A 72,089-nucleotide genomic window follows, 5' to 3' on the forward strand; every position below is an offset into this window, starting at 1 on the left:
CCGAACAAAAGAGTAAGAAAAGCAAAGGAACAAGATGAATGGACTGAAATATAAAACTGCCGAACCAAAACTCAAAAAAAAAAACAGCAAGAACACCAAACCAAAACTCAAGAACACAAGCTAACAAAAACAATAGAAAGAGAAGAAAGGAAGGAGAAGAGAGTGCTCATGAAGATGGAAGAATGTTGGATGATCTCGCCACTAGAAGTGAGGAATGCTCCTAGATGAGAGTGATGCCGCCACTTGAGGACTCCAATGATCCATCAAGATAAGACTAGAGAAGAAGGCTCAAAGCTCTCCAAAGTTCACTCAAAATTTGAGTAGAGTTTTCTTAGATTAATTCCAATCTGAATTTTACAAAGGAAGCACCTCTATTTATAGCCTAAGGTGCTGAAAAATAGGTGGGAAATTTCAAATAAACTCATTTGAAATTCCCAGCAAAAACAAGTCACATGGGAGGTGTGACCTTTTTCTACTATGACACCTCCCAAAAACTACACCTACACCACTCTCCTAAGTCACATGGACAATGTGACTTTATTTTACATTTTCACACACCTTTATTTAATAACCACACATCCTAAAACTATACAAGAGTATTTCAAAGCTTGGCCTTGCCCCTCATGGGATGGACTTGGGCTCTTTGGGCTTTGGCCTTCTTGGGCTTGGGCTTGGGCTTTGGGCTTGGGCCTCATCTTTATTTTATGTCTTCTTTTAATTTTGAGAAGACTAGAAGGAAGAACTTCAAATGTGAGGGTGGATGTCCTCTTCCTCCATTAATAAAAGCCTCCTTTATTTGATTCTCATCAAAACGAGTGTTAAAGAAAGAGAACAAAAAGAGAGCAAAATGAGGAAGAATGGGGAAACCAAACGGGAAAGTGAGATTTAAAACGTGACACGTGTCACATTTTTGTTTGTCCAGGTGTGTTGTGTTGATTGGTTGAAATTTTACTACTTTTGGTATTAAATCTTTTTTATTTGTTTTTCAAAATTTTCTGGAGATGACACGTGTTTAAACTTACCCTGAGAGTTCACTCTATTTGTATTATGTATAGATTTAGTATTAGTACTTATTATATTTTGAATTTGTTCTTTTTTATGATTATGTAATTTATATTATTTAGTTGTTAGTTGTTACTTTATATATGTTATATTTAGCAATAATACGTTATGGTATTGAGTCTGAGGGTGTTGGACCCTCGGCAAACGCGTGAGATAGAACACTGATATAAAAATTCTAACCATTCCAGAATATATAATGGATCGAAATTGGATGGATTTTGTTCGTATAAGTGAGGAGTACGAAAGAGGAGTAGAAGAATTTATACAATTTGCACAACGTAACGCAATTAATAGTGGTCATGATGGAGCAAAGATCAGGTGTCCGTGAGTTAATTGTTTGAATGGAAAGATACTGGATGTTAATATAATGAGGGAGCACCTGCTATGTGATGAGTTTCTTCGATCTTATACAACTTGGACATGGCATGGTGAATTATTAAATTTACCACGTGTTTCCGTAACTGAAGAATACGTGGGGTCCATCATGGATGAAGTAGTACACGATGATGTAGATGATGATCGATTGGAAGACATGATTCGTGATGTAGGAGCTGAGTCTTTTGCAAAAGCGCATGAATATGGAAGTATGTCAAGCGATGTAGAGACTCCATTGTATCCTATATCAACTAACTTCACACGGTTGTTAGCGGTGTTAAGATTGATGAATTTGAAGGCAATAAATGGATGGACTGATAAAAGCTTCACGGAATTGCTTCAGTTGTTGAAGGATATGCTTCCAGAGGGAAATACTCTACCTAATCGTAATTATGAGGCCAAAAAGATTCTTTGTTCAATGGGTATGGAGTATAAAAAGATACATGCATGTCCTAATGATTGTATATTATATCGAAAAGATTTTGAATTGTTGAAAAGTTGTCCGAGGTGTGGGTTATCACGTTATAAGTTGAAACAAAAAGATGATGATACTATTGAAGATATAAAAAAGCATAGACCCCCAATGAAGGTTATGTGGTATCTTCCCATCATTCCAAGGATGAAGCGTTTGTTGGCAAACCCAAACGATGCTAAGAATCTTAGATGGCATGTAGATGAGAGGAAATGTGATGGCATGTACCGACATCCAGCTGATTCTATTCAGTGGAAGAAATTTGATGACGAGTTTCCAGAGTTTGGTAAAGAATAAAGAAATATCCGACTTGGTTTAGCTATAAACAAAATAAATCCGTTTGGTAATATGAGTACAAATCACAGTTCATGGTCTGTTTTACTAGTTATTTACAACTTACCTTCTGGATTGTGCACGAAACGAAAATACATGATGTTGTCTATGATGATATCCGGTCCGAAACAACCAGGGAATGATATTGATGTATATATAAGTCCTCTAATTGAAGATTTGAAGTTAATGTGGGACCAGGGTGTTGAAGTATTTGACGGATTTGCTAATGAAACTTTGAAGTTTCATGCCATGTTATTTTGCACCATCAATGACTTTCTGGCATATGGTAACTTATCCGGTTATAGTGTTAAGCTTCATAAAGCTTGTCCAATATGCGAAGAAGACACTACTTCTCAACAATTGAAACATGGAAGGAAAACAATATATCTTCGGCATCGGAAGTTTCTTAGAAGTCATCATCCTTACCGGAGATTGAAAAAGCCTTTAATGGACACCAAAAGGCTAGTGGTCCACCAACTCCATTAACCAGTGTTGAGGTATACGAATAGGTAAATAACATAGACCACACCTTCGGTAAGTAAAAAAAAGTAATCTGTGACAAACATTTGGAAGAAGAAATCAATCTTCTTTGATCTTCTGTACTGGTCGAGGTTAGAAGTCAGATATTGAATAGATGTAATGCATGTTCAGAAGAATGTGTGTGATAGCTTAATTGGTACACTTCTTAACATTAACGGGAAGACGAAGGATGGTCTAAATGCTCGTTTAGATTTGATTGAGATGAACATACGCGGCGATTTGGCACCCATAGAAATGGGTAAGCGTACATATTTGCCCCCATCCTGTTACACAATGTCAAAAGATGAAAAAATTAGTTTTTGTCGATGTCTAAAGGGTGTGAAAGTGCCACAAGGACATTCCTCAAATGTGAAGAGCCTAGTGTCAATGCAAGATTTGAAGTTAATTGGGTTGAAGTCTCATGATTGTCACATCTTAATGCAACAGTTGTTGCCGGTAACTATCTGTGGGATTTTACCAAAAAATGTTAGACATACCATAACCTGTTTGTGCTCATTCTTCTCTTCCATCTGTTGTAAAGTCATTGATCCATCAAAACTAGATGAACTTCAAATGAAATTGTTGTTATCTTGTGTGAATTGGAGATGTTTTTTCCTCCATATTTTTTTGACATCATGGTTCATCTATTTGTGCATCTGGTAAGAGAGGTTAGATTGTGTGGACTAGTGTACTTAAGATGGATGTATCCTATTAAGCGGTATATGAAAATTTTGAAAGGTTATGTGAAAAATCATTATCGTCCAGAGGCTTCAATGATTGAAAGTGATCTCGCAGGGGATTCGAACGTCGAAGGATTCGCCACGTCAAGCTCTGTCTTCCGCAAGAACGCTCCAAGCACTCCACAAGAACTCCAAGCAAACCTGCGAAACACAACAAATGGCGCCTCTAGCGGCCGATTGCACTCCGACGCTCAAGTCAGCCTTTGCAAAACCACAAAAGAACTACAGAACTAAGAATCTTAGCGAGACTCATGTGCACCCTGTGATTCTCTCTCTTTGTATGTGTAAACTAGTAACTTGCAAGAATGAATCTTACCCCCCTCTGCATGAGCACGGAATGCCTTTATATACTCTGTTGCGCGCCTAAGTTATTCGTGTACGAAGTAACTTAGCGCGTTTCTGCCACTAGGCGTCTCGTGCAACCTCATCGTGAATACCAAGTGTGGCTTGGCTAAGCGCACGCACCAGGCATCACCTACTGTGTGAACGATCACCTCTGCTTTGCACCGTGCACGTTATGGGTTAAGAGAATACCGATCACCGACTGGCTTACTAGCTCTCTTAGGCCACTCTCGTGCACGGCACTACAAAGCACATAACTTCTCCTTTCTCTGATACTCTGCCACACAAGGCTCGTATGCAACGCTCTCGCTGGGAAACGTCCTTCGTTTCTAGCTTAACTGCGTGCAACATGAAAACCCGATGACCATCACCCACATTGGACGACCGATCGGTGCACCATAGTGCTACTCCCTCTGCTTTCAGGCTCTTATCTAGGCTTTGACCGCCATCCCCTAACGACCGATCACCCCCCCCCCCCTTGGGTGACTTTCTCAATGACTCATCCGCTTCCCTGGCCCACGTGCTCCGCTAAGAACGGTCCACGTGGCTATCCTTTGCTGACGTCACCGACTACCGATGACCGACCGGATCACAAGCCCCCCAGCCTCGAGCTGTAAACTTGTTTTCGGCGAAGAGGCTAAGTGATCGTCCTCAGTGGCCACGTGGCAAGTGATGCCACGTCACGTGCCACATCACGTGCTGCCTTTTAAGTGACGTTGCGCCTTCCTTCCTTAATCTTGCGACACGTGTACGCATCAACGGCTAGCATGAAACGTCATTTGCGCTTCTCATATTCAAAACTTACGCGCCTCCACTGTTCCATCACATTCTCCAACACTTCTTTTCTGAAACTCTCGAACTTCCTCTCTGCAATTCGTCTTCCCCAACCTCAAGCTTCTAGAAACCGCTTGCGATCAACAAAAGGTACCCCTTTTCTTTATCTATGGCATATTTGAATACTTTCTACCGATTGCATCATCCAATAACTGCACTGTGCATACGCTGTGGGTTGTTTTTCCTTTCCTTGCACTGTACCAGGGTTTCTCCATTCCCTTCAAACCATAGCATTTTCGCTCCCTTTGCCTTCCTCTTGTTTTTCATTAATCCCTCATTTCTTCTTTCTTTCTCCATTGTAGCTACTTAACAATGGCTCGCACAAAAACCACCGCACGTCTTGCTTCATCTTCTGGTGCACAGCCTTCCGCAAGTGCACCGCCATCGCCTTCGACGAGTGCGCCCCCCACGGCGAGTGCGCACCCTCGAGAGACGCCTCCTCAACACGACTACGCGCGGATGTACCAGTGGGCTCCCCTCCACTTGCTCGCCGAGACATCTACCCAACTCCCCGACGACCATCTCACCAACCTGCTGAGCAGCGACGCAGACGAGCCCACGTGCGCCCTTGACAGGGAGGACGACTCACACCTGGCGTGTGCATCCCCCCTCGAGGCATGCCAATATGCGTGGATGATAAGGCCACCAATGGGATGCCCTTCACCTTCCTCTAATCTGCCATCTTCAAGAGGTTGCGCCTCCGACTTCCTTTCACCTTCTTCGAGAAGGATCTCCTCACTGAGCTGAACATGGCTCCCTGTCAACTCCATTCGAATGCTTGGGCCTTCATCCGAGCGTTCGAGATTCTTTGCAACTACTTCGGACACCCCCCTTCGACCGACGTCTTCCTCCACTTCTTCGAGGCCAAGAACCCAGGCGATAGGTCATGGGTAAGTTTGAACGGCGTGTCAGGGAGGGTGATCTTGGGCCTATACCAGCAATCCTTCAAGGACTGGAAGGGTAGGTTTTACATGATCAACTCCAACGAGCACAGCCCGACCCTACTTGAGGGCTTCCCACTCTATTGGGTCCCCAAGGTAGGGTTCAAAAAACCCCGAGGCTTAGAGGCCATGGCACCCTACGAGCGCGAGCTGTGTGGCCTGCTCTCGAGCTTGGGTGCTAAGTTCGGTTCCTCCACCCTCATCAAGCATGAGTTCGATGCGGAGATGCTTAAGAAATACATTGGTTCGCATTCTCTTCTTCCCTTCAACTTGCTATTTCTCTGAGCATGCATTCTCGCGCTTAACTGCCTGTGTTGTTTTCACTCTTTCTGCACCTTGCTTGCTTTCTTGGCTTCTTTGTGTACTAACCCTTTGCTATGTTTAACTGGTGCAGATATGACTTCCAACAAAGAACGACGACAAAAGCTGATCGCGCTTGCCAAGAGCTGACGAGCTGTCGGGTCGTCCACGGGAACTAAGGCCACCTCCGAGCCTATCTCTGCCTCCCCCATCTCGGTTGCGCCAGCTGAAGGCCCCGAGACCAGGGGTGATAAGAAAAGGAAACATTTGGTGAAGGCCCCCCCCCACCGTCATATCCAACGAGGAGGAGAGCTCGGGGTCTCCTCTAGTTCAACGAAGGAGGAGGGGGGCCGAGGGCGATGCCTCCCCCATACAGGTTTCTCCTACACGTCCTCCCTCTCCAGCCCCTCTTCCTTCTTCAGCCCCTCTTCCTTCTCCGCCCCCAGCCAGCCAACCACTCACCTTGCCGCCTCAAACTGCTGGGAGCGGGGCTGCTCGCTCGGAGGGAACCTCTCACCCCTCGAGCTCACCACGCCCTCAAACTTCTGCCGCCACGACCGAGGGTAGTAGTGAGAGTTCCCACCGAGCCTCGGGTTCCATCACCGAGGGGCTCACCAGGGTCATCCAGCTGACCAGGCAACTGCTCCAAAACCACGAGCTGGTCAAGTGGAGCGGGAGCGAGGTGGACCTTCATCTGGCTCGCCAGCTGGTGCTCTCCTTGGAATTCTCCACCCAGCATCGCCGCATCGAGAAGCTGGAGGGAAAGATGGGCGAGCTGATCAACTAAAAGGATTCGCTTCAAAGCGACTACGAGGCCCTGCAGAGCACCAATGAGATGCTGAGGGATATGGTGGAAGAAGCCAAGAGAGGGCGCGCCCTGCAAGTCCAAGAAACCATCAAGACGGAGATGTTGATGGGGGACGTCGTCGCCGCTCTTGACACCGATCTGGTCGAGACCACAGGTAGGGCCATCCAGCTTGAAGCCGAGAATGCCTTCCTGCGCCAACAGATCGCAAATCTGGCGGAGGCTCTCGCAGCGAACGAGAGGCGTGCCAATGATCAAGGGTCCAAGCTCAAGGAAGCCGAGTCCACCATCGCCACCCTTTTCACTGAGAAGGTCGTGCTCGAGACCAGCAAGGCTGAGCTCGAGGCTGAGAAGACCAAGCTTTGGGAAGAGGCTGCTGACACCTTTGCTGAGGGTTTTGACTTGACCCTCAAGCAAGTTAAGTGCGTCTTCCCGGAGGCTGACTACTCTCAGTTTGCCATGGACTTCGAGGTGGTGGATGGCAAGATCGTTCACCCTTGATCATTTACTGTTTTGTCTTTACCTTCTTATACATAAACTTTAAATGTAAAATCTCTTATTGTATATATAAAATTCCACTTTCCTCTTACTATTTCTTCTGCTGTGTATCTCTTGGTTTTCATCTTTTGCCATGCACGATTAACTGCTAACCTGCTCGACTCGGCACAAATCTTTGTTGTACTTGACTTCTCTTACTTTTGACTTTGATCTCAACTAGCAACACTTGATAACTGATCTGGCGTGGCCTTGCTTGCTCAGGCCTATCGCGTAAGAACTTGTCTAAAACTTCTTAAACAACGCTCTAACCACCGATAACCGATCAGAATGCCACTGCCATCCACTCATCAGTCATCGCGCCTATGCTTCTACCTTGTATCTCCCTATATCGCTTGTCGCTCCAGCGCTAAGTGCATAAGGACCCCTACACCGATCGGTCAAGGATGATGCCTCGTTTTGGGGATGGAGAGTGTTTCTTGATAACCCCTCTTGCCTGCCCCAAGGTCATCGATCCTTAACACATTGGGTCGTGCTTCCACCTTCTCACTCCTGGGGTGAGAAGGGTTTTGACTAAGAGTTCTATTGCGCCAATATTGATGCTATGCCACTTGGGTAAAGGCGTTTCTCGAAATCCTTCCTTTCCCTTCTTGGGCTTACTAGCACCCCTGGCTTTTCTAACCTTAGCTGCCTGCACTCACACCTGGGGTGAGGAGGACTTTAAAACGGTTGCAATGCTCGCACCTGGGGTGAGGAAGGCCTAACCGATTACTTGCACTCGCGCCTGGGGCAAGGAGGATTTTAACTTTAAAACTTTGCAAACTCTTATACTGATAACTTCTTTTTTTATTGGGTGGCCTCATTAAAACCCTCTTTTGGGAAAAAGAGTGCCTCTTGAACTGTTCAAACTGTTTAGGCTAGCGCGAAAGCGCGACTACTTTACATTTTCAAGTAAAATAGAACTTCAAGTGTGTGGTGTTCCACGTTCTGGGGATCGTCGATCTCTTCCCAACACTGCGACCTCCGATCGCCTCTCGTCCACACCTGGCGGTGGTGTCGAGGTAACATGGCACACACTCCTTTGCTGCTTGAGGCTGTTCTCATAGCAACGCCTAGCCTTCTTCTGGTTCGACTTAATGGTGATCACCACCCCTTCCACCGATGGCAACTTCAACTTCATGTGCCTCGTCGACGGTACGACTCCCAACCTGTTGAGCGTCGGCCTTCCCACAGTATGTTGTAGGCAGATGGGGCATTGACCACGAGGTACTTGATTTTCTCAGTGCGAGCCACGGTCCCATCTGTGAACGTGGTCCTCAGCTCTATGTAGCCTCGCACCTCCACCTGGTCCCCTGTGAAGCCGTACAAGCACCCCGGGTACGACCTTAGATGATCAAGGGACAACTGCAGCTTGTTGAACGTCGGCCAAAACATCACGTCCGTCGAGCTTCCCTGGTCCACAAGGACCCTGTGCACTTTTCTCCCTGCCGTGACAAGGGATATGACAATAGGATCGTTGTCGTGAGGCACAACATCCCGGAGATCCGCCTTTGTAAACGTGATGTCAGCATCAGGGGAATGATCTTCTTCCACCGAGTCGACAGTCATCACCGATCGAGAGTACCTCTTCCTCTGAGAGGCTGTACACCCTCCTCCAGAGAAGCCCCCCGCGATCGTGTGCACCTCCCCGTGCACAGGTACCTCGTGCTGCGGATCTTCTGCTGGTGGCCCCGACGCCCGATCACCTTGCGTCTCCCGCAAGTAATCGCTCAGGAAACTACTTTTTACCAACTCCGCGAGTTGGTGTCCCAACGCCAAACAAGTGTGGAGTGAGTGGCCATAAGCCTGGTGAAACTCACACCACACGTTCTTCTTCCTTCCGAGCACCTTGTCAGTCTTCTCTGGTGCTCGCAACCTTGCCGCTATGGCTGGAATGGCGATCAAACCTGGGGGGCACGTTGCTCTCCCTCGCGCGCCCCCTGCCCTGGTCCTTCCTAGGCTCGTACGGGCGGGGCTTCCCCTGAGCCTTCTTTCCTTCTTTGGCCTCATGCACCCTCATCAGCTGCTGAGACCTACTCGGTCCTCCGCACGACTTGGTCGGGGCCACGCTTCCCCTCTTCTCAGAAACCTCTCGATGTGCGCCACAGCACGACGCCTAATTTCCGCGAAGGTGTTGGGGTGATTTCTGATCAACGATTCACTGAAAGGGCCCGACAGAACCCCTCTCTTGAATGCGTGCACCAGCATGTCTTCATCTTTGCTGGGCAGCCTCACCACCTGGGCTCCAAAACGACTAAGGTAGTCCCTGAGGGACTCACCTTGGTTTTGTCGTACGTCGAACAAATCATACGACACCATTGGGGGTGCCCTGTTCACGATATACTGCTCCATGAACAACTTAGAGAACTGCTGAAACGAAGTGATGTGGCCATCTGGTAGGCTCACGAACCACTCCAAAGCAATCCCGCTCAGGGTGCTCATGAACAGCTTGCAATACACTACATCTGAGCCCCCAGAGAGCATCATCTGGGTGTGAAACGCTGTTAGATGCGTCTCTGGGTCCTCCAGGCCTGTAAACGAGGCTTTCACCCCCACCAAGTTTGGTGGCACCACTGCACTCATAATCTCATATGAGAAAGGCATGGGGAAAGTCCTGGGGGGAGATGGCGACGACACCACTCTTTCCTCAGCTGCGCGTTCCTTCTACGCCTGCAACGCCTTGCGCAACTCTTCATTCACTCTGTCCAACTCCTCGTTTCTACTCTGTGATGCAGCTAAATCCGCTTGCATCCTTTCTTGTTCCATTCTTGACGCTGCCACATTGTCTTGCAGCGTTCGCATTATTTCCAAGACCTGCGCCATCGTCACAGTTCCTTCTTCAGCTGATGGCGCGGGTGAAGTTTGCCTTGTCTTTCTCATTTTTTCAACAAAGAATCTCAAGAACAAACGAAGTCTAACAGCAAAGTGTGGATAGGATCACAAATTCACACGGGCCCCACGGTGGGCGCCAAATGATCTCGCAGGGGATTCGAACGTCGAAGGATTCGCCACGTCAAGCTCTGTCTTCCGCAAGAACGCTCCAAGGACTCCACAAGAACTCCAAGCAAACCTGCGAAACACAAAAAACGGCGCCTCTAGCGGCCGATTGCACTCCGACGCTCAAGTCAGCCTTTGCAAAACCACCAAAGAACTACAGAACTAAGAATCTCAGCAAGACTCGTGTGCACTCTGTGATTCTCTCTCTCTCTGTGTAAACTAGTAACTTGCAAGAATGAATCTTACCCCCCTCTGCATGAGCGCGGAATGCCTTTATATACTCTGTTGCGCGCCTAAGTTATTCGAGTACAAAGTAACTTAGCGCGTTTCTGCCACTAGGCGTTTCGTGCAACCTCAGCGTGAATACCAAGTGTGGCTTGGCTAAGCGCACGCACCAGGCATCACCTACTGTGTGAACGATCACCTCTGCTTTGCACCGTGCACGTTATGGGTTAAGAGAATACCGATCACCGACTGGCTTACTAGCTTTCTTAGGCCACTCTCATGCACGGCACTACAAAGCACATAACTTCTCCTTTCTCTGATACTCTGCCACACAAGGCTCGTATGCAACGCTCTTGCTGGGACACGTTCTTCGTTTCCAGCTTAACTGCGTGCAACACGAAAACTCGATGACCATCGCCCACACCGGACGAACGATCGGTGCACCATAGCGCCACGCCCTCTGCTTTCAGGCGCTTATCTAGGCGCTGATCGCGCATCCTCTCTGACCGCCATTCCCTGACGACCGATCACTCCCCCTGGGTGACTTTTTCAATGACTCATCTGCTTCCCTGGCCCACGTGCTCCGCTAAGAACGGTCCACGTGACTATCCTTTGCTGACGTCACCAACTACCGATGACTGACCGGATCAGAAAGGTACATAGCTGAAGAAAGTATTGAATTTTGTTCAGAGTACATGACAAAAGCAAATCCAATAGGTCTTCCAGCTAATTCATGGCACCACAGGCGTTCTACAAGTAAATGTTTAAGTGGTTGGTTGCTGGATTGAAGTTTGATGTCATCTCATGTACAGTGTACGAAGTGAATAATTGTATATTTTACACGAAGTCCATGGATGAAAAGGGTACAATTCAAAATTCTGGTGTTACTCTTGAAGCCGAGTCAATGCAGTTTTCGACTTCAAAAGATACAAATCCAGTACTTGGATCAATGGCATATTATGGGTTTGTAGAAGAGATATGGGAGGTTGACTACACTAAGTTTTCCGTTCCAGTTTTTAAGTGTAAATGGGTTGACAATAAAAGTGGGGTTAAAATTGATGAATCAGGATTCACACTAGTGGACTTTCGAAAGATAGGGTATCGGGATGAGCCATTTATAATGGTGCAACAAGCATCTCAAGTTTTCTACGAGAAAGATCCTACGTCAGAACATTGGTATGTCGTTTTACACAGGAAAAAACAAGGGGAGGCCATAAATGATATTAAAAATGGTGACCCCCGTTCATTCACACCAATGATAATTAATAAAGATGACGATGTACTTGATGATGTACATGCAACCCGTAAAGACCACAATGAAGGAATTTACATATGAACATTCAACCCACATGCAACCCGTAAATAAGCATTTAGAAGTTTATGTATTATTTTTATATGATTTTAATTCGATGCAGATTAACTAATGTTTGTTACCTAATTTTTTTAACAGAGACATGGATGACGATCAGACCCCACTCAGACCTTGATTCGAACGAGGCAGCAGAGGACCTACTAGATTGAAGCATCTCGCATTGAGACATGCTACTGGTGAGAAGACACGTGTTGACATTGACGTCAACATTGGAGTGGCTTTTGGTCCTAAAGCAGATGAGTTTATGAGCTATCTTGGAGTTTTTTGTCGTGAGAGGCTCTCCATTTTGATTAATTCATGGGATGAGGTGTCAGAGGTCGATCGGAACATGATCTGGGAGGATGTTCTGGTAAGCTTTACATTTTGATATAATGCTTTTTAATATTCATTGATTAATTTTAATTTGGTGATGTTATTTTGCAGGCAAACTTTGAAATTCCTGATGTGGAACCACTTCGATAAAAGATTATATCCAATATCAGAATTAAATTTCGTACCTTTAAGTGAAGACTAACTTCGAGATACGTTTTTGGCGACCATAAAGACGAAAATCCATGTTTAAAGTACAAACATATTGATGAAGAGACATGGCGTCTTTTTAAAGAAAGTCGTGAAAATGAGGCTTGGATGGTAAGTGAAGTAACTTAACTTTTTTTTATTTATATAACATTAATAAGTTTATCTTATTTACTTCACTTGTTTATTTCAATTATGACAGGAACGTCAGAAGAAAGCTCAAGAGATAGCTTTGAAGAATGTTACCCCGCACGTAATGTTTCGTTCAGGGTATCGAAAACTTGAGCAAGCACTAATGGTGGAAAAGGAGCATCTAAACAGGGGACGTCGTCTGAGAATGTGGAAAAAGGGGTCACTTCTCCTCCATCACCACCTTTTAACCATGTAAAATGGAAGAGGGCCCGAAATAAAAATCGGGTGCACCAAGTTCTGAGCAATCCGGGGTTATCATCGAAAAAATTGTAAGCTATTTTTGTTATTTTCATATATTTTAAAGCATTAATTATATTAAAAAGTGATATGATTTTTTGTCTCTTGCAGGATTCCTTGGAATCTGACGGTAAATTTGTTGTTGAAGGTTGTCACGATATCCTGGCTGAAGCAATTGGATGACCTGAGCATTGTGGTCGTGTTCGTGCAGCTGGACAAGGGGTTGGAATTAAACTATATTTTGGAGTTTCAGAACGACAGTCATCCTCCTCCTCCAAAGAGAGTCAAACTCAAATGAAGACTAAGATATGTGAAGAATTAATGGAGGAGATGAGAAAGGAGACTAATTTGATGCGGCTAGAGATGAGAAAGGAGAATGATCGAATGCGACAAGAGTTTCTATCGCAACAACTTTGTGATGAGCCGATTCAACCCCTTGTTAGTCCCACTCCCAAGAGCACAAAGGGGAGTTGTGCGGCTCCTACAACATCAAGGGATGATATTGGGCAGACGAGGGAATGCGAGCTACTGGTAGCGGGTGGCAAACTTCCTCGGGTGGTGGCCCTTGGAAAAGTCTATGAAGAGGCCACCACCTTACATAACGTTCCTCTCTCCCCTGATGTGGCGAAGGTAAAAGTTGAAAAAGTACGAGTACCTGATGCTCGTGTTCCACTACCTTCAGATGAGGTAACCACTGTGGTCGATGCATTTCAGACATTCGTTGCCTTGCTCAGAGACCTCATTCGATTTATGCCCCAACCTCATGTAATAATTTCATTTCATTATATTAATTTTTATTCATATTTATATATTACATATAATTTAATACAAATGTTCTTTATCTTGTAGAAACCTTTTCGGAAACCAAGTTCGGAGAAGAAGCGTGAGGTTCCAGTTGACAATCCTATAGCTTCCTTAGGTCTCATTGCTAGTCAGATTGGTAATGAACCTTTTGCAGTTTTGTGGGATGATACGTTTTTTCAAATAAACACTGAACTGCCACTGATGATGTACAACACAAATTTATTAGAATTTGTATCTGGGAATCAGGAGCTCAATATAAATATAATTCAATTTTTTATGATGTAAGTATCTTTACCTATTATTCATTTTACTTTATGTTAAATTATTATTGATTATGCTTTAACTAATAACTTGTAGGTTTTTGCATGGAGTCTATCTCACTGGGGGGAAGGAAAATGTGTATGGATTCTTAGATCCTGCATATACTAATCTCATTGGACCAAGGTCATATGAGACTCAAGCATACATCATTAAGACCCTGGAAAAAGAGGGAAAACAAATTTATTTATGCCCTTATATTAATGAGTAAGTTTAATTATATGTCATTAATTATTACTATTTCATGTTTTAAATATTTACTAACTCTTTTCATGGATGATATAGGCATCATTGGCAATTACTTGTCTTATCAATGGTTGATAAGACTGTTGTGTGGTTTTGTTCCCTACACAAGAAGATACCCACAAAATTTAAGGATATCATTGATACGTAAGTACACTATAAACTTAACTTTGTATATGTTACTAATTAACCATCTACTAACGAGGTTTTTTGTATTAACCAGTTCATGACGTGGATATAACATCCAAAAAGGTCGATCCAGTTCAAATAATTTGAACTGGAAAAGAATAAATGTTTGTAATTTTTTTCTTTCTCTTATCATTGTTTATCAATATACTAACTTTTACTTTTTATTGAATTATAGTGTAATAAATAACCAGGTAGCTATGAGTATGGCTATTACATTATGCAATGGATGATTACCATTATAAGACTAGGTGTTAAAACTGGTTGGAAAGAGGTAATAACATGATATGTTAAATCATTTTTATAATTCTTGAACATATATATATATATATATATATATATATATATCTAAAAACTAATTTATGTCAACTATATCTTGCAATGCAGTTATTCACGGAAGAAATACCAATGAATTCAGAAGCCATGTCATATGTGAGACATTCTTGGTTCACATATTTCATAAATTTTTATAACTCTAGGATAGCTGATCAATAGTGTAGGTTTTATATGTAATTTGATTACTTGTAATGTACATTTTGATTCTCTGAATTTATCTCTATATTTATGTATTTCTCTGGCTGGGTACATTTTGATCAATATGCAGGTTAATTTATATGGTTTAGGGACAATACAGATTGCACTAAAAAAACACTATTTACAAGTGCGATTATTTACCAAAGCCGCATTTGTAAATCAAAAACATGATTTACGAATGCGGCTATTACCAAAGCCGCATTTGGAAACCCTAAACCCCTCACCTCATTCAGAAGAATATACAAATGCGGTTGTTTGAAATAACTGCACTTATAAATAGTATTTACAAATGCGGCTATATAGCCGCATTTGAAATGTAAAATAGCCGCACTTGATTAACATTTCTAGACTAGTGTATGCACAAACTTTATAGTGCTTCACCCAATAACTAGGCCTACGTCTAGTCCCCTTAAGCAAGTCGCTTAAGAGCCTTTACTAACACAAGTATTCTCCATCTCTCTAGGCAAAGTCTACATCTTTCCAAGCAACCCATCTTAATCTCCCCTTGAGATCAAAACCTCTCAACAAGTGAGAAACACTCTCAAACAGAGAGCAATAATGAAAGCTCACAAGGTTACCCTCACACACTGAAGGATTTACAATAAGGCTCACTCCCTAGGTAACGAGTGCTTTAAACAACAGATATAGAAATTCTCTCAAAAGAGACTATACACACTAAGAATATGAATGCACTATGTAAGCTTTGTATCTTGTCTCTTGCAATTGATTTTTTTTTTTCTTGTTCATTTCCAACGTCTTTATATATAGTCTTCAAATGGTGACCGTTGAAGCTTTGATTCTTCTTTTCGTTCACATGACTATTAGATGCTTGATATGGAAATTCTTCAATCTGCTTTATTCTTTGTGTCTTGGGCTTTAATTCACTACTGTAAATAACACATTTTACAACGACATATTAGGTCGATTAATTGAGAACCGGTGTAAACAAAAATGCGGTGACATTTTTGTAAATATTTGGCACATATTACACCGGTTGGAAGGACCAATCGTTGTAAAATGTATTGTTCAGAGTTAAAAAAATATATTTGAAAAATATGTACTTGGAGCATGACATATTACACCGGTTGAAAGGACCAATCAGTGTAATATGTATTGGTCAGAGTTAAAAAAATATTTTAAAAAATATGTACTTGGAGCAGGACATATTACATCGGTTGAAATGACCAACCGGTGTAATATGTACTTTTCTAAGATATATTACACTGGTTATTACTAATAACCGATGTAATATATTTATTTAGCCTATTTTATTCTCTCGCGCTCTCACAACTGACTTCTCACTTAAACAAACTTTCCTCCACCCCTGCTCTGTACCTCATACATGCTACCTCAGTCATCATGTTGCCTCCACTATTGTTGTCGCCGCTGTCCTTTATGTTTTTCCTTCGTCTTCGTCGTCTCTGTTGTCACAACTGCTGATGAGAGTCAAGAAAATGAGGTTTTTATTGATGAAGGAAGAGGCCATTCACCATCACACTTGAAGTTCTTCCTTCTAGTCTTCTCAAAATTAAAAGAAGACATAAAATAAAGAGAGGCCCAAGCCCAAAGCCCAAGCCCAAGCCCAAAGCCCAAGCCCAAGCCCAAAGCCCAAGCCCAAGCCCAAGTCCATCCTATGAAGGGCAAGGCCAAGTTTTAAATAATAAGGAATATTGTTTGAAGGTGCATAGAGGAAAACATAAGAAACCTCTTTTGTTAAAGCATCTTTAGGTACTTAGTTAGGAGTATTAGGGGGGGTGCGTTAGTAGATAGGTTTAGGAGTAAATAAGGAGGTGCCAAAGTGAGAGAAGGGATCACACCTTCCTCATGCATTGTTTTAGGCGTCGATTCTAGTACCTTTTAGGAGGGAGTTTTTGAATTTGTGTAGCTTGCATTTCAGCACCTTAGGCTATAAATAGAGGTGCTCCCTTTGTATTTTTCAGATTGGAATTTAGAGAAAAGAAACTATACTCAATTTTTTAGAGAGCATTGGAGAGCTTTTGAGCCTTCTTCTCTAGTCTTATCTTGAAGGATCCATGATGTCCTCAAGTGGCGGCAGCACACTCATCTAGGAGCAACCATCCTTCTAGTGGCGTGATCATCCAACCTTACATCCATCTTCATGAGCATTCTTTTCTCTTTCCTTCCTTCTCTTTCAATTGTTCATGTTTAAGCTTGTTTCCTTGAAATTTTGTCTTGTGTTCTTGAGTTTATGGTTCGGCGGTTCTTATTTTCCAGCAATCCTTTTCAGTTCTCTTGCCTTTTAATTCATTTTGTTCGGATCATTTTGGTTCTTATTCAATTCTATTCGGTGCTTTTGATTTTTACCTCTTTTTGTTGGTTCAATTTGACAATATGAGGAACTTCCATATGAGTTTGGATTTGGTGCTAGTTTTGGTGAGTTATTGACTTAGAACATTGATCCAATTCTAAGAAAAAGTGCCTAACAATTGTCCAACTCAAGTTGATTCCTAAGAATGTCAAGAATCATTCTCTTCTTTGCTATTGGAATCACATCAACTGCCTTCATCTTCGTCTTCATCATCACAACTACCGCACTAAGGTGTCCCTTTCGTTGTTGCGGCTTTACCTAAGAACTAACAATTTAAACCCCTTAAATTACCCTATTTCGAAGTTTGCCACTTACACTTTCATTCTTTCCTTTTCTTTTTCGCGAGCGTCTCACTGGTTCTTCATCTCTTCAAATTTTTGTAAGTTCTTCCTTCATATTTGTTAGAATTAAAGGCCTTAAATTAAAAGGGGGTGAATTATTTTTTAAAGAATTTCGCAAGTATTGAAGGTAGAGTGAAAGACTATGAAGAATCAATAAATTAGAAAACTATTCAGCCAAAGCGAAAATTGTTTTTAGTTTGATTCCATAAATTAAACTAGTTGCTTTTGCGAAAAAATAGTTGTTTATACCAGTAGTTTAGAAAATCAAAGCTAAAGCAGTTTAAAGAGTGTAAGGATAAAGAGATTCACACCAGATGTTTATACTGGTTCCCTCTTAACCAAGGGCTACATCTAGTCCTCAGCTAACCACTGAGAATTCACTATGTAATCAAACCTAGATTACATAACACACACCAAGAGTTATGATCTTGAACCCCTCAAGAACACACACCACTCTTTGGCAAAACACACAGTTTACAGAACAACCCACTGAAACTGCACCATACAAGATCACACAAAAATACAATGATGAAGGAAGAAGGGAATAAAATACAATTGGGTAAAAACAAAGATTACAATCTAGAATTACAAGACAATCCTATTCCACACTTTGAGATAATCCAAATGCTCTTTGAAATCTTGAAAACTGATTTGATTGATCTCTCTTTCTTAGTTAATGACCAGGAGTGTAAAACAACCTTTTTATACTCCAATCAGATGGTCAAAGCATTTAATTCAAAAACCAAAAGCAGTTTGAATCATTTAAAACAAATTTGTACAACTTAACATAAAAACAACCAATTGAATTCTCGAAACAGCCGGTTGAGTTGGTTTGACAGCAAAGTCAAAATAAAGTCAAGCTTTTCAAATCCTTTTCAAAATCCACTAAGTGTAAAACAATCGGTTGAATCGAAATTTCAATAGGTTGAAATTTCACACTTTTTAGAAAACACATTATTTTCAAAAGGATTAAAATTCAATTAACCTTGGATCATCATAAAGAGTGAATTAACAATTCAAAGACTACTTGATATGATATAAAAAACATGATATGGATATGATATGAACATGTTATGGATTCAACAAGAGTTGGAATATGATTAGGCACTTTTTAAGAATTGGATCAATGTTCTTAACATTCAAGAACTCAACAAAACACAAGTAATCAAGCCAAACTCACATAGAAACCTATAATATGGCATATGAACCGATTAAAACAAGAGAGAACACAAATGAACCGATTAAAACACAAGGAAACACAACCAAAACCACAAGAACAGCAAACTAGAAGAAACTACCGAATAAAAACAAAAAACAAGCAAGTTCTACCGATTGAAATGACTAGAAAACATCAAAGACATGTTTTAGAGTTTGTTTTGGAATGGAAATGGATGAAGAAGATGAAAAGAACTAGGAAACTTATGTGGTTGTAGCTCTTGGAGATGTGCACGCCACTTGAAGGATGAAAGGCTTGAAGATCAGTGTAGTTGCCGCCACTTGAGAGTCCAAGAATGCTCTCAAGATAAAACTAGAAGAGAAGAAGACACAAGTCTCTCTCAATTCACTCACCAATTTGGGAGAGGTTCTTTACTCAAAAATCAATTTTTTTATTTCAAAGACCTAAGCACCCCTTTTATAATAGAGAGGGCTGGTCACAAAGTACAAGAAAAGCTTACAAGAGAAGCTTTTGAAAGGTCACCTTCTAACTCCTTCTATTCTAGCACTTAAAGGAGTGTGAAGAGACAACATTCTAGATTTTTCCTAAAACTAGCGCCTAAAGTTCTATACAATGGAGGTGTCTTTAAGGTTTCCCTCTTTAGCACATCCTAAAGCTATTCTATATTATTTACAAATTTATACAAAAGAAACTATAAAGAGAGATATTAATTGGAGCCCATTCTTGAATGCTTGTAGTCTTCTTTTGGCTTTAGGCTTGGTCCTCTCTTTATTTAATTCTTCTTTAATTTTTTAGAAGACTAGAAGGAAGAACTTTAAGTGTTTGGGTGGATGGCCTCTTCCTCCATTAGTAAAATTCTCTCTTACTTGATCTCTATCATGCTTCCCGAGTTGGAGAGTGTTTGTCCACGAATTTTGAATCCCTGCATATAACAAAGTCAGTTTACTATCAATTTTAACAGTTGAATAAGAGAAAGACAAACATGACTTAGATTTTGAAAGTAGTGGGAGTTCAGAAAAAGAAGTCCTATAGATAGAGTAAGATGGAAAAAATTGTTTGGGAATGATGATATTTTTTGGAAAAAAGTCCACTTAAATGGTGAAAACCATTAGGAGGTATGAAAAAATCATCCCTAACATTCTTTAACCAAGTTGGTGTTGAAATAGGAACCTTCGGTAATGAAAAAGATAAAGAAGAAGAATACCTTTGAGGTTCAACTTGAGGCATAACACGAGTCAACATGATTGATTTAGTGGATAAAGTGGTGTGACTCGTTTTAGTACTTACTTCTTTTGCTTTCTAATTTTCTCTTTTAGTTTTCATTTTTATTTGGTCCTCATGAACCTCTTAGGGAGAAAGGGGTTTTAAGATAACCTTGCGCCCTTGGAAGGAAAAAAAACATTGTATTAGATAGGCCATCATGTAAAACATGTCTATCATAATACCAAGGCCTTCCTAAAAGAAGATGAGTTGCTTCCATGGGCACAACATCACATAAAACCTCATCTTTATACTTTCCTATTGCAAAGTTAATGAGGACTTGTTTGTTAACCATGATTTCCCCTTCGGTACTAAGCCAGTGCAATTTATAAGGCTTGGTATGAGAGATAGTGGGTAAGGCTAACTTCTCCACTACTCTTGTACTAGTCACATTAGTGCAACTACCCCCATCAATAATCAAGGAACATAACTTGTTGTTGATAAGACAGCGGGTGTGAAAAATATTTTCTCTTTGGGTATCATCCAAAGATTTTGGAATTGTTCCCTACATTTGCCTTATCATCAATAAGTCACCTTCACAAGGACTTTCGCTCTCAATCTCACTTGATGGCTTAGAAGGTGAAGAATGCCTAGATGAATTGGAATCATGCTCACTAACTACTACCCCATTATGCACAAACATATTCCTTTTAGAAGGGCAATTAGAAGCTATGTGACCATATCCCAAACATTTAAAACATTTCTTACTAGACGATTTGATTGGTGATTTATGAGTAGAAGTAGAAGGCTTAGACTCCTTAGGGTTGAAAGAATAATCTTTAGAAGGAAGGTTTGAAAAAGCTTTTTTTATTTTTCCAAGAGTTGTTGTAGTAGCCATCATTGGGAGAGTTTTTGAAAGCATTTTTCTTTGCAAGTTGGGATTCAACCTTCATTGCAAGGTGAGCCAAAGATCCCAAAGATGAATACTCTTGAAGTTCAACAACATCTTGAATATCCCTTCTTAGACCACTCACAAACCTAGTTATCTTATGTTGGGTCTATTAGTGTCTAAGTTCAAGAGGGGAGGGGTGAATTGAGCTTATAAAATTTTCACAAGACCACACAATTTTTCAGTATTCCAGAGACAAAAAGAACAGATTGTTTTTACATGAAACAGATTGATTCTTCAGAGCAGTCTTGGCACAATTTGAATTTTGTTCAATGTAAAATTGTGATCAACAGAGAATCATAACAGAACCAGATCAACTTAATATTGTGAGGATGAAGGATACAGCTTTGCTTAGAAATCAACAAAAAATTACACAGCACAAGATTTCAAGAAGTATGATCCTTTCTCAGGTTTTAATGAATGGTCAGTTTGTTCACAATTCACTTAAACCATTATATGCAGCAACCTTGTTTATGATCAGAAAACTTTAACAAATCAGGAAGAACAGTTTTCACTTAACCCAGAATTAACAGATTCAATTTAAAAAGAACAGATTTAGTTCTTGACAGAATTAAGCAAAAACCAGAAAAGAGTGCAGGGATGAGGATACAAGATACACACGTTTTTATACTGGTTCACTCATACAGAGCTACATCCAGTCTCACCTTACCCCAAGGTGGAATTCACTAAAAACAGTACCAATCACTTACAAAACCAGCAGTTCTTGAACACTACAAGAACAACACACACAATGCTGAAAAACCCTATTTCAGCACACCTTGCACTCCAAGAAACCCTATCAAAGAGTGACTAACACTTACACCTTTACAAAACAGAATAAAGGAAAGATTGCACCTGAAAAGAAGATGCAAGAACTCAAAACCAGTAGTTCAATTTGCTGCAGAACTGCACCAGCACCTTCACCAAGATCAAAGGTTTCCTAGAACAAGCACACTTGAAAATCTCTTTGGAAAACCTTTCAAAAACTCTTTCAATCCTTCTTCTCACATGGAAATTGTTTGATCTCTGTCAAAAGCGTAATTCCTCAGCACTAATTCATGTGAGAGAGACTTTTCTTTATATAGAAAACAGTTTCTAACCTCTTTTCAAAAAATAGTTGAAAAGCAGTTATGAAAACAACAGATTCATTTTTGAACTTAACAGATTTATTTTGTGAAAACTGCCAACTCAGCTAACAGAAATAACTGTCTGAGTTGTACCTTTGGTGCCCTAACTAACTTGTGAAAAACCTTTCAGCACACCAAAGAATAAACCTGTTCTTTCACAGTAAAACAGATTAAAGTATAACAAACAGGCCAGCTCAGCTTAACTGAAATAACGAACTGAGCTTTCCCTTGGTGCCCTAACAGAAATTTAGAAAAGCCTTTTAACAGAGAAGAAATAAACAGATTCTTTCTCCATATAACAGATTTATTTGTGTACTGTTTTAAAACTGTTAAAAACATTTTAAAAAGCTTTTCAAAAACCATTTAACCACATCATGTGCTTGATCTAGACTTGGTTAGGCATCTAGGATAGGTTATACAGCAAAAGGCAATCATACACACTTACAAGCCTAATTACAAATGAATCTAAAAACCTATTACAATCTTCAAAGCACTCAAGCCATTTTCTTCATCAAACACACATCAAGTCTTGGTAGGGAAGAAGCTTCCTCCAGCTTCAACATCTTAGCTTCCTTACTTTCATCCATGTCTACTTTGAGTAAAAGCGTTTCTAACTCCTTAAAGTAAGCATCCACACTTAGTGTGCCTTGTTGAAACCATTGGAGCTTCAACAATAGGTCTTTCCTAAAGTGTGGTGGCACGAATCTAAGGTGTACACACTCTTTCAAATCGTTCCAAGAAACCACGGGAGGTCTCTTGTTATATCCAATGTCCATTACAATGTTATGCCACCATTTTATGGCATAATCTATGAATTCTAAAGAGGCTATTTTCACCTTTTGGTCTTCATGGACCTCATAGGCTTTAAAAATTTGTTCACATTTAGCCTCCCAATCTAAATACACATTAGGATCATTATCACCACTAAAGCTAGGTACTTTTACAAAACAAAGTTGAGGCTTTGCTTCTTGGTGATTTCTTTGTTCACGGTGATAGCTCTCTCCATGATAATGATGGTGATGCCTCCTTCTTCTATGTTCTTTTCCATGGCCGTGAGCATTGGAAGAACCTTTGGAAGAATGTCTAGGAGAATGATGTCTTCCATGGATGGAATGTGAGGATCTTTCTTGCTTTAATTCAAGTTTTGCTAATCTTTCCTCCAATTTTAGCATAACATCATCTTTGATTGCTAATCTATCTTCCAACTTTTGCATAGCTTCATCTTTGAGAGCAAGGGCTCGTTTTGCTTCTTTTTAACTCATTAAGAACATAAGCTTTATGAGTAGAATGTGGTTTGGAAGATTCAGCATTTGAATATGTATCCATTGGACAAAGAAAACAACAAACACAATAGCAAATAATATTAAGGAAAAAAACAAGGTTAGCAAATGGAACAATTATAGTGATGTACTGAAAATTAAAAGTCACTCAAGTCACTCCAAGAAAGAATACTTCCCTCAACCAATCTGCTCTTGAGGCCTTGTAACTCTCAAATGAAATATGTCAAAGCAAAAACACTCTTTCTCAAAGCCAATACACCACAAACTTAAAGAACAATAAAAGACAAGCAAGAAAAGGTGTAAGCAAGAAAGGCTATAGCAAAAGGAATACAAGATATATGACAAACTCAAATAATAGTGAAGAAAAGACAACCAAGAAAATTAAGGTACTAATTAAAAGGATGGCACACAAAAGAAACCTAAAGAAAAACACTAGAATAGATGAAGAAAACAACAAAAAACAGAACTACTGGAATTTTTATTTTTTTTATAAACTATGCGTGACTTTATAGATTTATCTGGAAATGTATAATGCAAACTGGATTATGAAATTTAAACGACAGAAAGTTCAAGATCTTATCTCAACAATGGCACTGGAATTACACAATAACAGTATGCCAATTAATTGTGATAAATTTTGCAAAATCACTGCTAGATTACCGTATTTTTTGTGCCAGAATTACACACTGGACGTATTTCATTTATCATTTTTTTGTACTTGGAATTTTAATGTACTTCTTTTTTCTAATATTTTATAACACTTGGAAGAACTCAAATCCAGAATTTCAGAAATTTCCAGTAAGCAAAGAAATTGCAATAAATCGAAACAGTCAGCCCGTTTTCAAGAAAATAGAGGAAACCTAACTAGAATGAAAAACAGAATTAAGAACATCAAAAGACATAATAGAAGTGATGTTTAAGAACTTGTATAGGTCTATTACACAAGTATGAAATCAAAACTAAAAAGAAAAAGCACCAAAGGATCAAGAAAAGAAACAAATAAAACTGTACTCAAAACAAAATCAAGAAACAAAAATTATCAACAAAAGGACTACGTAGAATTGATAACATTTTTGGAGAAACATGACTTTGACAAAACTTATAAGGACTCAAAAATCAAAATGACACAAACACAATGTAATAAGAATAAGAAAACAGCAAGAAAAAGAAAAAAAAAAAACCTAAAACAGAAAGGTAACAACAATAATGTAAAGTTCTTGAATTAAAAGTGCCAAAACAACTCAAACACACATAAGAACAAACCTAAGACTCATGATACCACATGATATGCTATCAAAAACATGATATGGATATGATATAAATATGTTATGGATTCAACAAGAGTTGGAATATGATTAGGCACTTTTTAAGAATTGGATCAATGTTCTTAACATTCAAGAACTCACCAAAACACAAGTAACCAAGCCAAACTCACATAGAAACCCATAATATGGCATATGAACCGATTAAAACAAGAGAGAACACAAATGAACCGATTAAAACACGAGGAAACACAACCAAAACCACAAGAACAGCAAACTAGAAGAAACTACCGAACAAAAACACAAAACAAGCAAATTCTACCGATTAAAATGACTAGAAAACATCAAAGACATGTTTTAGAGTTTGTTTTGGAATGGAAATGGATGAAGAAGATGAAAAGAACTAGGAAACTTATGTGATTGTAGCTCTTGGAGATGTGCACACCACTTGAAGGATGAAAGGCTTGAAGATGAGTGTAGTTGCCGCCACTTGAGAGTCCAAGAATGCACTCAAGATAAGACTAGAAGAGAAGAAGACACAAGTCTCTCTCAATTCACTCACCAATTTGGGAGAGGTTCTTTACTCAAAAATCAATTTTTTTTATTTCAAAGACCTAAGCACCCCTTTTATAATAGAGAGGGTTGGTCACAAAGTACAAGAAAAGCTTACAAGAGAAGCTTTTGAAAGGTCACCTTCTAACTCCTTCTATTCTAGCACCTAAAGGAGTGTGAAGAGACAACTTTCTAGATTTTTCCTAAAACTAGCGCCTAAAGTTCTATACAATGGAGGTGTCTTTAAGGTTTCCCTCTTTAGCACATCCTAAAGCTATTCTATATTATTTACAAATTTATACAAAAGAAACTATAAAGAGAGATATTAATTGGAGCCCATTGTTGAATGCTTGTAGTCTTCTTTTGGCTTTACGCTTGGTCCTCTCTTTATTTAATTCTTCTTTAATTTTTGAGAAGACTAGAAGGAAGAACATTAAGTGTTTGGGTGGATGGCTTCTTCCTCCATTAGTAAAATCCTCTGTTACTTGATCTCTATCACTACTAGACTCATATAGAAAACCAACAGCAAAGGTCTTCAAGCATTCCTCTTGGATTTGGAGACATTATAGCACCTTGTTCAACAACATTCACACTCATTGCGACATTCTCCCATTGTTTATTGCTCTTTCTCTCATTGGTCATTTCTCATTCCATTCATTCGGTTCATTGCCTTCGTTTTGCCTCTTCTATCTGTTGCCACCACTATCGTTGTTGCCACCACCACCGTTTCCCTTCACTCCGTGTTGGTGTTTTTAATTTCGTTTTAATATTTTCTTTATTATTTCTAATTTGTATATTTTAGTATTTATTATAATTTGTATTTATTATTAATTTATATTATGTTAATTGTTAGGTTAGAATAGAATTATTAATTTGTTAGATTGTAACTAGAGTAATATTATTTAGTATTCATAATTAATTTAATGATTTTTATTTATATTTTGTAATTATATTATAAATAATTTATTTATTTTTAATTGATATTTTTTATTATGTATAATTGTATGTATGATTAAATTTGTTAATTTTATATTACATGTATATTTATAATTCTTTGATACGTAATGGTCTTAAGTTGGGGTGTTCGACTCTCAACAATTTTTTCCTGTATGAGAAACCCTTAGTTTCCCGTTTGATATTTAATACAAGTATTTGTCTATTATTCCTCTTATTGCAATTTTTTTAAAACATTTTGCAGTGACAATAATTATATTGAGTCTTGAATTATCCAGGTGGACAATTTGAGAAGAACAATAATTTTTTATTAGTTCAGTAGTACGTAACTTGTAATTGGCATGCATATATTTTACGTAATTTTGGTTCATAGTATTTCATGTTGTTCTTCGGGTGCATATTTGGTTGTGGAGATTTTGTGTCACCACTTTCATTTCATGTCACTTGAAGACCAATGTGAAATGCTACCGAAATTTCGTTAAATATAAGGAATCTTGATTAAAGTTATGTACTATTAAATTATAATAAAAGTGAATCTTTTTGAATGAGATAAGTTCATACCTGTAATAAAAATGTGAGATTTCAAATGCATTAGTGAACACCTCAATGGCCATTACAGAACATAATGGATCGAGATTGGATTAACTCCATTCGCATAAGTGATGAGTATGAAAAAGGAGTAGAAGAATTTATACAATTTGTGCAATGTAACGCTAGTAGTAGTGGTTATGATGGAGTAAAGTTTAGGTTTCTGTGGGTTAATTTTTTGAACAGAAGGAGATTGGATGTTAACAAAATTAGGGAGCACCTTCTGTGTTATGGGTTTCTATGATCTTATACAACTTGAACATTGCATGGTGAATTATTAAATTTACCAAGTGTTTCGGTATCCGAAGAATATGTTCAGTTCGCCATGGATGATGTAGTACATGATGATCAATTGGAGGACAAGATTCGTGATGTTTGAGCTGAGTATTTTGTAGAAGTGCATGGATATGAAAGTATGTCAAGCGATTCGGAGACTCCATTCTTTCTTGGATCAACTAACTTCACACGGTTGTCGGTGGTGTTAAGATTGATGAATTTGAAGGTAATAAATAGATGGATTGATAAAAGATCCACGAAATTGCTTCAGTTGTTGAAGGATATGATTCCAGAGGGAAATACTCTACCTATTCGTAATCATGAGGCCCAAAAGATTCTTTGTCTGATGGGTATGAAGTATAAAAGATACATGCATGTCCTAATGATTGTATATTATATAGGAAGGATTTTGAGATATGTGTGCTTTAATTTTGAATGAAATGAATGGATGATTATAACTTTATACATTATTTTATTTTATTATGAAAAAGTGGTGGTTAAATTTTATAATTGTATAAAACAGATTATAAAAAGGATTATAAAAAAGTGGTGGTTAAATTTTATTTATTCAGAATTAAAATTATGCCAGTTAAAAACGCCACTACTTACGTATATTATAGCGCTAGAATCTTCTTCAATAAATGTAAATTGAGATAGTTATAACTAACACTACTTACATATAAAAACTGTCACTACTTACACTATGTTTAAAGTAGCGGGTGTTGTGGCGGGTAGCGTAAAACCGCCACATTAAACTTTGTGGCGGGCATTAAGCATATATTGTGGCGGTTATAAACGCTAGTTTATACGAAAATAACCGCCACAATATACATTTTTTTTATTGCTTGAAGTCACCCAGAACCGCCGCAGTCTATGCGGAAGAGGTCCAACAGGTGGAGACTTTAGAGGGTGGAAGAAGAGAGCATCAATCATTAACGCAAGAAACACTGAAGGTGCCTAAGGTAAGCGCCTATGGCTTGTTGGGAGAGGAATTGCTGGACATCTGTCAGGTCGACGTAGGCAAAACCTGGATGACACCATATCGGAGTTACCTTGCTGATGGAATGCTCCCAGCAGAGACCGTGGAGGCCAAGGTGACTAAGAAGAACTCAGGGAGGTATACCGTGGCAGATGGGAAGTTGTTTAGACATGGCTACACACACGCTATCCTCACATGCGTGAGTGGGGATCAGTGTATGCGCATCATGGCAGAGCTCCATGAAGGCATCTGTAGGAGTCATGTTGAGGGACGAGCTCTCTCCCTGAATGCTGTTTGGGCGGGGTATTATTGGCCGACCATGAGGGAAGATTGCATGAAGTACGCACAACGTTGCAATCAATGTCAGAAGCATGTTGATTGGCATCATGCACCCCCAGAGGAGTCGCGGTCCATACATAGCCCTTGACCTTTCCACACATGGGGAATAGACATCTTGGGATTTTTCCCACTAGCGATTCGTCAAATGAAGTACCTAGTGGTGGTCATTGAGTACTTTACCAAGTGGGTAGAAGCTGAACCCGTGGCACAGATAACTGCCCACAAGGTTCAGCACTTCGTGTGGAAGAACATTATCTGTCGTTTTTGGATTCCAAAATGTTTGGTGTCTGACAACGACACCCAGTTCGCAAACTAGCAGCTAGGTAAGCTGTGTCAAGCAGGTTTTCGCCTCGGTAGAGCACCCTTAGACAAACAGACAGGTTGATTCTGCCAACAGAGTCTTGTTCAGAGGCTGAAGAGGAGGTTGGAGAAGGCTAAAGGGACCTGGGATGATGAGGTACCCCGAATCTTGTGGGCCTACCACACCACTCCACAATCCACCACGAAGGAAACACCCTTCAGCCTGGTGTATGGAACAGACGCCATGATCCCTGTGGAGATCCAGGAGAGCTCACCGCGGTTCCAGAACTTAGTGATAGAAAATTCTAACAAAGAGAGGAAGGTGAAGGGTAGAGCAGAAACAAAGGTCCAAGCTTAGACCCGACAGTTCCAAGCTGCCGACCTGGTGATGCGGAAAGCTCACCCCTACCAGTTGGATAACAAGTTGTCTCCCAAGTGGACCGACTCATTCTGCATGGTAGAGGCACTCAGAAACGGAGTATACGGATTGAGACTCTGGAGGGGGGAGTATACTTGGCGTGTAAGCCAACACCCAAGTCAGATACTCCAAGTAATAAAAATTGTTCAAAAGTAGACTTGGCATGTAAGCCAAGTCAGATTCTCCGACTGAAAGGCCTTAATAGAGTAGACATGGTGTGTGAGATGACACCCAGATCAGACATTCTAAAGGCCAACAAGTTATGAAAAAAAAATATCTATAATTGGATATCAGAAAGGGCGACCTTTGCTCAGTAAGACTATGAGCTCAGGTGCCTCGAAACATAGTTAGGCATAACTAAGGTTGATTGACTTAAGTTAGGGAAAGATGATTTGGCTTGCTAAGATTTTAAGCCCAGACACTCGAAAGCATACACTATGAGGCAGTACGCTCTATGCTTAGTAGGATTCTGAGTCCAGAGGGTACTAAACCAACAATACCTAAAAGTACATAGCTAAAGGTATAGAGAGCGACCCACCTTGGCATTAGTAGAACCACCCATGCTCGGGCGTTATGTGAAAAAGAACCAACCATGTGGTAGCAAAGCACCACATAGGTGTTAGGAGTAGACTTGGTGTGTAAGCCAACACTCAGGTTAGATACTCTAAATAACGAAAACTATCAAAGAGTAGACTTGGAAGGTGGACCAACACTCAAGTTGAAGGGTGTCTCTCTGGTGGTGGACTTGGGAGTGGTGTGGTAAGCCCACACAATTCTAGGAACTTCCTCTGCCCAAGTTCCTTTGGCCTTCTCGAGCCTCCTCTTCAGACCTCTGAGCAGGACTCTGTTGGCAGACTCGACCTGCCCATTCGTCTGGGGTGCTCGACTGATGCGAACACCTGCTTTATTCCAACTTCTGAGAATAACTTGCCCAGCTGTTGACTTGCAAACTGTGTGCCATTGTAAGACGTCAAACGCTTCGGCACCCTAAAGCGGCACACTATATTCTTCCACACGAAGTGCGTGATCTTGTGGGTTGTGATCTACGCTATTGGCTCAGCCTTGATCCACTTTGTGAAGTACTCCATGGCGACCATGAGGTACTTCATCTGCCTTATCGCCAGAGGAAAAGGTCCCAGGATGTCGATCCCCCATGTATGAAATGGCCAAGAGTTGTAAATCGACCTGAGCTCCTCTAGCGGTGCCTTGTGCCAGTCAGCGTGTTGTTGACACTTCTTGCACTGTTGTGCATACCTTGTGCAGTCTTCCCTTACGGTCGGCCAATAATATCCCGCACGAATGGCCTTCGATGGTAGAGATCCTCCACCGATGTGACTCCCACATATCCCTTCGTGGAGTTCTGCCATTATACGTGCGCATTGGTCTCCCCTTACACATACCAAAATTGGGTGGGTGAACCCATGTTTGAACAACTCTCCGTCACTGTGAGTGTACTTGGAAGAATTTTTCTTGATTTTCCTGGCCTCTGCGGATTCCAATGGGAGTATCCCATAAGCCAGGTAGCGCTTGTAGGGCGTTATCCAGGTTTCTCCTCCTTCGACCAAGCAAACCTGCATTGCTTCGTCCCCCAAGACTGGATACATGCTTTGTTGAACCAAGTGGTGTTCAAGCTTTGAAGAATCCAAACCCTTTGAAGGATGTTGAAGCCTTGGTTGTGCTTGCTGTTGTTGTGCTGGTTTAGTCTAGTTCTGGGGTAGTTTGAGTGTTGTAATCCACCCCTTGATCGAATGTAAAGCATATACATTCTCAATCTTTGTGAAAGTAAAATGTTTTCAAACTAAGTTAAAACAACCGATTGTTTTGTCGAAACAACCGATTGTTTATACTTAGATGTTTTGAGAAAAGATTTGAAAACTGTTTTTCAAATGGTAAAGCTGTTAAAACCAAAACAACCAATTGATTCGAGGAAACAACCGATTGTTTGCTTTGGGACCATAACAAAAAAACTGTTTTATCTTTGACTGAGCTTTAAATGATTTAACTGCTTACGTTCCAGTCATTAAATGCTCTGACCAATCTTTTAATGCAATTTAAGAGTTTGTTGAGATTTGATAACAAACTACATCTTTGAATAAATTCAGAAAAACAGATTTGAGAATTAATCTTTGACAAGTATTTTGCTAAGAGTTTTTGAGTTTTTCAAAGAGCTGAGATTGCTGAAAGTTTGTGATTGATCAAAGTGTGTGGAATAGGATTCTGCTTGTATTGATTTCAGATTATCTTCTGTAACAAGTGTAATCCTTAAACTCTGTGAAACAAGTTTCGTTTCTGTGGTTGTTGAGATTGGCTGTGTGTTCTTGAGGGGATCAAGATCAACAATCTTAGTGTTGGTGTGTTGGCCAAGAAGCGTGTGTGTCTTGAGGTGTTCAAGGTCACTTTCTTGGTTGTGGTGTAAGTGATCAAGTTGTGATTGCTTAGTGGATTTCCTCAGAGGGTTTCTAAAAAGACTGGATGTAGCTCTGGTTTTGGAGTGAACCAGTATAAACATCTGTGTGCATTCTCTCTATCCCTAACTCTTTAAATTCAGTTTTGATATTTTTTAACTGGTATAAACAACCGATTGTTTTGGTAAAACAACCGATTGTTTTTACTAGTGTTGTGCTGTTTGCTTTATGTTTTGAAAAACTGATTTCTTAATCAAGGTTTTCTCGAAGTAATTTCATTCAAGGCCGAATAGATTGCGAAAACTCTCTTTAAACAATTCACCCCCCCTCTAGTTTAAAGTCATATATTCTAACAATTGGCATCAAGAGCTTGGTTCTTGAAAGTTATTCAAGTTGATCCAAAAAAAAAAATTCTATGGCTGGAAAACTATCTTTTGAGGAAGGTGGTTCAATCTACAAACCACCTTTATTTTGTGGATTGAATTATAAATATTGGGAACCAAGAATGAAAATCTTTATGGAATCTATTGATCAAGGAATTTGGGATTCAATTGAGAATGGTCCTTACATTCCAAAGTTTAAAAAGAATGGTTCTTTCATTGCAAAACCTTGGTCTCAATGGACCAATGATGAATGTAAGATGGCCAAGCTTAATTGTATTGCTTAAAACATAATAGCTTCTGCACTAGATACTAATGAATTTTTCAGGATATCAAAATGCAAAACTGCTAAGGATATGTGGGACACACTCAAGGCTGCTCATGGACACAATTAACCAAAGGAGGCAATGACAAAGAGTCAAGCAAGAAGGAAAAAAAGGCAAAATAAGAAAAGCCTCAACATTTGCTTCATGGCCAGAAAGGAGGATGACTCAAGTAGTGTAAGTTCATCAAACTCCTCAAACTCTGAAAATTATGGTCAATTGCTTCAAGCCTTTCAAGAAACACATGAAGAAGCCAACCGATTGGCTCTCTTGAACAATCGGTTAAAAGAAAAGAACAACTGGCTTGAAAACAAAGTAAAGACACTGGAAGAGGAATTAGAAAATTCAAAAACAGATTTTGAAAATCTTGAAATCATTTACAAAAACTCCTCTTGCAAGTGTGATACTCTAGTTTGTGAAAATTGAGAAAATCTTGAAAAGAAGGTCCACTATCTTGTTAAAACTGTGGATAAGCTTTCTAAAGGCCAATCCAACTTTGAGAGTGTTCTAGCATCTCAAAATTGTGTTTTTGGAAAAGCTGGATTGGGTTTTAATCCACAAAACAAACAAGATAGATTTTCAAAATCATTTTCGAAAATGCCAGAAAAACAATCGATTGGCCCATCGAAACAACCGATTGTTACATGCTTCTATTGCATGAAAAGAGGCCATTTTGTGAGGTTCTGTAAAATTAGAAAATATGTTGTTCCTAAAGGTCTTATGAAGTGGATTCCTAAGAGTAGTAAAGCTTTAATTGATGAGTGTAAACCAAATGGACCCACATTCATAAGGGGACCAAATCTTTGTACTTGAAAATCTTTTTTATAGGAAATCTTGGAGGAGAGCAAGCAACTGTGGTACTTGGATAGTGGATGCTCCAAGCACATGACAGGGAACAAATCAAAGATCTTGAGCATCTCCTTTAAGCAATAGGGTCATGTCACCTATGGAGACAACAACAAAGGAAGGATTCTTGGGAGAGGATCCATAGGAGACAAAGACATCTTGGTAATTCATGATGTGCTTTATGTAGAAGGCCTAAAGCATAATCTGCTGAGCATTAGCCAAATTTGTGACAAGGGATATCAAGTGATGTTCAAGGCAAACACATGTGAAATTTGTCTACCCAACACCAAAGAGGTAATGTTGGTAGGTAAGAGAGTTAATAATGTGTATCTTCTAGATATCTCTTCACCATGTTCAATTGGATGTCTTCTATCCAAGCAAGATGAATCTTGGCTTTGGCATAGAAGAATTGCTCATATTCACATGAATCACTTGAACAAGCTAATTTCAAAGGATCTTGTGATTGGGCTGCCAAAACTAAAGTTTGAGAGGGATCACATTTGTGAAGCATGCCAAAAGGGGAAACCAGTGATAATTTCTTTCAAAATTTAAAATGTTGTTTCATCCTTGAAACCTCTTGAACTTCTTCACATGGATCTCTTTGGACCCTCAAGAACTATGAGTCTTGGTGGAAATTATAATGCTCTTGTTATTGTTGATGACTTTTCTAGGTACACTTGGACTCTTTTCTTGGAATCAAAGAGTGATGCCTTTTCTGCTTTTAAGAAGTTAGCAAGAAGGTTGCAGAACACAAAGAACAACAACATAGGTTCTATTAGAAGTGATCATGGAGGAGAATTTCAGAATGAGAAGTTCAGCAAATTCTGTGAGAAGATGGGGATTCTGCACAACTTCTCTGCTCCAATAACACCACAACAGAATGGAGTAATAGAGAGAAAGAACAGGTCTCTTGAAGAGCTAGCAAGGACAATGCTTAGTGAATCATCACTTCCTAAGTACTTTTGGGCAGACGCAGTGAGCACCTCATGTTATGTGATGAATAGGGTAAGGCCTATTTTGAAGAAAACTCCATATGAACTCTTCAATGGAAGGAAGCCTAACATCAGTCATCTCAAAGTCTTTGACTGCAGCTGTTTCGTTCTCAACAATGGAAAGAAAAACTTGGGAAAGTTTGACGAGAAAGCGGACCTTGGTATCTTCATAGGGTATTCACTCACAAGTCATGCATATAGAGTCTACAACAAGAGGTTGATGATTGTAGAAGAATCAGTTCACGTTGTCTTTGATAAGGTAGATCGCAGAATCAATCAAATCCCAAAGACCAGTGCTGAAGAAGATGAACAGAGCATCAGTTTGGAGAAGCTAGAAATCTGTGTAGAAAAACAACCTGTTGATTCACAGAAACAACCGATTGAAATTCTGCAACAGAGTGAGCTGCCCAAGGAGTGGAGGATTCCTAGAGATCTGTCAGTGGATAACATCATAGGGCAGATAAAGGAAGGTGTCTGCACACGTACTCCATCTCAAACTTCTTCAGGCACACAACTTTTGTCTCTCAAATTGAACCAAAGTCAATTGAGGAAGCTCTCAAGGATGAGAAGTGGGTTGAAGCTATGCATGAAGAGTTGAATCAGTTTGCAAGGAATGAGGTATGGTTTCTTGTCCCTAAAACTAATGAAATGAATATTATTGGTTCGAAATGGGTTTTCAGGAACAAGCTAGATGAGGATGGTGTGATCACAAGGAACAAAGCAAGGCTAGTTGTCAAAGGCTACAATCAAGAAGAGGGCATAGATTATGGTGAGACCTTTGCTCTTGTTGCTAGATTGGAGGCTGTGAGGATGCTGCTGGCTTTTGCATGTATGAGTGGTTTTAAACTCTTCCAAATGGATGTCAAGAGTGCCTTCTTGAATGGCTACATCAATGAGGAAGTCTATGTAGATCAACCACCGGGCTTTGAAGATCATAAGTATCCTAACCATGTCTTCAAGTTGAAGAAAGCTTTGTATGGACTGAAGCAAGCTCTAAGACAGTGGTATGAGAGGCTTAGCAACGTCCTTCTATCTCATGGATATGAAAGGGGAATGGTAGACAAGACTCTCTTCATCAAGAAGTCAAATGCAGAAATAATTCTTGTGCAAATCTATGTTGATGATATCATCTTTGGTGCTACACAAGATAGTTTGTGTGAAGAATTTGTGGCTGCAATGAAAGGTGAGTTTGAAATGTCTATGATGGGAGAATTGTCTTTCTTTCTTGGATTGCAGGTTAAGCAAACAAAGGATGGGATCTTCTTAAGTCAATCAAAGTATTGCAAGGGGATTCTCAAGAAATTTGAAATTGAGAGTTGCAAAGAAGCAAGCACTTCAATGCCATCAAGCTGTTACATGGATGCGGATGCTGCTGGAAAGAGTGTAGATCAAACAAAATACAGAGGATTGATTGGATCTTTGCTTTATCTAACAGCTAGTAGGCCAGACATCATGTTTGCGGTGTGTCTATGTGCAAGATATCAAGCAAATCCTAAAGAGTCACACTTCAAAGCTGCAAAAAGAATTCTGAAATATCTCAAAGGAACATCATCTGTTGGATTATGGTATCCTTCTCACTCTCAAATTCATTTAATTGGTTATTCAGATTTTAACTTTGCAGGTTGCAAGCTAGATAGAAAGAGCACAAGTGGAACTTGCCACCTTCTTGGCTCAAGCCTAATCTCATGGCATAGCAAGAAGCAAGGTTCTTGAATACATTGCTGCTGGAAACTGTTGTGCACAGATTCTGTGGCTAAAACAACAACTTGCAGACTTTGGATTACAAATCAGCAAGGTTCCTTTGATGTGTGATAACACAAGTGCCATCAATCTTACCAAAAATCAGATTCAGCACTCAAGGACCAAACATATTGAGATAAGGCATCATTTCATCAGGGATCATGTAAACAAAGGGAACTATGAAGTGAAGTTTGTGGAGACCAAACTGTAGTTAGCTGACATCTTCACGAAGCCATTACCAAAAGAGAGGTTTTTCTTCCTTTGAAATGAGTTAGGTATTCTTGATCTTAATAATCTCTCCTAAATCTGTTTTGATAAATGCTAAAGTCTATTTGTGAAGACAAATAGGGGGAGAATTAATTGGTTCTTGTATATCTTTATCTGATACTGTATAAACTGTTAAATCTCTGATTTAAAGCTGTTTTCTGCTGCTGCTGATAAAAACAACCGATTGTTTCGTGTAAACAACCGATTGTTTATCATGTTTTATGCTTTGAATACATAAAAATCTAACCTGCTGCTGTAAGAAGCATTGGATAGTATAAATGCTATTTTTACAGGTACTGCTTCAGATTCAATCAGATCAAACACAAGCATCAGGGATTTGTCTTCATCAAATATGGGGAGATTGTTGAACCAAGTGGTGTTCAAGCTTTGAAGAATCCAAACCCTTTGAAGGATGTTGAAGCCTTGGCTGTGCTTGTCGTTGCTGTGCTGGTTTAGTCTAGTTCTGGGGTAGTTTGAGTGTTGTAATCCACCCCTTGATCGAATCTAAAGCATAGGCAATCTCAATCTTTGTGAAAGTAAAATGTTTTCAAACTAAGTTAAAACAACCGATTGTTTTGTCGAAACAACCGATTGTTTATACTTAGATGTTTTGAGAAAAGATTGAAAACTGTTTTTCAAATGGTTAATCGAGGAAACAACCAATTGTTTGTTTTGGGACCATAACAAAAAAATTGTTTTATCTTTGACTGAGCTTTAAATGATTTAACTGCTTACGCTCCAGTCATTAAATGCTTTGACCAATCTTTTAATGCAATTTAAGAGTTTTTTAAAATTTGATAACAAACAACATCTTTGAATAAATTCAGAAAAACAGATTTGAGTAACAATCTTTTACAAGATTTTAAAAAGAGTTTTTTGAGTTTTTCAAAGAGCTGAGGTTGCTTAGAGTTTGTGATTGATCAAAGTGTGTGGAATAGGATTCTGCTTGTATTGATTTCAGATTATCTTCTGTAACAAGTGTAATCCTTGTACTCTGTAAAACAAGTTTCGTTTCTGTGTTTGCTGAGATTGGTTGTGTGTTCTTGAGGGGATCAAGATCAACAATCTTAGTGTTGGTGTGTTGGCCAAGAAGAGTGTGTGTCTTGAGGTGTTCAAGGTCACTTTCTTGGTTGTGGTGTAAGTGATCAAGTTGTGATTGCTTAGTGGATTTCCTAAGGGTTTCTGAGAAGACTGGATGTAGCTCTGGATTTGGAGTGAACCAGTATAAACATCTGTGTGCAATCTCTCTATCCCTAACTCTTTAAATTCAGTTTTGTTTGTTGTTTGCTGGTATAAACAACCGATTGTTTCTGTGAAACACCCGATTGTTTTTCTGGTACTGCTTCTTTTTATTGCTGTTTTGGCAAACTGAATTTCTTATCAATTGTTTCTTGAGATAATTTCATTCTTGTTTTAAAAGTTAGCGAAAACCCTATTTAAACAATTCACCCCCCTCTAGTTTAAAGCCATCCATTTTAACAAATGATCCCTTCAGAATCTGGACATACCCTAGGTAGGCAGCCATCTGAGGATCCTTTGGCCTGGTATTCACCAGTCACCTGGCCTGTGTTAATAGGGAATCACTCTTTGCTAACATGCTCTGTGCTCCCATCTCCTTCACCAATAACATGCCTGCAATGAGGGCTTCGTACTCCGCCAGATTATTACTGGTCTTGAAGGCGAACCGTAAGACCTGCTCGATCAATAGCCCGTTCGGCCCCTCCAAGATGACGCCTGCCCCGCTACCTTGTTGGTTAGAGGACCCGTCTATAGAGAGCACCCACCGGAAGTTGGCTTCCTCTTGGTGTGCATCTGCCAAGGAGAGCTCTACCACGAAATCTGCGTAAACTTGGCCTTTAATAGGACCTTGGGGCTCGTACTGGACATCAAACTCTAAGAGTTCCACTGCCCATTGTACCATCCTTCCCGCCACATCCGGTTTTTGCAAGACCTTGCAGATAGGCAGGTTTGTCATCACCACCACTATAAAACTTTGGAAATAATGGCGAAGTCTCCTCGCCGAGAACACCACTGCCAAGGCCGCCTTCTCTGGGGCCTGGTACCTCACCTCAGGCCCTTGCAATACTTTACTCACAAAGTATATAGGCTTTTGAACTTGGTTCTGCTCCTGCACGAGGACCGAACTGATTGCTCGCTCCGTCACAGTGAAGTACAGGCGGAGCGGAGTACCTAGTTGTGGTTTGCACAACACTAAAGGACTGTGCTTTCAGCTTGAGGAACGCCTCTTCGCACTCCCTGGTCCAAATGAACCTGCTGTTCCTCCTTAGACACTAGAAGTAAGGGTGACCCTTGTCTCCTCCAGCTGATACAAATCTGGACAGAGCGGCCATCCGCCCTGTTAACTATTGCACCTCCTTTACTGAGATTGGGCTTCTCATTGCAAGGATTGCAACGCACTTCTCAGGGTTCGCCTCTATCCCACGCTCGGTGAGAAGGAAACCCAAGAACTTACCCGCTTCCACCCTGAACACGCACTTCTCGGGGTTCAGCTTCAGTCTGTACTTGGCTATTGGGGTAAATAGCTCTTCTAAGTCAACCACATGTTGATCTTTCACCTGCGAGGTCACCACCATGTCGTCTATGTAGGCCTGCACGTTTCGCCCTATCATGGGCGCTAGCACTCAGTCCATCAGCCTCTGGTAAGTGGCACTTGCGTTCTTGAGCCCGAAGGGCATCACGGTGTAGCAGTAACAAGACAACTCTATCATGAACGCTGTCTTGCACTCGTCCCTAGGGTGCATCTTAGAAGCTGAGCATCTTACAGCCCGAGGCACTGTCTACCAAGGCGTCAATGCTTGGTAGAGGATAGAAGTCCTTTGGGCATGCTTTGTTGAGGTCGGTGATGTCAACGCTATCCTCCACTTCCCGTTGTCCTTCTTCACCAAAACCACATTGGCCAACCACTCAGGGTACTGGATCTCTCTTATGTGGTCGTCGCTCAACAACTTTTTTGTCTCTTTTTTAATGATATGTCGCCTCTCTTTGTTGAACTTCCTTCTTCGCTGGTGAATAGGCCTGACCTTGGGGTCCATGGTGAGGCGGTGGCACAAGAAGTCTGAGTCTATGCCTGGCATGTTTGAAGCGGACCATGCAAAGGCATCCAGATGTCGTGTTATGACCTCAGCGATCTAGTCCTATGCTGCTTGGCCTAGTGACTTGCCAAGCTTAAACGTCCTACCTCCAATTTCCCTCTCCATGACCTCTTCGGCTGGTTCAGGTCGCCTCTCTCAGGCGATCTCTGCTCGGGCTATCTCTAATGGGGCAACCCCTTCTTCACTTGGCGCCCTGGTGGTAACCATGAACACCCCCCTCTTCGTCTTGAGGCTGTTCTTGTAACATCTCTTAGCCTCCTTCTGATCTAACTTGATGGTAATCACCTTCCCCCCAAGTCAGGCAGCTTCATCTTCATGTGCCTTGTCGACGATACCGCCCTTAATCTGTTTAGCGTAGGTCTACCTAGCAGTACGTTATATGTAGAGGGGGCGTTGACGACGAGGTACCTGATGTTCTCTGCACGGGACGCGACACCGTCTGTGAAGGTGGTCCTCAGCTCTAGGTGCCCACGCACCTCCACCTGGTCTCCCGCAAAACCGTAGAAACAGCCAGTATAAGGCCTTAGCAGGTCAGGGGACAACTGCAACTTGTTGAAAGTTGTCCAGAACATCACGTATGCCAAAATTTCCTTGATCCACCAGTACACGGTGTACCTTCCTCCCAGCGGTTACTGTTGAGATCACCACCGGGTCATTGTCGTGTGGGACAACATCTCAGAGGTCGACCTTGGTGAAGACTGTTGAAGACGGTTGCTGCCCCTTCAAGATTGTGTTTGATGAAGACTTCTATGTACATTTCATTTGTATTTTGCTTTGCTTTAAGTGTGTCTTAGGTAGTGCTTAGAGGTTGTCTAAGAGTGGGCTTTTTGCTGAGTAACTCACCTCATAACCACTGGCCATGTGAAATCTAAAGATTTAGTTTCTGGTTTGCCTAACATTAAATTTCAGAACAACAGGCTTTGTGATGCTTGTGTGAAAGGTAAACAAATCAAATCCTCTTTCAAGTTAAAGGATATTGTCTCTACAAAAAATCCATTGGATGTGTTACATATGGACTTATTTGGTCCATCTAGAGTTGCTAGCTTGGCTGGAAATTTGTATGCTTTAGTTGTTGTGGATGATTACTCTAGATTTACATGGACTTTATTTCTTGCACATAAACATGATGCTTACACTGCCTTTAAGAAATTAGCAAAAATTCTGCAAAATGAAAATGGTTGCTGCATTAAATCAATTCGAAGTGATCATGGGGGAGAGTTTCAAAATACTAAGTTTGAGAGGTTCTGTGAGAAGCATGGGATAGCTCATACCTTTTCAGCCCCTAGGACACCCCAACAAAATGGTGTAGTTGAAAGGAAAAATAGATCACTAGAGGAACTAGCTAGAACTATGTTAAATGAATCTAAGCTACCTAAGTATTTTTAGGTTGATGTTGTTTATACTGCAGGTTATGTCTTAAATAGGACCTTAATAAGACCAATTCTTAAGAAAACCCCATATGAATTGTATAAGGGCAGAAAACCTAGTGTAAGCCACCTTAGAGTATTTCGGTGTAAATGCTTTGTATTGAATAATGGCAAAGAAAATCTTGGTAAGTTTGATGCTAAATCTGATGAAGGTGTGCACATTGGTTATGCTTTGAATGGCCATGCATATAGAGTCTTCAATAAAAGGTTGCTTATAGTAGAAGAATCAATGCATGTTGTTTTTGATGAAACTGATCATAGCATATCTAAAACTGCTGCTGATAACCCTGACAGTAATGAATTTAAATCTGTTTTAAATCAAAATGAATCGATTCATTTTGATACTGCTGATACACATGCTATACAAGAATCTACTGCAGCTGCAGGTTTGCCAAAAGAGTGGAAAACCCCAAGAGATTTAACACTTGATAATGTCATTGGGAACATTGAGAAAGGAGTGTCAACTAGAAAATCCTTGAACAATTTCTGTGAAGCAATGGCCTTTGTATCTCAAGTTGAACACAAGAATTTGAATGAAGCTCTCAAGGATAGCAACTGGATTTTAGCCATGCAAGAGGAACTGAATCAATTTGCTCTTAATGAGGTCTGGACTCTTGTTCCTAGAATACCTGAGATGAATGTAATTGGAACAAATTGGGTATTTAGAAACAAGATGGATGAGCATGGAGTGATCACCAGAAACAAGGCTAGGCTTGTAGCTAAAGGGTACAATCAAGAAGAAGGAATAGACTATGATGAGACATATGCACCAGTGGCTCGGTTAGAAGCTGTTAGACTGCTGCTTGCCTTCTCCTGCATCAAAGGGTTCAAGCTATTTCAAATGGATGTGAAAAGTGCCTTTCTAAATGGCTATATAAATGAAGAGGTATTTGTTTCACAACCACCAGGTTTTGAAGACCATCAACATCCAGAATATGTGTTCAAACTCCAAAAGGCTCTCTATGGACTCAAGCAAGCTCCTAGGCAATGGTATGAGAGGCTAAGTGATTTTCTCACCTCACAAGGCTATGACAGAGGCACATCAGATAAGACCTTGTTCATTAAGAAGAAAGGAGATGACTCAATTCTAGTACAAGTATGTGTGGATGATATCATTTTTGGATCAAACAATGGAGAATTGTGTGAAGCTTTCGTGAAAGTCATGAAGAGTGAGTTTGAAATGTCAATGATGGGTGAGTTGAACTATTTTCTAGGCTTGCAGGTCAAACAACTCAAGGATGGCATTTTCTTAAGTCAAACTAAGTATTGCAAGGATCTGCTGAAGAAATTTGAAATGGACAAGTGTAAACCAATCAGCACACCCTTCTCAACAAGCTGTCATTTAGATCATGATGAAGTTGGAATTTATGTTGATGAAACCAAATACAGAGGACTCATAGGATCACTACTGTATCTCACTGCCAGCAGGCCAGATATAATGTTTGCAGTGTGCATGTGTGCAAGGTTTCAATCTGCTCCTAAAGAATCACACTACAATGTTGTCAAAAGGATTTTGAAGTATTTGCAAGGAACTAAAGAAGTTGGCTTGTGGTATCCAGGTAATATTTCATTAAGCTTAACTGGTTATTCTGATTCAGATTTTGCAGGTTGCAAAATTGACAGGAAGAGTACAAGTGGAACCTGTCATCTGCTTGGATCAAGCTTGATCTCATGGCAATGCAAAAAGCAGGCTTGTGTAGCTCTTTCCACTGCTGAAGCAGAATACATTGCAGCAGGGAGTTGTTGTGCTCAAACTATATGGCTAAGAAAACAATTGAATGATTTTGGTATCTTACTTAACCATATACCTCTGCTGTGTGATAATACAAGTGCAATCAACTTAACCAAAAATCCTGTCATGCATTCAAGAACCAAACACATTGAAATTAGGCATCATTTTCTAAGGGAACACATATCTAATGGAACATGTGATATTAAGTTCATTGGTACTGACTTACAACTTGCTGATTTGTTCACAAAACCATTAGCCAAAGATAGGTTTAATTTTCTGCTTAATGAATTGGGTATTATAAATGTCAATTGTGCCTAACAATGAAAAATTAAATCTGTTTATTCGTAATTGAATGTGTTTATTTTCTGCACTAATATGCATTGATGACTAGGAAAGAGAAATTTTGATCTTTGACTGCTTGACTGACCTAGTGGGCATTAACCTCTGTACCTTTGACGGTTTTGGTCATGGTTATGTAACCGATTTGATGGTTTGGGTGCTCAATAAAGGCATGAGTATATGCATCGTGACCCTAAATATTTGTTGCACATTTTCAAATATTCTCTGCACAAATTCAGAGCATAAAATCTTCATGCATATCCACTCATAACTGCCATATCAACCCATTCATTTCTATATAAATCTGTGTGAATACTTGCTACCCACATTGGTTATTCGTTTTCTGTTCTCACCATTTGAAACCAAGAAAAGAATTCAGGTTCAACCATGGCTTCTTCTTCCAAGAAACAGAAAAATAAGGGGAAGCAAACCACCTTTCAAGGTGTGTTAGAAGGATGGTTCGCTGGAAATGAAGAAGGCATCAATGCCTACATTCATGAGACAAGCAGGAAGCAGATCAACATACCCAAAGTGCTGGATTTCAACTGGCTGAAATCTGAAAAACTGGTAGAAACAAGGGCTGTGTTGAAGCACTAGAAACTGAAAAAATATGTTGGAATTAACGGGTAATGTTTATCCTGACTTGGTTAAGGTGTTTTATACTAACCTCACATTGGATGGGAAGAATGTTGTCTCTTATGTGAAAGGAATTAAGATGAAAATCACAAGTGAGGTGTGGAACTCTGTGGCTGGAATAAAATATGCTGGATTGAAAGTAGGAAAGGGAAATACCAGTGAAATTTTAGAATTCAACAAGCTGCAATATTATAAGAGTTGCATGAGGAATCCTACAGAGAGTATAAACAGGTTCCATGCAGGGCATTTGAACCTCACTCCACGCCTAGTTGCATACATCATAGCATGGCAACTGATTCCTAGAGGGACAAACCATGCTGTCTTACATGAAGAGGATCTCATTCTCCTATATTGCATCATGAACCAGATTAAGGTAAACTGGGTGTTCATTGTCAATGAACACATGCTCAAGTAAAAAAGGTTGGCCGATTACCGTTTTCCCTATGCTATTCTTGTTTCCAAATTAATTGATTACTTTGGTGTTGATGTTACAAATGAGAGAAACGACCCTATTAAAGCTGTAAGTGAGATTGATAATTCAACTCTCACCAAAATGGGTTTTCACAAAATTGAGGACAAGTGGGTGGTTCTCAAGGAGAAGGACCCTCAAGCAGAACATGAGGATGAAGATGAAGCTGTTCCTATGGATGATGACTCACCTGCTACCCAATCTGTACATGAGGAAGTTGCTGCAAATGCCATAGTTGCCTATCAAGCTCCAGAATACCGAGGAGAACCAATGTCTATGTTTGAGAGGCAAGTGCTGTATCGTCTTGATGTAATGTCAGCAGAACAAAGGGCATACTTTGAGACTACTCATGCAAGGTTTCAACACCTTGATGATCAGATTGAAGGGGTTCAGGCACAGCTTGCAGAGCTTTACTACAAGGATCAGTAGTCTTCTGTTGTTTAATGCTGTTTTTATCATTTTTCAAAAGTTTGTAATGCTAAACAATATGGTTTTATTTTTCTGGATTTTTATGGTTATGGTTTCTGTTTCATATTTTCTTTCCCTATGCTCATATGCTGTTTGATGAATCCAAAGGGGGAGAAAAATAGTTGCTGAAAACTGAAACAAGGAGTTAATTCTGCACCTTAAAACCATGTCTTATGCTATGCAATACTGCTGTTGTTTTTCTGGTTTAAAATCTGGTGCAGTGCTGTTGAAGACGGTTGCTGCCCCTTCAAGATTGTGTTTGATGAAGACTTCTATGTACATTTCATTTGTATTTTGCTTTGCTTTAAGTGTGTCTTAGGTAGTGCTTAGAGGTTGTCTAAGAGTGGGCTTTTTGCTGAGTAACTCACCTCATAACCACTGGCCATGTGATAAGAACAAACATAAGTTTTCTTAAACTGTTTTTCACATGTTTTACAAAAAAACACGTTTACTGCATAAAAATAAATATGTTCTTTTCCAAATAAACAGATTCATTTTTACACTGATGCCTTGGCTAACTCTTGTAAAAATTAGATTTTGTGCATCATGTATTTTGACTAAGTCTTCTATCTTTCAAAACGACTGAGTTTTAAATAGTTAAACTTTCTCTGTTTTCGTTTTGAAAAATAAATCTGTTCATCTGTAAATGAATAGATTCTTTTTGTCTCTGGTGCCATGTCAAGCTTAAACGATTTTAGTTTTATCTCTGCACCAGAATGGTTGACTAAGTCTCCTCACTTAACAAATTCTCTAACTGCTTTTGAAATTAAATCTGTTCATTTTATTTTCAATCTGTTCATTTTATAACAGCTTTAACTGTTTTTCAAAATTCTGTTATAAGTTGGTTTTCTATAAAATGAAAACTTGTTTCTGAGTTAATAATCGTTCATACATTTGTAAAAACAAGTTTTACAGCAGAGAATCAAAAGTTTACAAAGGATTAGCATTTGTTCTTCAAAGATTTCGAAAATCACAAAGTGCTTGTTCTTGGTTTGGTTCCAAAAGCTTGGTGTGAGGTGCTGCTACTGTTCTAGCAATCTTGCCTACTGGTTTAAGGCAGATCTTTGTATCCTCAATCTTGCCTACTGGTTGAACACTCTTCTTGATAGGTTTTCTTGGAGAGTGTGTGTGTGAGCTGAAATAGGTTTTTTCAGCAAGAGTACCTAAGTTCTTGTAGGTTTCAAGAACAGTGGGAATTGTACTTGGTTGTACTGTGTTTTAGTGATTTCCACCTGGTTTTGGTGAAGACTGGATGTAGCTCAGTTGAGTGAACCAGTATAACTGCTTGTGTTCATTCTCTCTCACTCTCTGCAATTTCGTTTCTGCATAATTGATAAAACAACAAAGAAATAAATCTGTTCAATTGAAAATAAATCTATTCTTTCTGGGCACTATGTATACTGTTCTTAATTTCTGAAAAAGTTGTTTGAATCTGATAAGAACATATATAATCTGCTAAAATCCACTGGAACAGATTGACTGTGATAGGTTGCTCAAGAAATTGTCAAAGCCATTAATTGAACCTTAAACAATTGCTTAAAGTTGAAGCTTGTTGTTCTGTGATTCATTGTTCTTAATTTCTGGAAAATTGCTTGACATCAAGAAGAACACTCACAGTTTGTTAAAAGCCACTGGAACAGGTTGTTTGTAAAGGTAACTCAATTAATTGGCATGCTATCAATTGAACCTTAATCACTTGCTTGAAATTGAAGTTTGCTGTTTTGTGTTTCACTGTTTTTTTAATCTGATATCTGTGTGTGTGCATCTGGAAAATCTATCTGCATAATCTTGTGATTAACCTTGCTGTATAAACGCTTTTAAAAAAAAAAACAGTGCTGAAATAAATCTGTTCATTTTCACATAAATCGATTTATTTTCTGTAAAACTGTGTTAAACACTGTTTCTGCGAGAAAGTTTTAAAAGGTCAATTCACCCCCCCTCCCCCCCTCTTGAACTTTGGCACTATTAAACCCAACAAAGACAAGGTCAATGTCAAGGGCGTCATCTGCCTCTTGTGCTTCTACCGACATCACTGCTCGTGCATACTTCTTTCGCTAAGAAGCGGTGCACCCTCCTCCAGAAAAACCTCCCGAAATGGTGTGGATTTCACCATGCACGGGGATTTTATGCCCTTGGTCATCCCCTGTCACCGCCACGTCCTCGGCACTCTGTGTTACCTGCAAGTAATCCTTCAGGAAGTCGTTCTTCACCAACTCGTCCAGCTGGTGACCCAACGCCAAACAGTTGCGTATGGGGTGGCCAAATGCTTAGTGGAACTCACACCAGGCGTTCTTTTTGGGCCCCAACTTCTTGTCGATCTTTGCGGGTATCTTCAGTCTCTCTACTACGTTGGGGATAGCGATGAGGTCCTTTAATTCTACCATGAAGTTGTGCCTTGGTGGCATATTCTCCCTTGCATGCCCCTTGGTTTGGGGCTTTCTGAGTTGGTAGGGTTGCTGCTTCGCTGGGGTCTTCTTCTCTGTCGTTGCCTTGTGTACCCTCAGGGGTTGAGGTCGACCTGGTGCTCGTGGACGCGCGGGAACAACACACGTGCACTTCTCGTTGACTTCTCCCTCTGCAGCAATGTGAGCCATCGCCCGACGCCTTATTTCGCAGAAAGTTTTGGGACGGTTTCTGATGAGTGATTCACTAAAAGGCCCTGGCACAATGCCCTTTCTGAACGTGTGCACCATTATCGTTTCGTCCTTGGTGTTTAGCCTCACCACCTGTGCTCCAAAACAGTTAAGGAAGTCTTTCAGAGACTCTCCCTGATATTGTCTTACGTCAAAGAGATTGTAACAGATAGGTGGGGGAGCCCGATTTGCGATGTACTGCTCCCTGAACAACTTGGACAGCTGCGTGAACGATGTTATGTGGCCATCAGGGAGGCTGATGAACCACTCCATCACCGTACCTACCAGAGTGCTCATGAACAACTTTCATCGCATTGCGTCAGTACTTCCGACCAACATCATATGCATATGGAAGGCCGTGAGGTGAGCCTCTGGGTCCTCTACACCCGTGAAGGTGGCTTTAGGGCCCATGAACGTGGCTGGTATCATGGCGTCCATGATCGCCTGCGAAAATGGCATTGGGAATTCTCTGGGTGGCGTCGTGACTTATTGATCTTCCATCTCACGCTCCCCCCCTTGATTCCGCAACCCCCTATGCAATTCCTCGTTGGCTCTTTGCAGTTCTTCATTCCTTGCCAGCGAGGCAGCCAAATCAATCTGGATGCGCTCTTCATCCGCTCTCGATGCAACCATCGTTTCATGGAGAGCCTACATCGTTTCCATGATCTGTTGCAGGGTGAGGTTTTTGCCTCCATTCGATGCAACGGATCCTTGCCTTGTATTTCTCATCTTTCTTGATCTTTCTTGTTCTCGCGGATGGGATAATGTTTTAAATCGTGCCTCACGGTGTGCGCTAAATGTTCCTGCCGGTTGACTCGATTGCCTTTGTACGTCTCACGATAATCACACGCCCGATTCTCTGTGCCTTCGTTTGTGCCTTCTTTCGATCTAACACCTGAAATCACAAAGACATAGGGCTCCCTAGAGGCCGTTTGCACTCTGACGCTCAAGTCAATCTTAGGGCTGGGAAACACCAAAACTATTAAGCGTAAAAGCTCTGTGTAAATTGTGTGTGTGAAGTGGCGCAAGTGAATAACGTACCTTGTTAGGTTTATTACTACCCTTTATATAGTCCAGGGTTTCCACTGTTTCCGCTACCCAAATTAGGATTTCTGAGGGTGGGTCCTAGCGCCGCTATCACCCACTCTTAGGGCAACCTAACGCGTAAGGCTCCCTAACTGGAGTGCAACCTTTGACGGGATGACCACCTGGGTGCCAACTCGTGCACCTGATCTCTGGGGTCACCCGTCCTGGGACCGTCCTAGTCGTTCACGTGGTATGCATGCAGCTCACCCCTGGAACGTGACCCTCTTAGGTCGTATATTTTCCAGTGGCTCTTTACTTGTGTTACGCTTGAACACCATCCACACCACACGCATGGGCCCTCGTGACCTAGGCTTCTCCCTAACTCACAACTGATGAGTGGTCTGGGATCCACCTCTCGTGGTCCAGCTCTGCTATTTGACTTCATATCCTGATGACCGATGTCTAACCACTCCTCGATCCCTTGGGCTACTATCTACGCGACACTCTGGGCATACCGCTAGTGGGACCCACCACACATGATCGAGGTCTGACCTCTCCTCGACGCCCTAGGCGTGTCGTCTGCGAGGCGCTGGCCCCTGCTGCTCATGGGACCCAGCTTACGTGGCCCACACCCACTAGCAATCAACTACGCCTGTGCACTGGTCGGTACAATTACAAAAAGAGTTGAAAAAGGTTAATGAAAGGAATGAATACATTAAATAAATAAAAAAATTCTCATGCATCTAGCTCTAGGGTGAATGATTCTTTTGAGGAAAAGAGTCTTAGAATTAATGAATACTATCAACCCCCACCTAGAAGAGTTAGAAAAGAAAGAAAAGAAAGCTCAAAAGAGGTTAGGGTAGATCTACCTCATTTCTATGGAAAAGAAAATGTTGAAACATATTTAGACTGGAAAATGAAGGTAGAACAACTTTTTGTCTGCCACCATGTGAGTGAGGAAAGAAAAGTACCCTTAGCCACCCTCAGTTTTCAAGATTATGCTAGGTCTTGGTGGACACAAAGGGAAACTAATGTTAGAATTGGCAGAAAATCAGAAATATGCAATTGGGATGAATTGAAAATGTGTGTGAGAAGAAATTTTGTTCTGATTTCATCTGTAAAAGAGAAGAAGCTTAGAGAAGAAATAAAAGAGCTTGTAGAAAAAGGAAGAACCTTTATATATGGAGAAAAATAATATATTAGAAGAGAAAAAAGAGTTTAAAGAAAAATTTCAAGCTCTTGTAAGAAAGAAAGAAGAGAAGGAGAAAAGAGAAAGAGAGGAGGACGAAAGGGAAGATAGATAAGAGAAAGAAAAAGAAAGAAAAAGTGATGATAGAAAAGAAAAATACAAAAATCTCTTTTCCTGGAGTTGAATCAGATATCGATAACATTTTATCTTCTCTAGAAAACCCTTGTGAGTATGTGCTTGCAGAAAAATCTATGTTTGGAGCTGAACCAGATATAGATATAAATGTTTCCTCCATAGAAAATACAGAAGAATGTTTGGTTGAAAAGGAAGAAGAAGAGGAAACCCACAAAGAAGAAAAGTCTTTTATGACACCCCCTAAAAGCATGGCAGAGAAAGAATCCTTAAAGGGGGGATTGCAATACTTTGAACTCTTCTTTTCAATCATATAATGCTCATTCTTCTTTACAAAAATCTCAAAAACCAAACTTTGTGTTGCATAGCTTGGGCAATAAACAACACAAAGTGAACAAAAATATTTTTGAAAGGGGCCTTATGTTTTTCTTTAAAAAGAAATTTAAAGATCAAGGGCCTTGTGCCGACCCGTCCTTGGGCGTTGACCAAAGTCAAACATACGATGGGACTCACCAAGGGGCTCCAAGGAGGAAGGTAAGCGTTGACCGCCTTGGGCGTCGCTAGGTGTGGGCGTCGCCAGGTGTGGGCGTCGCCAGGTGTGAGCGTCGCCAGGTGTGAGCGTCGCCAGGTGTGGACGTCGTCGGGTGTGGGCGTCGCCGCTTTGGGCGTCGGCGGGTTTAGGCGTCACCCACCTTAAAGGCGTGAACCGTTATTCTGAGAGCGTGCGTTGGGCCAGATGGTGCCACCCCCCGATACCCACGGGTAGGGAAGACCGTGGAGGGGGTGGCACAGTGAGAGGCCACGGCACGGGTGTGGAGGCCTCAGGCCTCGGTACATCAGAACAGTAATAAAGAGAATAGAAAGGTGGCTTCAAGGCCATGTTCCCAGTACCAACAGGGAGTGACATGACTCGTGAAGTACCCATGCGTGAGGTGTAGGACGTGGCGACCCACGCCACCTTTGGAGAATCGCTGGGACAGATATGACCCGGGAGAGGGCCACGTCCCAGGGTACTCTACGCGAATGGTGCGAGAGGAAGGCTAAGATACTCCCAGGGCGAGTGACTAAGGGCTGGGGCGCATGAGTTGGCACCCAGGTAGTCACCCCCTACGCCAGATGCACTTCGAGGAGGGAAGACTTACGTGCTGGAATTTCCCTAAGTTGGGTTACAGCGTCGTAAGGCCTTCCACGTGGAGTTGCGCTTAAGTCATAAGTGACACGTGGCATCAGCACTGAAACCCAAGGTATATAAGCTTTTTTGAAAGCTTAGTGAGGTACGTTCTGACATTCTTACACACACTTGAGTCATTTGTGAGCTTACACACTATACGCACGGGTGATTTGAGTACCAGAGAGAAGTTTGTTAGAATACAGTTACGCGCCTTCAAAGCACCACAATTACAATGTTCCGATACGGAGGTGCATAGTGTTTTCTGCCTACTAACTTGAGTGTCGGAGTGCAAATGGCCGCTAGGGCGCCCATTGTTCTTCTCTGTTTCAGGTACTCACGACGGTGTAGGGTGAAGATCTGGAATCAAGAACGAGGGAGTCTTTGATACGCGAGTCGCAGCTACGCACTAACCACAATCTGGTCAACCGGCAGGAACATGCCTTATTTTTGTTTAGTTTTCTTTTGTTTTAATTTTCCTCTAAAACAGAAATTTATCTCATGTTTGTTTGATGTTTAATGTAGATTGACATTTGACCCAAGAGGAAAACATCAAATAAACAGAGGCTGTTGTCATTGAGCATCATTTAGATCTGAGGACAGATCTTTTCAAGAGGGAGGGAATGATGGAAACTGTCCAGCCTCGAAACTTTCGGCCAAGAAGATAGACGAAGATCGAGCTTTAATGAAGAGTTTGTAGAGTCTTTTTCTTCTTCTTAGCCTTGTAAAAATTGTATAGAGTAGTTAAGAAGTTTTAGGCCTTGTATCTTGGGCCAAAGTAGAGAAAGATGTAGATAGAAAACAAAGTAATGTGTAAAATAGTAAAAGAGGGGTGCAAATAGAAATGTAGGCAAGGAAGGCATGAGTCTCCACATGTCAATTCCTTAATGGAGAGGTTTTGCACCAATAAGGTGGTAACACTTGTCACTCTCATTTAGGAGTTTTTGAGAGACTTTCTCCTATAAATAGGAGTCTCTTATACATGTATTTCTTTAACTTGGAAATAGTAATGAAATGTTGCCTATTTTTGGCCATTCTACTTGTTCTTAAGTTCTCCCTAGGTTAGTCTCCTTCAAGACTTAGCCTGGACTCTTTCCTAGTGAGTTAGCCTCACCTCTCACTCTCACAAATTCCTAACTACACTTCAATCGATGGAAACTCCTCTTGAGTTTCTTTAATGCTTCCGCTCATCATATCTCCTTCATCATTCATCCAAAGAAGAAATTACAAAAATCACTAATAGAATAAGCGTGTTTTTCCATCAGGATTCATCGCAGCAGATTGGTTATCCTCCCTACAAGGCACTACCTTTAGACCCCTATCATTCTCCCTACCTAGGATACACTTTTTTGGTCACTCACTCTTCATATAATGTACTATTTCCTCGGACCAGGTGTATACGGAGGTTTCTCTTAAGAGAGTATCAGAACCCCAGGGGTACATGGCTCGATAGTCCATCACTCAAAATATCCAAAACAAAGGAAAGCAAACAAGCGAGACACAGGCACTCATTCAGGCAATGAAAAACAAACGCGCATTCAAAGCAACGAAGATAATAGAAATAACAATTAGAATCGAACGAATGCAAAAACAGTCCTAGAACAATTGATAAAATCATAATGAAATCATTAAATGGTATTAGTGCATGCTCATGAATCAGGGGAGGTACCTTGTTTCGAAGAACGAGTTGAGGCGAGGAGGTTACTCAGAATGAGGAAGGAAGTTCAAAGAGTTTGAGTTTCGTAGAAGGAAATGGAATAGTGAGAAAACGACGAAGTTTCAAACGTTATATAACCCAATGTTGGGAAGGGTAAGGGGCAATAAGTCCTGGTCGTTGATGAAAGGCCACGTATGTGCCTGTGATGGAGTATGGTGAAACATCCACTCAAAAATGCTTCATCCGTCGCGCTGTGTGCGCCACTACCCACAAGACACATAAGGCACCAAGGGAGAGCAGATAGCCCCTTCGAAGAAGCAAGTCATCTCGAGCCTGGGAGGCTTTTGTACTGAACCAGAGCGCTCAGAGCTCAGTGCTCGCTGGTCAAAGTTCAGCATCTGCCTCAAATAGGTCAACTCAATTTTGGCACCAAGTTGATGGGTCATGTGGTTGGGCTCAAGAGATGTGTTAACTCTTTTCCATATACTTAATGTAACCCCCTGTGTTTAAGGCCCAGGCGGTCAGCAAGGGGTAATAATGGACTTAGGGGTACGCTTAGTGCGTATGGGTCTAATGCGAGAAACATGTTTCCTCCAAACCTAAGCCTATGTGTGTTAGGGCACAATGAGCAGGTTGCATGTATGATACGTAGCGCCTCACCGAGGGTGCCTACGTGAAGCAGATTGGACCCCTGATGATGTAGACCAAGGAGAGAGGACGCTTGAGGCCCAAGCCCAACAAACTCAAGCCCAATCTGAGGCCCAAGCCCAACCTATGATTACTTCATCTATCATGCCTCAAAGAATTACTAGAAGCAAAGCACAAACTTTAGGAGATGAACATCAATTAATGTCTCTTTTTGTAGTATCTTTAGAATAGATTTAAAATAGAACATAAAAGATAAATAGTGGAAAAGTCACATTTTCTAGAATAGGAGTGACTTGTTTGGGGCGGGCCTTTTCACTTCCTTTTGCCTTGTTATGACCGACCCTCTACACTATATAAAGAGGAGCTTGGCTCTTGTAAAGACACATTGATATTGAATTTTGAAAGTAAAGTTACTCCTCTCAAATTGAGAGAGATTTTGTGAGACTTGTCCTCCTTCTCCTAGTCTTATCTTGTGAGTCTTTGGGAGCTCTCAAGTGGCGGCAACCTTCACTCATCTTGGAGCCTATTCACCTTCCAAGTGGCATGTTCATCTTCCCTTTCATCAACCACAAAAGTCTTTTATAAGAAGCCATCTGCACTGGATAGGACTCGAACCCAAGTCCAAAATTAATATTGGAAGCAAATTGTAGGTTTTAGGCAAAAATCGAACCCAAGACCCTTCAGAAACCAAGGAAGCATCAATCACTAGACCAGACAAGTTCTTTGGTCATATTACCATTTTTATTATACTTATTATTATTAATACAATTTATACATATTATTATTTATACAATTTATACATATTATTATTAATACAATTTATACTTATTATTATTAATATAACTTATACATATTATTATTAATATAATTTATACTTATTATTATTAATATAATTTATACATGTTATTAATATAATTTATACATATTATTATTAAAATAATTTATACTTATTATTATTAATATAATTTATACATATTATTAATATAATTTATACATATTATTATTAATATAATTTATACAATTTATAATAATAATAATAATATAAATTATATTCATATTATTAATATTATATTCAATATTCATATTCTTAATATTATTAATAATATTAATAATATTTTTAATGTTATTAATAATATTGTTAATATTATATTCATATTATTAATATTATATTTCATATTATTATTATATTCATATTATTAATATTATATTCATTTTATTAATATTATTAATATTATATTCATATTATTAATATTATTAGTATTATTAATATTATATTTATTTTATTAATATTATTAATATTATATTCATATTATTAATATTATTAGTATTATTAATATTATTAGTATTATTAATTTTATTAGTATTATTAATATTATTAGTATTATAAAATATTATTAGTATTATTAATATTATTTTTATTATTAATATTATTAGTATTATTAATGTTATTAGTATTATTAGTATTATAAAATATTTTTAGTATTATTAATATTATTAGTATTTTTAGTATTATTAGTATTATTAATATTATTAGTATTATTAGTATTATTAATATTATTAGTATTATTAATATTATTAGTATTATAAATATTATTAATATTATTAGTATTATTAGTATTATTATTAATAATAAGTATAATAAAAATCATAATTATACACAAGAAGTTGACTGTTGTAGTGGTTAAGTTTTCCCTAGTCACTGAAGGAACCTCTCAGCAATTGTATAACCAAATTTCAAAAATGTGATCAGCTTTCAACACAGCTTCATTGACCAAGGATTCTTTCATAAATGTGATCTACAACAAACATAATTTCAAAAAGAATTAAATCCATTCTTTTCACAGTGCTGTCAGACACAAAACAATCGGTTGTTTCGAGGAAACAATCGGTTGTTTTTCTGCAGCATTAAAACTGATTTTGAATTTTTAAACATGAGCAAAAAGGATTCAAAGCAGATGAATTTGAACATTTTAAAAGAGATATTTAAGCATGAATATGAACATAAACAGGAATTAAAGATAAAGATAAGGAAGGTCTTATCCTTTATGATGTTCCTTCAATCAGCCATATGCTTTTGATCAAGAAGCCTCTTTTGACCATTGAGAGCCTTTGGACAGATACAGAACATTGATTCAGCTTCAATGTTAAACTTTTTCTTCCAAGAACTTGATCAAATGACTCAGTCCCTCATATTTCTCTAGATTTCCTGCATAAACATGAATTCAAGCAACAAGGTTTGGTCCCCTTACAAATGTGTGTCCATTTGGTTTCTTTTTCTCATTTGAAACCTCACAACCTTTAGGAATCCATTTCTTGAAGCCTCTGTGAACTGAAAACTTTCTTATTTTGCAGAATCTAACCGAATGGCCTTTCTTCATGCAATAAAAGCATGTAACAACCGGTTGTTTCAACTTAACAATCGGTTGTTTTACTGGCTTTCTTGAATTTTTTTTTTTTGAAAACTTATCTTGTTTGTTTTGTGGATTAAAACCTAAACCAGCTTTTCCAAAAACACAGTTTTGAGATGCCAAGACATTCTCAAAGTTAGATTTTCCTTTTGAAAGCTTATCCACAATATTAACAAGATAATGCACTTTCTTTTCAAGGTTTTCACAATTTTCACAAATGAGAGTGTCACACTTGCAAGAAGAGCTTTTGAAATGAGTTTCAAGATTTTTAAAATCCCTTTTTGATTTTTCCAACTCTTCTTCAAGTGCCTCACTCTCTTTTCAAGCCAGCTGTCAAGTTCTTTCAATTGGTTGTTTGAAAGAACCAATCAATTAGCTTCATCATGTGTTTCTTGAAAAGCTTCAAGCAATTCACTATAATTTTGTTCATTTAAAGAAGCACATGAACTTACTTCACTTGAGCTGCAAGACTCGTCATTTCCTTCAGCAATCAAGCATATATTTGCCCTTTCTTCTTCACTAGATTATGAGCTTGATGAGGATACTTCATTCTCATCCCAAGCTATGTAGGACCTTTTAGTCTTTCCCTTCTTTTCTTTGTAGCTTGACTTCTTCTCCTTGCTTTCTTTGTTTGGGCAATCTGCCTTTATGTGCCCTTGCTCACCACAACCAAAACAAGTATAGTTATTGGAATTAAAATCATTGGATTTTTTGTTTCCATACCTTTCTTTGTTGTTGTCTTTGTTGCAGTTCCTTTTCAAGAATTTGCTAAACTTTCTGGATAGCAAACTAAGGTTCTCTTCATCACTATCATCACTGGATTCTTGCTTGCCTTTGTGCTTGACAGCTTTTAAGGCAATACTCCTTACATGCTTGTCTTCACTTTCTTGAACATTGAGTCGATTCATCTCTAACTCATGTTCCCTAAGTTTGCCAAACAAAGAAGTGATATGATTCCACTAGCTAGATGTAGATGATTCTTTGACATTTTATGGAATCAACTTGAGTCGAAGAATGAATAAGCACTTTTAATAGAATTGGATCAATGTTTTATGTTTCAAGAACTCACCAAAACTTGCACCAAACACCAAACTCACATGGAAGATCCATCTCTTGCCAATTGAACCGATTAAATTGAACAAGAAAGCAAATGCACCGTTTAAAAAGCTTAAGGAATGAAATGCACCAAACAAATTAAGAAGAAATGAAGAAGAAACAACTGAATCCAGCAAAAGAGCATAAGAACCGAACACTACAAGAAATTAAGCTCAAGACACCGAATAGAAAGAACCTAGACATGTTTTAGAAATCGAATGAACTTGGAAATGAAATGAAAAGATGAAGGAGAGAAGAACTTATGAGGATGGAGAGCTTGGTTAATGATCACGCCACTTGAAATGTGAAGGCTCCTAGATAAGTGAGCAAATGCCGCCACTTGAGAGAACCAAGGCACTCAAGATAAGACAAGGTAGAGGAGAAGAGAAAGTTCTCACACAATTCTCTCTCAATTTGAGTAGAGTTTCTCTATAGCCAAATTCCAATCTGAATTATGAAGGACCTAAGCCCTTCTTTTATAGGAGCAAGGGCCGGTCATTACATAGCTTATTCCCTAAGCTACCCAAAAAAGCTCCTAAGCTCACGCCCCCCCCCTACTGAGCTCACTCCCAAGCTTCTAGAATTTCCAAAACTAAAGCCTAAAGATGCTTTGACAAAAGAGGTGTCTAATGTTTCCCTCTAAGAACCTTTTATTACACAAGAAACTATTAAAAGAGAAAATAATCTCCCACTATTTCCTAATTCCTTAAATGTGCTTCTTATAAGCCTATGAGGTGGGCTATTGACTCCTTGAGCGTTTACCACTTGGGCCTCTACCTCTTCTTGTCCTTGATTATTGGCTTCCATTGCTTCTTGATCTTGATCTCCATCATACTCCCCGAGTTGGAGAGAATTCGACCACGAATTCTGGAGACCTACAGAGAAAGGAGTTAGATCACTAATATTAAAAGTATGACTACCAAGGTATGTATCAGGCATATCTAACTCATAAGCATTGTTATTAATCCTCTTTAGGACTTGGAAAGGTCCATCACCACGAGGAATTAGTTTGGACTTCCTTTGAGTAGGAAAACGATCTTTTCTCAAGTGAAGCCAAACCTAATCACCCTCATTAAATAACAATGCTTTTCTCCTTTTATTGGCAAGTTCAGCATACTTGTCAACCTTCTTCCCAATTCTCAGCTTGATCCACATGGACCCCTTTGCTACTCACAACAAACCCTAGGAATTCTATATGATCAAGTGCAAACATACATTTAGCAAGGTTAGCATACAAATGTTCCTTCCTAAGGGTTTCCAAGACTTGTCTAACATGCAACCTATGGTCATTCAAAGATAAGCTATAAATGAGGATATCATCAAAATAAACAACAACAAACTTACCAATGAAAGGTCTCAAAACATGATGCATGAGGCGCATGAAAGTACTTGGAGCATTAGTTAAACCAAATGGCATAACTAACCACTCATATAAACCAAAGTTGGTCTTAAAGGCCATCTTCCATTCATTACCCGGTTTTATACGGATTTGATTGTAGCCGCTTTTAAGATCAATCTTTGTGAAAATTTTAGAACCATGCAATTCATCCAACAAATCATCAAGCCTAGGTATGGGATGCCTATACTTAATTGTAATGTTATTGATAGCCCTACAATCCGAACACATCCTCCATGAGCCATCTTTCTTAGGGACAAGGATAATAGGCATAGCACAAGGGTTCATGCTATCTTGGACCCAACCTTTTTCAATCAAAGCCTCAATTTGTTGGCGAATTTCCTTGGTTTCACTTGGATTGGTCCTATAGGCCGGACGATTGGGTAAAGAAGATCTTGGAATCAAATCAATTTGGTGTTCAATCCCTCTCAAAGGTGGAAGGCCGTTTGGAGGATCTTGAAACACATCTTGAAATTCCTTTACCAAATTATCCAAGCAATGAGGACTATCAACAAGAGGTTCTAACTTAAGAGGTCTAGGGATAGCTAAGAATATAGGATTGTGAGCCACTATTTCCCTTTGAACCTCATGCCTAGACACAAGAAGCATAGGCTTAGGACTTTTTTCTTTTTCACTCTCCCTCTTTTTCTTCATAAGAATTTGGTCCTCATGGACTTCTCTTAGAGAGAGGGATTTCAAAGTAACCTTGTGACCATGGAAATCAAAAGAAAGTTTGTTGGTAAAGCCATCATGAAAAACTTTTCTATCATATTGCCAAGGCCTTCCCAAAAGAACATGTGTTGCTTCCATGGGCACAACATCACATAATACCTCATCTTTGTATTTTCCAATAGATAAATGGATGAGGACTTGCTTATTCACAACTATTTCTCCTACTTCACTAAGCCATTGCAATTTGTTGGGCTTTGTATGAGAGATAGTAGGCAATCCAAGTTTATCTACTACTCTTGTACTAGCCACATTAGCACAACTACCCTCATCCACTATTAAGGAACAAATGTTGTTTTGAATAAGAAATCTTGTATGGAAAATATTTTCCCTTTGACTTTCATTAAAAGGTTGTGAAACTTGTCGAAGAAGTCTTCTCACAACTAACAAATCTCCTTCAAGTGGACTTTCACTCTCATTCTCACTAGATGCTCTAGAATGTGAAGAATGCCTAGGTGAATCCGAATCATGCTCACTCATGACAATGCCATTATGCACAAACATATTCCTTTTAGAAGGACAATTAGCCGCAATGTGACCATAACCCATACACTTAAAGCATTTCTTACTAGACGATTTAGTTGGTGATTTAGGCATAGAAGTAGAAGGCTTAGATTCCTTTGGTTTGAAAGAAGAATCTTTAGAAGGAAATTTAGAAAAATACTTTTTGTTCTTCCAAGAATTGTTGCAGTAACCATCATTGGGAGCATTTTTGAAAGTATTTTTCTTAGCAATTTGGGCTTCCACCTTCATTGCAAGATGAACCAAAGAACCCAATGATGAATACTCTTGAAGCTCAACAATATCTTGAATATCCTTCCTTAGAACACTCACAGACCTAGCTATCAAAGCTTCCTCACTCTCACGCATATCTACCTTAAGCAAAAGCATTTCTAATTCTTTGAAATAAGCATCCACACTTAGCGTGCCTTGTTGAAACGTTGGAGTCTCAACATGAGGTCTTTCCTAAAGTGTGGTGGCACCAACCTAAGGCGCATTTGATCCTTTAAAGAGTTCCAAGAGTCCACGGGAGGACCCTTGTGATAGATAATGTCCTTTACAAAACTATGCCACCCTTTCATGGCATAATCACTAAACTCTAAGGTGGCTAGCTTAAACTTGTGGTCATCTTGGACCTCATGGATCTCAAAAAAATTTCACATTTAGCCTCCCAATCTAGGTACACATTAGGATCACTATCCCCATTGAAACTAGGAATTTTGACCGAAGGAAGCTTAGCCTTTGCGTCTTGGTAGTATCCATCTTCACGGTGATGTCTATCTCCATGAGCATGAGGTCTATATCCATGAAAGTGGGGTTGAGGTCTCCTTCTTCTATGTTCCTCTTCACGGCCATGATCATTGGACGAGCCTCTAGATGAAGGTCTATGAAAATGACGCTCTCCATGGATAGAATGAGAGGACCTAGCTTGCTTCATTTCAATGCTTTGCAATTTTTCCTCCAACCGTCTAATAGCTTCATCTTGGAATGTAATGGTTCGCTTTGCCTCTTTTAATTCACCAAGAACAGAAGCTTTGCTAGGAGAATGCTGTTTGTAAGACTCACCACTGGAATATGAAGCCATTTATAAAAGAAAACAGCAAACAAAGTTAAGAAAACAAGGTTAGCAAAAAGAAGTTGGAACCAAAATGCCGAAAGTGAAGTGTCACTTAAAATCACTCCAAAGAAAGAATACTCCTCTTTACCAATCTGATCTTGAGGCCTTTAGTATCCTCAAATGAAATATGTCAAAGCAAGAGCACACAATCTCAAAGCAATTCACCACAAAACCAATGAATAAAGAAAGACAAACAAGAAAAGGTATAAGCAAGAAAGGCTTTAACAAAAGGAATACTAGATATATGACAAACTCAAAGATTAATGAACAAAAGACAAGCAAGAAAATAAGGTACTCAATGAAAAAGAAGGCACACAAAAGATACCTAAAGAAAAGCACTAAAGTAGATGAAGAAAACAAAAAACAGAACTACTGAAAAAAAAAATTTATGCAAACTGTGCTTGATGTTCACCGATTTATCTGGAATGATTTAAAGCGAACTGGATTATGAAATTGTAACCACAGAAAGTTCAAGATCTTAGCTCAACAATGACACTGGAATCACTTAAAAACAGTAAGCCAATTAATTGTGATAAATTTTCAAAAATCACTGCCAGATTACTGTATTTTTTCGGCAGAATTGCACACTTTTGGTATTTTATTTATCATTTTTTTTGTACTTTGAATTTTTAAGTACTTCTTTTTTATACTCTTTTATAACACTTTGAAGAACACAAATCCAGAATTTCAGAATTTTCCAGTAAGTAAATCAATTGCAATAAATCGAAACAGTGAGCACGTTTTCAGAAAAACAGAGGAATCCTAACAGGAATGAAAAACAGAATTAAAAACTAGCAAAGACATAATGGAAATGATGTATAAGAACTTGTATAGATCTAAAATACAAGTATGAACTCAATACTAAAACAGAAAATGCACAAAGGATCAAGACACAAGTTCAGAAAAACTGTATTATACCAAAGCAAGAAACAAAAAAATACAATAAAAGTACTACAAGAAGTGATGACATTCTTGGAAAAACATGACTATGACAAAACTTGTATGGATTTAAAAAGGAAAAGACACAAACACATGATAGGCACAAATTAGAAAACAGCAATAAAACTCAAATTAAGCCTTAAAACAGAAAGATAAACAACAAGAATTATAGAGCTCTTGAATTAAAAGTGCAAAACAACTCAAAATCAAACAAGAACAAACCTAAACTCTAGATACCACAAGATATGATTCCACTAGCTAGATGTAGATGATTCTTTGACATTTTATGGAATCAACTTGAGTTGGAGAATGAATAGGCACTTTTAATAGAATTGGATCAATGTTCTATGTTTCAAGAACTCACCAAAACTTGCACCAAACACCAAACTCACATGGAAGATCCATCTCTTGCCAATTGAACCGATTAAATTGAACAAGAAAGCAAATGCACCGTTTAAAAAACTTAAGGAATTAAATGCACCGAAAAAATTAAGAAGAAATGAAGAAGAAACAACTGAATCCAGCAAAAGAGCATAAGAACCGAACACTAGAATAAATTAAACTCAAAACACCGAATAGAAAGAACCTAGACATGTTTTTGAAATCGAATGAACTTGGAAATGAAATGAAAAGATGAAGGAGAGAAGAACTTATGAGGATGGAGAGCTTGGTTAATGGTCACGCCACTTGAAGTGTGAAGGCTCCAAGATAAGTGAGCAAATGCCGCCACTTGAGAGAACCAAGGCACTCAAGATAAGACAAGGTAGAGGAGAAGACAAAGTTCTCACACAATTCTCTCTCAATTTGAGTAGAGTTTCTCTATAGCCAAATTCCAATCTGAATTATGAAGGGCCTAAGCCCTCCTTTTATAGGAGCAAGGGCCGGTCATTACATAGCTTATTCCCTAAGCTACCCAAAAAAGCTCCTAAGCTCACGCCCCCCCTACTGAGTTCACTCCCAAGCTTATAGAATTTCCTAAACTAAAGCCTAAAGATGCTTTGACAAAAGAGGTGTCTAATGTTTCCCTCTAAGCACCTTTTATTACACAAGAAACTATTAAAAGAGAAAATAATCTTCCACTATTTCCTAATTCCTTAAATTTGCTTCTTGTAAGCCTATGAGGTGGGCTATTGACTCCCTGAGCGTCTACCACTTGGGCCTCTACCTCTTCTTGTCCTTGATTATTGGCTTCCATTGCTTCTTGATCTTGATCTCCATCAAGAAGCCATACTCAATGATGTTTGATCTTTAGATTCAGATATTGCAGTTACCTTAGGTTGCCAAGCTTTATCAAGACATTTGAGAATCTTGATGTTTAGCTTTTCCTTTTCAAAGGTCTTGTCAAGGCTCATGAGATGATTGATGATGTGCGTGAATCTTTTCTGGACTTCAGCAATTGTCTCACCCTTGAGCATTCTGAACATTTCATACTCTTGGATTAGAATATGCTTTCTAGCTCTCTTCACCTCATTGGTACCTTCATGGGTTACCTCCAAGGTGTCCCACATTTCCTTTGCTAATTTGCATTGAGAGACCATGAAAACCTCATATGAATTTAAGGCAGAGGTTATTATGTTTTTAGCAATGCAATCAAATTTGGCCTTCTTTCTTTCAGAATCAATCCATTGAGACCAAGGCTTTTCAATGGAAGATCCATCTTTTTCAAATTTTGAGACAAAAGGACCATTTTCAATTGCATCCCAAATACCTTTGTCAAGTGATTCCACAAAGATTTTAATTCTGACTTTCCAAAATTCGTATTTCAAACCACAAAACAGAGGTGGTCTATTGATTGAAGCACCTTCCCCAAAAGGTAGTCTATCAGCCATTAAAAACAGTTTTAGGATCACACTTGAATAAATTTTAAGAACCAAGCTCTTGATGCCAATTGTTAGAATGTATGACTTTAAACTAGAGGGGGGGTGAATGGTTTAAAGAGGGTTTTCACAAACTTTTAAGTCAAGAATGAAATTACTTCGAGAAACACTTGAATCAGAATTCAGTTTGCCAAAACACAAAGCAAATAAGCACAGCACCAGAAAAACAATCGGTTGTTTCGCAGAAACAATCGGTTGTTTATACCAGTTCACAAATATAAAAACTGAATTTAAAGAGATTAAGGATAGAGAGAATGCACACAGAGGTTTATACTGGTTCACTCTAAACCCAGAGCTACATCCAGTCTTTCCAGAAACCACTGGGGAATCCACTAAGCAATCAACCCTAAATTACTTACAACACAACCAAAGAAGTGACCTTGATCCCCTCAAGACACACACTTCCTTTGGTCCAGCACAACACCACTAAGATTGTTGATCTTGATCCCCTCAAGAACACACAACACTTCTCAGCAATACACACAAAGTTTCTTTCAAAGTACAAAGGATTACACTTGTTACAGAAAAGATCTGAAATCAATACAATATGAAAATCCTATCTCACACTCTTTGATCAATGCAATCTCTAAGCAATTCTCAACTTTTCTCTTAAGCAAAAAACTCAGTGAAAAACTCAAATCTATTTTTCTATATTAAAACAAAGTTGTTTGTTGCATAATCTTAACAAACTATTAATAGCATTTAAAGATTGGTCAAAGCATTAAAAACTGGAGCGTAAACAATTAGAAAATCATTTATTGCTCAGTCAAAGCACAAAATAGTTTTCTGTTATGGTCCCAAAACAAACAATCGGTTGTTTCCACAAATCAATCGGTTGTTTTGGTTTGACAGCAAGTCAACCATTAAAAACAGTTTTCAACCTTTCTAAAAACTCCTAAGTATAAAACAATTGGTTGTTTCGACAAAACAACATGTTGTTTTTCACTTAGTTTGAAAAACACTTTTCAATTAAAAGGTTTGAGAATGCTTATGCTTTGGATTCAATCAAGAGTGGATATATACAATTAATCTACCCCAGATCCTATCTAAAGACAGCTCAGCAACAACAAGCACATCCAGCCTTTCATCAACCTTCAAAGGGTTTGGATTCTTCAAAGCTTGAACACACTTGGTTCAACACTATTCGGTTCATGTGTCTTTAGTTGTGTTTTCAATCGGTTCATCTTCTTGAAATGGGTTTCTATTCGGTTTGTGATGTTCTTCATTGTCTTTGTTTGTGTTCTTGAATTGCTTGAGAATCTTGATCCTAATTCTTAAAAATGTCAACTAATGAATCATCTCCTAATTAACTCACATCACCTGATGCTAGTACATGAGTTGGTACCCTGGCGGTTATTCTGTTAAGATTTGATGCACTCCAATGAAGGAAGGATTCTGTTCAGCACCGACGCTAAGAGAATGTGCCCTAGAACAGAATATCTTCCTATTGCATAGGATTTTAGTTGAGAAGAGACTCTCATGATAGAAAGTTGTTACAAGAGGTAGGCTATAAAAGGGACTTGAGATCCAAGGTAAAGGTAGGTTATTTCTAAGACTGAAACTAGTTACTTTTGGTTTCTATAAGTCCTGTACTGACTTGATCGTCGGAGTGCAATCAACATGTAGGGCCCCCTCTGTCTCAACGACACCATGTTCCAACATTCCAAAGGAAAGAACATATTCCACTAGAGATAGACGGAGCTAGATCTTGGAATTGAAGTCAACGGCGACCAAGTCAACCAACGAGAATAGTCGTCTAACAAGGTCAACCCCTTGATTTGAGCAACCCACATCCCTCACCTCATTAGCCACGGAATGTTAATTATAGTAACTAATTGACTTACCTTAAATTTTATTTTGATGTTAATTATAAGAATAGAGTCGGTCTTTGATGAAAGAGTTGTACGAGATTTGTTAGAAATTACACTCACTAATATATAGAGATCCACATAAATTAAATTAATATTAAAAATATGTTTTATTAGTGTTATCTAAGTCAACATTAAATTAAATAAATTTTATAATAAAATATATCAATATCACACTAAATTATTTGAATTAAAAATCAATTTAAAGATTAATAACAAATTACCATCAACTTAGCTAACACTTCAGAGAAATGGCCTTCAAAACCTGTGGTAGTGAATTTACGCTCGTTTTGAGAATCTATCATGTTGAATAAACTTTAAATGTTAGTTTGTGGGTTTTAAAATTAGAAGTTACTAGGATATTATAGAATGAGGGTTTGGATAGGTGAAAGGTCAAAAGTTGTAAGTGGGATTTTAATTATGGTGTTAGTGGGATTTTAAGGTCATAATGTAGATCTTTCTAGAAGAGCTTCCTAAAGCCTATAAAAAGGATGCTCTCTCATTTGTAAGAAGCACCACAGAAAGAAATACAATAGAGAGAATTACAAAGAACAGTGTTTCTTTTAGAGAGAATTTAAAGAGTGAGTGAGTGTCTGTTTTTTTTTCAATTTGGTATCAGAGCCAATGGCGAATGTGACGGGTCAAATACCGCTACCACGGTTAACGAAGGCGACCAGATATGACAACTGGAGCATTCAAATGAAAGCTCTTCTCGGTTCTCAGGATTCATGGGAGGTGGTCGAAGAAGGTTTTGAAGAACCAACAAATACCACGAGTTATACGGCAGCTCAAACCAAGGCATTGAAAGAGATGCGATCGAAAGATAAGGCAGCTTTGTACATGTTGTATAGAGCTGTTGATGAGGCAATTTTTGAGAAGATTGCTGGTGCGTCCACTTCAAAGGAAGCATGGGACATATTGGAGAAGGTGTTCAAAGGAGCTGACCAAGTTAAGCAAGTGCGTCTACAAACTCTGCGTGGCGAGTTGGAGAATATGAAGATGATGGGGTCAGAAAGTGTATCTGACTACATCACGCGTGTACAGGCTCTGGTGAATCAACTCAACCGAAACGGTGAAACGTTGACCGATGCACGAGTTGTGGAGAAGATTTTGAGAACATTAACAGACAATTTTGAGAGTATTGTGTGCGCGATAGAGGAGTCAAAGGACCTTGCGAAACTCACAGTCGACGAGCTTGCCGGTTCTCTCGAGGCACACGAGCAACGGAAGAAGAAGAAAAAGGAAGAAACACTCGAGCAAGCACTTCAAACCAAGGCGTCAATCAAAGACGAAAAGGTACTCTATCATCAAAATTCTCAATATAGAGGGCGTGGTCGTGGAAGTCGTGGAAACGGTCGTGGTGGAAAAGGCAGCAACCATGAAGGGTACTATAAGGAGAAGGAACAGTCGAGCCAACCAAATTGGCGTGGAAGAGGACGTGGTAGAGGAAGAGGCGGCCGATCGAATTATTCCAACATCAAGTGCTACAAATGTCACAAATATGGTCATTATGCGAAGGATTGTAACTCTGACAAATGTTACAATTGTGGTAAAGTGGGGCATTTTGCAAAAGATTGTCGTGCTGATATAAAGATAGAAGAAACAACCAACCTAGCCTTGGAAGTCGAAACGAATGAAGGTGTTCTCTTGATGGCTCAAGATGAAGTCAACATTAACAATGATACTTTGTGGTACCTCGACTCAGGAGCAAGCAACCATATGTGCGGTCACGAGTACCTATTCAAAGATATGCAAAAGATTGAGGATGGTCATGTTTCATTTGGAGATGCATCAAAGGTGGAGGTCAAAGGGCAAGGTACGGTTTGCTACTTACAAAAGGATGGCTTAATTGGGTCACTCCAAGATGTTTATTACGTACCAGACCTCAAGACCAATATTTTGAGTATGGGACAACTCACGGAGAAAGGTTACTCGATATTTTTGAAAGATCGGCTACTACACTTGAAGGACAAGAAAGGGCGTTTGGTTGCTCGAATCGAGATGGCAAGAAATCGGATGTACAAGATGAATTTGAGAAGCATACGAGAAAAATGTTTGCAAGTCAACATAGAAGATAAGGCATCATTGTGGCATCTCCGTTTTGGTCACCTACATTGATGTGATTCCACTAGCTTAGAAGAGAAAGGTTCTTGACCTTCTTAGGAATCACCTTGAGTTGGACATTATAGAGGCACTTTTCTTAGAGTTGGATCATTGTTCTAAGACAAGAACTCACCAAAAACTAGTACCAAATCCCAAACTCATTTGGATGAACCAATTTTAGTCAAATTGAACCGAACAAAAGAGTAAGAAAAGCAAAGGAACAAGATGAATGGACTGAAATATAAAACTGCCGAACCAAAACTCATAAAAAAACAGCAAGAACACCAAACTAAAACTCAAGAACACAAGCTAACAAAAACAATAGAAAGAGAAGAAAGGAAGGAGAAGAGAGTGCTCATGAAGATGGAAGAATGTTGGATGATCTCGCCACTAGAAGTGTGGAATGCTCCTAGATGAGAGTGATGCCGCCACTTGAGGACTCCAATGATCCATCAAGATAAGACTAGAGAAGAAGGCTCAAAGCTCTCCAAAGTTCACTCAAAATTTGAGTAGAGTTTTCTTAGATTAATTCCAATCTGAATTTTACAAAGAGAGCACCTCTATATATAGCCTAAGGTGCTGAAAATGCAAGCTAAAACAATTCAAATTTCCCTCCCAAAGCTAGCTAAAACCGGCGCCTATTTCAAGCCATGAGGAAGGTGTGACTCCTTCCTTCACTTTGGCACCTCCTATTCTACTTCTACACCTATCTACTAACACACCCCCCTAAAGCTCCTAACTAAAGCCTAAAAGATGCTATAACAAAAGAGGTTTCTAAAGTTTCCCTCTAAGCACCTTCAACTAAAGAAACTACAAAAAGAGAAAATAAATGTCCTCTAGCTCCCAAAGCTTTGAACATGCTTCTTGTAATCCTTTGAGGTGGACTTTGACCTCCATGGGCGTCCTCCATTTGTGCCTCCACCTCTTATTGAGCTTGATAAGTGGCCTCCATGTTCTCTTGAGCTTGATCTCCATCATACTCCCCGAGTTGGAGAGAATTCGACCACAAATTCTGGAGACCTACAGAAAAAGGAGTTAGATCGCTGACATTAAAAGTATGACTACCTAAGAATGTATCAGGCATATCTAACTCATAAGCATTGTCATTAATCCTCTTGAGGACCTGGAAAGGTCCATCCCCTCGAGGCATTAGTTTGGACTTCCTTTGAGTAGGAAAACGATCCTTCCTCAAGTGAAGCCAAACCCAATCGCCCTCATCAAACAACAATGCTTTTCTCCTTTTATTGGCAAGTTCAGCATACTTGCCAACCTTCTTCTCAATTCTCTTCTTGATGTCTTTATGCAAAGTTTTCACAAAAGAAGCCTTTTCATCCCCATCTTTGCACAAGACATCTTCAAGAAGGGGAATAGGAAGAAGATCAAGAGGTGTTAGGGGATTAAACCCATAGACCACCTCAAAAGGAGAATGGGAGGTGGTAGAATTTACTACTCGGTTATATGCAAACTCAACATGAGGTAGTAAATTCTCCCACACTCTAGGATTCCCCGAAATAAAGCATCTCAATAGTTGTCCCAAAGTTCTATTCACCACCTCGGTTTGACCATCAGTTTGTGGGTGGCAAGTGGTAGAAAATAAAAGCTTAGTTCCAAGCTTGCCCCACAAGGTCTTCCAAAAGTGACTCAAGAACTTAGGATCTCTATCGGACACTATACACCTAGGAATCCCATGCAAGCGAACCACTTCTTGGAAGAAGAGGTTTGCAATGTGGCATGCATCATCCACTTTGTGGCAAGGAATAAAGTGAGCCATCTTTGAAAAACGATCCACTACCACAAAAATGGAGTCCTTTCCCTTTGATGTCTTGGGTAAGCCTAAGATGAAATCCATAGATATATCTACCCAAGGCATTGAAGGGATAGGAAGAGGAGTATAAAGACCATGGGGATGCATTTTAGACTTAGCTTTGCGGCAAGCTATGCATTTATCACACAAACTATGAACATGTTTATGCATATGAGGCCAAAAGAAATGTTCATGCAACACATCCAAAGTTTTAGCAACCCCAAAATGTCCCATTAAACCCCCCTCATGAGCTTCTCTAACAAGAGATAATCTAATAGAGCATTGGGGAACACAAAGACGTTTTCCTTTAAAAAGAAAGCCATCTTGAATAAAAAAATCTTTGTGTCCTCCTTTAAGACACTCTTGATAGATGGGAGAAAAATCAAGGTCATCATGATAAAGTTCCTTAATGTGATCAAAACCAAGATCTTGAGAGGTTAAAAGATTTAGCAAGGTGTATCTTCTAGAAAGAGCATCCGCCACAATATTTATTTTGCCTTGCTTGTGTTTGATCACATAAGGAAATTGCTCAATAAATTCCACCCACTTAGCATGCCTCTTGTTAAGTTTGTTTTGGCTTTTCAAATATTTAAGAGATTCATGATCACTATGTATCACAAATTCTTTGGGAAAAAGATAGTGTTGCCAAGTAAACAAAGCCCTAACAAGTGCATACAATTCCACTAGCTTAGAAGAGAAAGGTTCTTGACCTTCTTAGGAATCACCTTGAGTTGGACATTATAGAGGCACTTTTCTTAGAGTTGGATCATTGTTCTAAGACAAGAACTCACCAAAAACTAGTACCAAATCCCAAACTCATTTGGATGAACCAATTTTAGTCAAATTGAACCGAACAAAAGAGTAAGAAAAGCAAAGGAACAAGATGAATGGACTGAAATATAAAACTGTCGAACCAAAACTCATAAAAAAACAGCAAGAACACCAAACTAAAACTCAAGAACACAAGCTAACAAAAACAATAGAAAGAGAAGAAAGGAAGGAGAAGAGAGTGCTCATGAAGATGGAAGAATGTTGGATGATCTCGCCACTAGAAGTGTGGAATGCTCCTAGATGAGAGTGATGCCGCCACTTGAGGACTCCAATGATCCATCAAGATAAGACTAGAGAAGAAGGCTCAAAGCTCTCCAAAGTTCACTCAAAATTTGAGTAGAGTTTTCTTAGATTAATTCCAATCTGAATTTTACAAAGAGAGCACCTCTATATATAGCCTAAGGTGCTGAAAATGCAAGCTAAAACAATTCAAATTTCCCTCCCAAAGCTAGCTAAAACCGGCGCCTATTTCAAGCCATGAGGAAGGTGTGACTCCTTCCTTCACTTTGGCACCTCCTATTCTACTTCTACACCTATCTACTAACACACCCCCTAAAGCTCCTAACTAAAGCCTAAAAGATGCTATAACAAAAGAGGTTTCTAAAGTTTCCCTCTAAGCACCTTCAACTAAAGAAACTACAAAAAGAGAAAATAAATGTCCTCTAGCTCCCAAAGCTTTGAACATGCTTCTTGTAATCCTTTGAGGTGGACTTTGACCTCCATGGGCGTCCTCCATTTGTGCCTCCACCTCTTATTGAGCTTGATGAGTGGCCTCCATGTTCTCTTGAGCTTGATCTCCATCATACATCATGGTGGCCTAAAAGAGTTAGCGAAGAAGAATATGGTGCACGGGCTACCCAACATGGACTACGAGGGAAAATTTGTGAAGAATGTGTGCTCAGCAAGCATGTGAGAACCTCGTTTCCAAAGAAGGCTCAATATTGGGCTAAGCAACCTCTCGAATTGATTCATACCGACATATGTGGACCAATTACTCCAGAGTCCTTCAGCGGTAAAAGGTATTTCATTACCTTCATTGATGATTTCTCACAGAAAACTTGGGTTTACTTTCTGAAAGAAAAATCCGAGGCATTTGAGGTGTTCAAAAAGTTCAAGGTGATGGTGGAGAGGACAACTGATAAACAGATCAAAGTTGTACGATCTGATAGAGGTGGCGAGTATACTTCAACGGCTTTCATGGAGTATTGTGAGGAGCAAGGCATAAGGCGATTTCTAACTGCACCATACACTCCTCAACAAAATGGTGTGGCCGAGAGGAAGAATCGGACCATTCTCGACATGGTTCGATCAATGCTTAAGAGCAAAAAGATGCCAAAGGAATTTTGGGCGGAAGCTGTGCAATGCGCCATCTATGTGCAAAATCGATGTCCACATGTGAAGTTAGATGATCAAACACCACAAGAGGCATGGAGCGGACAAAAGCCAACAGTTTCTCATCTCAAAGTGTTTGGTAGTGTGGCTTATGCACACGTACCAGATCAACGAAGAACGAAGCTCGAAGACAAAAGCAAAAGGTATGTTTTTATTGGGTATGATGAGAAGACAAAAGGGTACAAGCTACTTGATCCAATAAGCAAGAAGGTGACGGTGAGTCGTGATGTGCAAATAAATGAAGCAAGCGAGTGGGATTGGAACAATTCTTCAAAGGTTATGATTGAAGTTGGAGAATCATCACCGACAAGTATAAATTCTGAAACAACCGATGATGAAGATGAACCACGACAACCTAAAATTCGAAGTTTGCATCATTTGTATGATTCGACAAATGAGGTACACCTAGTATGTCTTTTGGCAGATGCTGAAAATATCAGCTTTGAAGAGGCACTGCGAGACAAGAAGTGGCAAACTGCCATGGATGAGGAGATTAAAGCGATTGACCGCAACAACACATGGGAGCTAACAGAATTGCCAGAGGGAAGTCAGCCCATTGGTGTGAAGTGGATATTCAAGAAAAAGATGAATGTTCAAGGCGAGATAGAGAGGTACAAGGCGCGACTCGTTGCGAAGGGATACAAACAAAAGGAGGGAATTGACTACGATGAGGTGTTTGCTCCCGTTGTAAGAATGGAGATAATTCGATTGCTCATTTCCCAAGCGGCTCAATTTAAATGGCCAATATTTCAAATGGATGTCAAGTCGGCATTCTTGAATGGTGTGCTTGAAGAAGAAGTCTACATCGAACAACCACCTGGGTACATGAAAATCAGAGAGGAGAAGAAGGTGCTAAAATTGAAGAAGGCACTTTACGGGTTGAAGCAAGCACCACGGGCATGGAATACTCGTATCGATACATACTTCAAGGAGAACGGGTTCAAGCAATGTCCTTACGAGCATGCTCTTTACGCAAAGAACAATGGAGGTAACATGATATTTGTTGCTCTTTATGTTGATGATCTCATTTTTATGGGTAACAATAATGATATGATAGAAGAGTTTAAGGGCACAATGAGACGGGAATTTGAGATGACAGATTTGGAATTGATGAAGTTTTTCCTTGGCTTGGAAGTTAGACAAAAGAGACAGGTATTTTGGTATCACAGGAGACATATGCAAAGGAGATTTTGAAGAAGTACAAGATGGAAAATTGCAACCCAGTATCAATACCAATGGAACCAGGTGCAAAACTCTCAAAGTTCGATGGAGGAGAACGTGTTGATGCAAGTAGATACCGGAGTTTGGTAGGAAGCCTTCGTTATCTCACATGCACAAGGCCGGATCTTTCATTAAGTGTCGGCATCATAAGTCGATTCATGGAGGAACCAGTTTACTCACATTGGAAGGCGTTGAAGCGAGTCCTACGGTACATCCAAGGTACTGTATCACTTGGATTGTTCTACTCAAAAGCAAAAGATTACAAG

At 39.6% G+C, this 72,089-nt stretch overlaps 2 protein-coding genes across 2 annotated transcripts; one reads left to right on the forward strand and one right to left on the reverse strand.

The window, feature by feature from the left end:
- Positions 1-26,965: 26,965 nt before the first annotated feature.
- LOC137817845 (uncharacterized) lies at positions 26,966-28,322 on the forward strand. The gene is made up of 2 exons (XM_068621071.1): positions 26,966-27,013; positions 27,768-28,322. The coding sequence occupies exons 1-2, from the start codon at positions 26,966-26,968 to the stop codon at positions 28,320-28,322; spliced, it is 603 nt and encodes a 200-aa protein (XP_068477172.1).
- Positions 28,323-46,356: 18,034 nt separating this feature from the next.
- Positions 46,357-46,995, reverse strand: LOC137817847 (uncharacterized). Its single transcript, XM_068621072.1, has one exon. The coding sequence runs from the start codon at positions 46,993-46,995 to the stop codon at positions 46,357-46,359; it is 639 nt and encodes a 212-aa protein (XP_068477173.1).
- Between the last annotated feature and the right edge of the window lie 25,094 nt (positions 46,996-72,089).

Source organism: Phaseolus vulgaris, chromosome 10 (assembly GCF_000499845.2).
Source record: "Phaseolus vulgaris cultivar G19833 chromosome 10, P. vulgaris v2.0, whole genome shotgun sequence".
NCBI lineage: Eukaryota > Viridiplantae > Streptophyta > Magnoliopsida > Fabales > Fabaceae > Phaseolus > Phaseolus vulgaris.

Coding starts and splice junctions, on each gene's coding strand:
- LOC137817845 (XM_068621071.1), top strand. CDS start 26,966: ATGGATGATGTAGTACATGATGATCAATTGGAGGACAAGATTCGTGAT. Junction 27,014..27,767: donor TGGAGGACAAGATTCGTGAT/GTTTGAGCTGAG, acceptor TATTGCTTGAAG/TCACCCAGAACCGCCGCAGT.
- LOC137817847 (XM_068621072.1), bottom strand. CDS start 46,995: ATGGAGTGGTTCATCAGCCTCCCTGATGGCCACATAACATCGTTCACG.